Source organism: Camellia sinensis, chromosome 14 (genome assembly GCF_055761805.1).
Source record: "Camellia sinensis isolate YWXY chromosome 14, ASM5576180v1, whole genome shotgun sequence".
In the NCBI taxonomy this organism is placed as follows: Eukaryota; Viridiplantae; Streptophyta; class Magnoliopsida; order Ericales; family Theaceae; genus Camellia; species Camellia sinensis.
This window is the reverse complement of record NC_138974.1, coordinates 8767852-8839940: the sequence shown is the minus strand read 5'-3', so window position 1 is coordinate 8839940 and position 72089 is coordinate 8767852. Positions and strand designations below refer to the sequence as shown.

At 38.1% G+C, this 72089-nt stretch overlaps 2 protein-coding genes across 2 annotated transcripts in view; one reads left to right on the top strand and one right to left on the bottom strand.

Annotated features, from left to right (window-relative positions):
* Positions 1-6932, top strand: part of LOC114298112 (serine/threonine-protein kinase Nek5) — a 9703-nt gene extending 2771 nt beyond the window's left edge. The window contains exons 9-14 of the mRNA XM_028242617.2: positions 232-313; positions 431-480; positions 1070-1143; positions 3543-3594; positions 3682-4332; positions 4412-6932. Of these exons, the coding sequence (XP_028098418.2) occupies positions 232-313; positions 431-480; positions 1070-1143; positions 3543-3594; positions 3682-4332; positions 4412-6715 (3213 nt within the window). The 3' untranslated portion in view covers positions 6716-6932. The remainder of the gene's footprint in view (positions 1-231; positions 314-430; positions 481-1069; positions 1144-3542; positions 3595-3681; positions 4333-4411) is intronic.
* Positions 6933-33745: 26813 nt separating this feature from the next.
* On the bottom strand, positions 33746-68663 carry LOC145807695 (uncharacterized). Its single transcript, XM_082906351.1, has 8 exons — positions 68126-68663; positions 52590-52699; positions 48038-48094; positions 47658-47957; positions 47012-47259; positions 36107-36413; positions 35745-36018; positions 33746-34226 (listed from the first exon to the last, which is right to left on the bottom strand). Exons 1-8 carry the CDS (start codon positions 68531-68533, stop codon positions 33972-33974), a joined length of 1959 nt encoding a protein of 652 aa, XP_082762477.1. The 5' UTR covers positions 68534-68663; the 3' UTR covers positions 33746-33971.
* Positions 68664-72089: the final 3426 nt, after the last annotated feature.

Here is a 72089-nt window from a genome sequence, read left to right as displayed (position 1 = left end):
GCCTCATGATGTGTTGATACAATTGATTTTGCAATTTGGTTTAGGTTTTGATAGAGGTATACCCAAATAACTATGATATTTTGAACTGATTTGTTTTTGTATTCTTTGAATGTAAAGCTGTTTACCTTTGGCACCACCTTAGGTTGTGTTTTTTTCTAAAGACAAAGAGACACGAATTTGCAATGCATTTCCACCGTGGAGCTAATAGTCATTTTATTTCATTGTCGCCAGGTAGTTGGAACTCCTAATTACATGTGTCCTGAACTTCTTGCAGATATACCATATGGTTTCAAATCAGATATTTGGTCCCTAGGTATTGTGTGTGTGTGTGTGTGTGTGAGTGCGCGCGTGTGCTTTTTTTTTTTTTTGTTCCGTAACTTTTTCCCAGAGCTGTAAACTTGAGCTATTCTTCTGCTAATTTTTTGACCAGGTTGCTGTGTTTATGAGATGGCTGCTCATCGCCCCGCATTTAAAGCTTTTGTAAGATATTGTTTTCCTTTTGTCCTCCATTTTTTTTTTCCCTGTCCTAAGCTTCATGTCAACTCGTTTGAGTTGAGATAGTTACAGTAAATACTGTTCTTAATGTTGTGAAGCTATGCAGTTGGAAGAGTATGAGATAAGTTTACAAGGTTGATGAGAGCAAGAGTGTAATTTTATGATTTGAAAAAATAGTAGCACGATAATAGTTTGATACATATTGCATTATGAAAGTGAAATAAGAAGCTGGACACTGTATATCATATCAAAATTATGCATTCACTTATATGAGGTTGTTCGTTTGATAAATGGTACAATAATGTAGTACACAATACAATAGTATATTGATCAAACTCTTGTGCTCCAAATTATTATGTGCTGTCCCCAACACACACAACAGCCCCCCCCCCCCCCCCCCCCAATGTTTTAGGGGAAATTTATTGCAGAATCAATGACTGATGAAGTTCTTATTTATTATTTGCATCTTACTTCCTTTTTCAAAAAATACAGTTCTTCATTATATGAATTCCTCAAATAGTTCATTTTATTTTTTTCTGACTGCTTAATGCTGGAGTTTTACATTTGGTTTCAGGATATGGCAGGATTGATAAGTAAGATAAATCGATCGTCCATCGGTCCTTTGCCTCCCTGTTATTCCCCTTCCTTGTAAGTCAACAGATTCATGCACTGGTGCTAAACATGCTATTCTTGTATGTTGAATACAATGAAACCATTTTCATGGTCTCTTAACTTCTTGTTAAAGCCTAATCTATTGCTTTGCCAAGATGTTCTTCCAATGACTTACATTAGATCCTAGGCGGTTGCCTAGTTGGTGCTAAGGCTTTGAAGGTTCTTCCAATTGTAGGACTTTGTTATCTGTCTTTGCTTGTTTACTTGTCAATGGCAGCCATGAAATTAAGTATCCAGCTGGTTGAAAGCAAAGAAAATGAATTGAAATAATATTTTACACGCATCTTTATAGGAAGAAGAAACGTCCATTCCATCTGTTTTGGTTTGTAGCTTTTTTTTGAGTTCTTAATTTTATTCCATCTTCTGTTTTGGTGAGAAAAATGGATATGGTGTAGGCATTTAATAATTTGAATGGCAAATGATACATTTGGTCTTAATATATAGTTTACATCAATAAATTACCATTTGCTATACTGGTCGTGCAAAATATTTCCTTGGCTTCAACATCCATCCTCATTTTCCAAGGAGTCTAGTTTGTGTGCTTAAATTTTCATACATTTGGTGGGTAGCATTGGTTGAAAGACGTAGTAAGATATATAAGGGTTTTGAACTCATCTTGTTCATTGGAAGCTGGTTCTTTTGCCTAAGGGAGGGAGTAAATTGGTATTAAAGATTTTAGCTTGTTTAATAGGACCTTGCTTGGGAATTGGTTGTGGAGTTCTTTTTTTTGAGAAGGAGAGCCTTTGCTGGAAGTGATGGCTAGTAAGTATGGTGTGATAGGGGGAGAGTGGTTCACATGGTCTGTTAAAAGGCTCTATGGGGTGGGGGCTGGGAAGGGTATCATGAAGATCTGGGATGATATCCTTAAACTCGCCTCCTTCAGGGTCTGTAATGGGCATTGGGTGAGGTTCTGGCAGGCCATTTGGTGGGGCATGGACTGTTAAGGAAGTTTATTCGTACCTCTTCAATATTATTGCTGATAAGGAGGCCCTTCTTGTTGATTCTTTGTACTTACACCAAGGAATTATGGTTTGGACTCGCTGTTTAGAAGATCATTGTAGGATTGGGATATTGGCGAAGTTACGGAGTTAAATATCTTCTTTTCTAGCTACTCTATTTAGGTAGAGGTTGAGGATTATTTGGTTTGGGAGGAGCTTCAAACCAATGTTTTGAAAACTGGAACGGTGAGCAAACCAGAAAAGTGATCAGGCGGACTGGTCACTCATTCAATCACGGATGAACCGGAATTAAACCGTGATGTCATAAATAATTTTATAATATATTTGTAAAAAAATTAAGTTAGAAGGAAAGAATATATAATAAAATAAAATGAAAATACTAAAATAATGATATAATAGAATTGTTTTCTGCATAATTAGCAACAAGTGCATGAATGGTTTGGTCGATAGCATGTTACAATACATTTTGAAGGTCAGAGGTTCGAATTTCAGCAGGTTGCTGGTTGAACCAGCGGTTCAAACTGGCCAAAACAAATTTGTACCCAAAACGGTTATTTGGGTTACCTGGACCAGAAATTGAGACTGTTGACGGGCCAACCATTTGGACCGGATGGTCCGATTTTCAAAACCTTGCTTCAAACGACTTATTCCCAATGGTATCCTATCGATGACTTATTCCCAGTGGAAATTCTTGATGGATTGGTGTTGTATGTGTAATTGTGCCGGGGTCCTAAGGGGGAGCATGGGTATCATCTTTTGTTACATTGCCTAGTGGTTTCACTTGTACTGTGGGGCTTGTTGCTTACTGTCTGGTGTTGCTTGGGTGATGCCTAAATCAGTGAAGGCTCTTTTTGCTTGTTGGCATAGACGATGCCTGAGAAATGGTGATAGAAAGGCTTGGAACGTTATATATCCATGTTGATATTTAGGCGGTTTTTGGATATAGTTGTTTTTTGCCTTCGTATACTTTGTGTGTACAACATTGCGCCACTTCTGGCGCTTCTTTAATACAATTATTTACTTATAAAAAAAAAAAAGATGATTTCCTGGGCTGGTTTGACATTTCACATGCCAGACCAACACCAAATAGAGGATGCAAAAGAGGATATAATTTATTGTGATGCCTGATATCTATTGAACTGCCTGACCAAATAAAATATAAAAAAAAGGATATTTATTGAACTACACTCAAACCATTTGGTAAAAACTCATTGTCACTTTGATCTGTTTCTAATCTTCGAACACAGAGGAAGTTATTAATGCGAATTATTAACTAAGAATATTGGTAGAACTCTTATTTCAATTGCAGAAAATTGTCAAATTCCACGTTTGTACAAACATCGAATGTAGCATACTAATTATTAATGGTTGAACAAAAATGTTTATTGTGATATAATTTGTTATATCCTCCTACAGGAAAACTCTTATCAAGGGCATGCTAAGAAAGAGTCCTGAACATCGGCCAAGTGTAAGCCTTCACAGAATTTCCATTTTTGTTTCAGAAACTTTTTCTATCAGGACATGATCGTAATTCTCTAATTCTAATTTTGTTCAGGCATCAGATATCCTGAAGCACCCATATTTGCAGCCTTATATTGATCAATACCGCCCATCCTTTAACATTACTTCCTGTTCTCCAGAGAAGCCTATTTCTAGTGCTCGTGATACTAGGAAGACTTTGGTTGAAAGCCAAAGCAGTAACAGTTCTTGCAGTGATAAAGATAGTTTGGTTTCAACCGAGAAAAACATGATGGCAATGGCATTTAATTGTGGCAATAGAGGTACTGATACAGATTCAGCTTCTATTGATGATGAGGTTGGCTGTGAGGAGTTGCTAGCAAGTGATGAACATAATGGTGCTGATATCTGCACTCTCAAAATGGATGAAGAAGAGGTTACTGAACATTTTCATGCCGAACAGAGACCTAATGTTGAATCTAAGCAACCAAAAACTATAAAAAATATAATGATGGCTTTGAAAGAAGGAAAAGTTAGAGAAAATAGTTCCCCAATGAGAGGCAACCGTATAAAGGCTGGGGGAACAGGGATCCAGAGAAATAACTTTGAAACATTGCCTAAAGCTCCCAAACCTAGTCCAGGTAATCCTGGTTTCAAGGCTAACATGGAGACTCTACCTTCTGCACAAGCAAAGGCCAGCTCTGATTCTGTGAAGCGGATTCAGGGATCACATCCTTTCAAGCATCAGGTAGTACAGTTCAATAGTTTCTGTTTTGATTGATATCTGTGGTTCGCTTGTCATTTACATTCATGACCTATCTTTGCAGTTACCCTTTGTTGACTCCTCTCCGAAGACTAAACCTAGATATGATGGAATTCCTCCCTCTGGTTCCACGAGACATGTTGAAAATGGACTTCCTGCAAAGTTAAGACTCAAAACACCTCCTAATCTGTCCAGAAGATCATCGTTTCCAGTACGGGTGAAGCAAATGGGGATTGATGCTCCAAATGTAGTGGCTGATACTGTGAAAGTTGGTCCAAGTGAGACGACTCATGAATTTGAAAGGACTTATCCGATGCCCAATGGCTGCCTTATGCAAGTTTCAAAAGAGATTATACGGGAGTCACATAAAGCTCTAGTGGGAACTTCTAAAGGACTGCAAACAGACGACAGCAATTCTGTCTCATCTTCAGTGTCAATTCAAGCCTTAGAGCTTTCTGATGATGCAACACCTCTTGTTGCCTTGACAGATCAGATACTTCATGATCATGAGAGAGTTAACCAAACTGACAGCGTAAAATCAACCAGCTCCTCACTTACTTCCCCATTCCAATCTGACATTCCTGAGAATCCATTTAGAGAAAAGGATGGACATGACAATAGATCTGCAGTACTTGTGATCACCGAGGCTCACTCAGATAATCAGAGCATCAATGCTGGTACAGAGAAAGTGAGTTCAAGTGTACCTTTGGAGGTTCCAAGTTGGCATCCTGAAGAAATTTCTGTTTCTGAGGATGAGAACACATCGAGCGGACCTAGTCTTGGGGCTCTTGAGGTCCCGGGGCTGTGTTGTGAAGAAATATTTGTTAAAGATAATAATCCTTCAAGCAGTAGTGAGCGTGATGTAGTGCCCCAGTTAAACCTCACCTCTAAGTCGAATGGTGACAAGAAATTTACTGTGAAGGTTGGCCCAAGTGTGACAACTCAAGATCCTGAGAGGACTTCTTACGTGGTGCCCAATGGTTGCCCAACACATCTTTCAAAGGAGATTATACAGGAGCCCCATAAAGCTCTAGTGGGAGCTGCCAAAGGAATGCAAACATATAACAACAATTCTGTCTCATCTTCAGTGTCAATTCAACCATTTGAGCCTTCTGATGATGCAACAACTCCGCTTGTTTCCTTGCCAGATCAGATACTTAATCATCACAATAGAGTTGCCCAAACTGAAAGCTTAAAACCAACCAGCTCCTCAGTTCCTTCCCCATTCCAATCTGACATACCCAAGCATTCGTTGAGGGAAAAGCATGGACATGACAATAGATCTGCATTACTTGAGATTTCTGAGGCTCACTTAGATCTTCAGACCATTACTACATGTACAGAGAAAGTGAGTTCTAGCGTACCTTTGGAGGTCCCAAGCTGGCATCCTGAAGAAATATCTGTTTGTACGGACAAGAGCCCTTCAAGCAGGTATAGTACTGGGCCTCTTGAGGTCTCAAGCTGGCGTTTTGAAGAAATATCTGATTGTAAAGATGATAATCCTTCAAGTAGGCCTAGTAGTGGGCTGCCCCAATTAACCTTCACCTCTATGTTGAATGATGACAAGTTTACTGTGAGGGAACTCCTGTCATCAGTAGCGGACACTACCGCTTCTCCTTCCCTGCCTGTTTCATTCAGCCAGAAGGATTTTCTGGCTGACAAAGGAACTGTTTCACAAAATCTAGCAATTGAAAAGGCAGGTGCTCCGCATCTTCCTCCAGCTTTCAATGATGTCATACATGTTATAAGGCACAGCAGTTTCCGAGTTGGGAATGAACAGCCAGTGATAGAAACTGTGGAGAGGAGTATGGATGTTGGGAAGCTGATAAATGTAGTAAGGGATGAAATGGAGATTAAAAACCTTGCAAATCCTTCAACTCTGAAATCATCTGGTTGCTCCGAAACTACATATCTGAAATCAAATCCGTCTGATAATTCTGGCATTATGGAAACGGAAATCAGAAGTCCCACCACCTCAAATCCAAAATTTGAGTCTTCTGAGCCAATAAAACCTAACAAATCAATTATGTCTGATGATTCTGGCATTAAGGAAACGGAAATCAGAAATCCCACCTCCTCAAGTTCAAAATTTGAATCTTCTGAGCCAACAAAGCCTAATCCTCCTGAGACAGAGGATGAAACTCCAGTGAAGGAAACCTTGGACGTCAAGTCTTTCAGGCAGAGGGCCGATGCACTGGAAGGGCTATTAGAATTGTCTGCAGACTTGCTTCAGCACAACAGATTGGAAGAGCTAGCAGTTGTTTTAAAACCCTTTGGAAAAGATAAGGTCTCCCCAAGGGAGACAGCAATCTGGTTGGCAAAAAGTCTAAAAGGGATGATGCTTGAGGATTCTTCGCGGAGTTCATAAATCATGTATTTTTCTGGTATGTTCTGTTTAATTTCTTGATTATTGATATTGCTTCACTAGTTCGCAGTTATTGCTCTGCTTTTCACCAATTCAAGTTCCATTTGAATTTTAAACAGAATCATGCCTTCTGTCTTTTTACCAAGTAATTCTTTCAATGCTGTATGGTGTACATAGTGACCATATATATAAATTAAATAAGTTTTGTTTTCCAGGAAAATATATGGATATGTTTTGTATAGAGCGGATATGTTTCAGTGTGTTTCTGTATAGTATCAGTTTAGGGCAGATGTATTCTCACAACTCCATAGTTATTTTTCTTAATTTCTTGATGTACACTTCTTCTAGGACCCATGATTTACCCTGCACACTGTTGGATTGTATACACCCTTTTATGTTATGCCCCAATATTACAGTGATTGGTTATTAGTGGGCGTAGATAATGCGCAAAAATAAATATTTTGACAGGTGAAAGAATAAGAAGTTTCTACGCAATTTTGTTTTGCCTCTCTAGTGGTTGAATTCTTCTTGGGAGGCTATAGGAAAATATGTTGGGTTGAAGAATAAAATCAAGTTGTTCTTGACAGTTGATGGTGGGGAAGGAAATGAACTATGAATGTTATGCAGAAAGGCCAGTCATTTTCTGAGTAGCTATGTATCATGTCTAAATGTCGTTCACGCTTATTATGGGTCATCTATACCACATTGTAGAATGATTCATTATTGTAGAAATACTTGGAGAATTGGGAAGGTACAATTTGATTATGAGTCCATATCTTTATATAATTATCATTCCTAACAAAAACCATATAATGATACTTCATTATAAACAGTCCTTTAGAGTCAATTTTCTTCAATTTTCATATATACAAAAGAGGCTCAATTATCCACTGGAGGTCCCTAGTGGTGGTGCAACCAAAAAAAATTGGGCAGATCTAAGTCCCACCACCGTCATTGCTACCACCTCTGCCGCCGCTGCCACCACGATGGGCTGTGAGGACATGACAGCCATATTTTGTATTGTCGTCTGTGTGTTTGCAGTAGCACCAACTCTGCTAATTGCGATCTTGACAATTGCTGTTATTCAAGAGCACAACCATTGTCCGCCAGAATTTATTGTGAAAACTTCTTAAAAGTCTCAAATATTTTTTCTTAGAACATGATTTTAAGGGGTTTTTAGTTTAAGGTCTCTGTTATTATGATTTTATAAAATAAATGATATATAATATTTTCAATAATATTATTAAATTTCAACATAGAGAAATTTCAGTACAGAGAAATTTTTGCTCTTCAAAGAAAAATTTTATATAGAAATTTTTTTTTGTAACGAGTTGAAATTTTTTAAATAATATTATTGAGGGATTTTAACTAATAAAAAATATATATTGGATCTCTACTGCTAAATGTTAGAATGGAATATTTCATTAATTTTTTTAAAAAATAATTTACAAAATAGTTTTTTTTTTAACTCATAAAAATGTAAAAAACTTAATAAAGAAAGTCAAAATCCAAACCATACTTTTTTTTATTTTTTTTCCTTTTATCATGCAAAAAGAAAATGCAGCCAAGACAAGGAGAGATTCATAGGAATATTATATTAGATAATGGCCCTGTTTGGTAGGATTTATTTTCAGCTTATTTCAGCTTTTAGATTAATTTAAGGTATTTTGATGTGTTTGGTTCAGCTTAACAATACAACTTATAGCTTTTTGTAAGTCAAAAATCAACTTATTCTTTGAGTGGGAGAGGAGAAATTTAATTTATAAGTCAAAAATCAGCTTATATTCAGAGCTATAAATTATAAGCTGTTAAGTTATAAGTTAAAATCACTTTCTCACAGTTCTACCAAACGGGGCCAATATCATAAACCATTCACAGTCTTAGCAATTACATGTGCTGATTTAATTATAGACCGGTTAACTTTAGAAATAGCTAAAAATAAAACAGCGCCACACAAATATTATATTATATTATATTTTCACACAATAATTTGTAAGTGTACATGCTTAATGAACATGTTCTCTACATATATATATTAAAAAAAAAAAATCTTTAAATATCTCTTTATTTCAATAATATTCTCATATTCATTTTTAAAATTCTAAATTTTCTTCCATCGATCCACCCCTCCTTTGCTGATGTTGTCACTCTCAACCCTCCATCGCAACCATCATCGTCACTCCCAACTCATCCCTTCCATCTAAGACCTCCATAATTAACCTCAAAATTGAGTGGTTTGCGGTGGGAGAGCTTGTAGAAGTATATAGGTGTTCATGGTGGAAGGTGATCGTAAGCGGAGGAAAGGGGAGTGACGGGAGAAGATGGAGGAGAGGATGATTGTGGTGTTTTACCATTACAATTTTGATGGAAAAAGATAAAGAGTATTATGATATTTTCATTCTAAGACAGAATTATATTTTAAAAAAAATTATTATGTAACTAAGGGGAATTAGGGAAATTAATGTGTGAAAATGTAATTACCCGATTACCAACCACACCTAATCATAAGTCCAAAAAATAAATAAATAAATAAATCCCAGTGAAGTTCAGTATTGGAAGAAGGCAAGATGGACCTTGCATTCTGTTGAAGCACCAACCTCAACATCCTGGCAAGACACCCTCATATGTTGCCTTTCTCCTTCACTGTTCCTTATATTAACCCTAACTGTACCATCCACAATCACACTGAACTTCAGTCTTCCATATATCCAATCTACACCAATCTCCTCCGCCATAGACTCATCTATAAACTCCGACATGGCATCCAAACTCGCCTCCACAATCGTCTTCTCTCTCTCATTTTGATAAAAAGGAAGCATTGATGTTGAAGCGAGAGAAACGCCGTGGTAGAGAACTGAAGCATCGACTCTTTCGTAAAGGATACTAGCTTCATCATTAGGGTTTTCAACGATGAAGTTGATGTTCCAAGGAGCAGTTAGTGAAGAAGAAGAAGAAGATTTGGAGATGTCGAATGGAGGGGCTGAGATCCAAGTCACCTGAAACTTTGGTGAATAGCTTCTTGAATCCAAATAAACCATCAACATTATAAGGCTCATACTGATTGTTATTACTACTACTACTACTACTACTACCATGCCATGTACGCAAGGAGAAATACGCTTTGAAGCTGTGGTGGTGGTGGTGGTGGTGGTGGTGGTTGGTGTGGCGGGGGTGGTGGTGGGTTGTGGGAAGACTCGATTGCCAATGCCATGTGTGGATGGGAAGAAATTTGGTGGGTAAGGGTAACGCATTACTGTTTCATTGTGATTTTCCATTGAGATAGAAATCAATAGAATCACACAGAATTTTGAGAGATGCTAAGAAAATAATAATGAAAATCTTCTAATCCTCGAGATCATAGATACCCACACAAGTAGAGACAAATATCCAGCCGGGCTAGGTTTACAAATACAGCAATACTAAGTATCATGAAAAGTCTTTCACGAAAATGATTATAAAAGATTTGTGACTTTTGAATTACACTTAAAATAAAGCACCACACACTAATCAAAGTAATCTAAGGGTCGCAAATCCTTCATAATCATTTTCATGAAATTTTTTTCATAATTTCTAACCTTTCTCTTACAAATATATATATATATATATATATAACCTTAAAAAGTTTGACTCACTCCTAATCAAATCATTCCAACCTTAATCTAATAGGAATAATTTTACCTTCACTATCAATCTTACTAAAAATATAAGAGATTACTGTAATTGATTATCAAAAAAGTAATATAATTTTTAAGGGCAAATTACATATACCCTCCTCGAGATTTAGTAAAATTACAGATTCTCCTTGAGGTTTGAGAAATTACAGATACCCCTGAAGGTACTATTTGCATAACAAATTAGGAGACAAATTGCTATGAAAATATAAACCTCATGGGACAATTTGTTATGAAAATATAAACCTTAGGAGGGTATCTATAATTTCTGAAACCTCAGGGGTATCTATAATTTAGCTAAACCTCGAGGGAGGTATATGTAATTTGCCCAATTTTTGTTAATCATCTAACAATATTTGGACATATACATGGGTTAAATGTGATTAGTTATAAAAAAAAAAAGTAATGATATTTAGTCATCCAATAATATTTTGACACATGTATGTTCTTAGATTGTTAATAAGAATTTAAGTAGATGTAATATTGCTCAACATGGCCTCTTTTTTTTTTCTTTTTTGATAATATATTTTGTCCTGATAGGCTATTAAATTATTTAGACCCCTTTCATAATTATTTGAATTTAAAATATTAAAAAAATTAATTATAAAACAAATATTTTAATTTAAGCACCAGACGAACTGTATGTATATACTTTTTTTTTCTGATTTTTTATTACTTTTTCTCGTATTTTTGTAACTAAATAATATAAAAATTAAGAATATTTTTTTATAATTAGTCGGGTCCAACCTCTTTGTCACAATCTTAACCAAACATACTTTACTCAACCCACCCTTATAGAGTAAATATATTTTTCAAAATCTTAGAATTATTGGATTGGACTGGAGAGGTTGGAGGGGCCATGGCCAGCCCTCCCTACCCATAAGTCAAGTATAGATTTTTTTTTTATATTTATAATTATCGTCGTTTTTTTTTTTTTTTTTTTGTGGAAAAATGCTTATGAAAAAGTTTCTTTCATATAAAATTTACTTGAAGGGTTAATTACATTTTTAGTCCCAAAATATGAGTATTATGTTATTTTAGTCCCTAATATTTAAAGTGTAATGTTAAGGCACCGTTTGGGAAGAAGTTGGTTGGGCTTTTTTGGCTATTTTAGCCACAAAAAACAAAATAGGCTATTTTAGCCATAACAAACAAAACATCACATCCAACCCATAATCATTACACTCTTCTCTCACAAAAAAAGTCAAAAAAGTCAAAAAGCCAAAAAGCCCTTTCCAAACCAACCTTTTTAGCCCAAGCTAAAATAGCCAAAAAAACCAAAAAGTCAACCCACTTCCCAAACAGAGGCTAAGTTTCATAAAAGAAATATATGAAAAAATTTATGAAGATTCTTCACCCTTATATTAGTTTGTAATATTTTATTGTATATTATGCTATCACATATCTAAGGGTAGAGAATTTTCATGAAACTTTTTAAGGTAAATTATACTGACACACTCTGAGGTTTATGTTTATTACAGTTCCTCCCTCACCATTTAGAATTACATCTCCCTCTATGAGGTTTAAAGTTTCATTACAGATTCTCCCCTCAGCAATTTAATTTTTTTAAATACTAATTTTGGCCTCACCGCATAAATTACATTGACACCCCTTATATTTTAAAAATTACAATCCCCTCCTTAAGGTTTAAAGTAGCATTACAAATTGCCCCCTAGGTTAATATTAGTTGGAAAAAAAATTATTTGAAAAAAAAAATTAATTGAAAAAAAATTATTTGAAAAACAATTTTGTTAGTAAAATTTTTAAATTTCTATTTAAAAACCAATGTAAACTCATTTTTTGAATTTACGTTTTTTTCCTCAAATTTACAAATTGAGACAACAATTTATAAACCAAAAAAATTATCAAACAAGTTTTTATGATAGTTTTTAAAATTTTTGTAAATATAAATTGAAAACTGAAAACGAAATAATTACCAAACAGGTCTCAGATGGTAAAAATGTCGTAAAATTAACAAATAATTAAATAAGTTACCAACGTAAAAAATGACTTATTAAAAGATTCTTAGGCTATGTATGGTTTGATTTTTAGAAAAAAAATTAAAAATTAAAAATTAATTTGGTTAAGAAATAAAAAATAAGAAATAATTATCATTTAAGGGTAAAAAATAATTATCATTTTAACTTTTAGGCAGATTATATACATATGTATGGTTGTTTCAAATTAGTTTGTAAAAAATTATTTCTAGCCACTCGAAATATAAAAATTATACAAAAATGATAATTGTTTTTTATTTTTTATTTCTTAACCAAATTAATTTTTAATTTTAAAAAAAAAAATTCTAAAAATCAAACCATACATAGCCTAAGAATCTTTTGATAAGTCATTTCTTACGTTGGTAACTTATTTAATTATTTGTTAATTTTATGATATTTTTACCATCTGAATCATGTTTGGTAACTATTTCGTTTTCAGTTTTCAGTTTTCAATTTATATTTTCAAAAATTTTAAAAACTATCATAAAAACTTGTTTGATAATTTTTTTGGTTTATAAAATGGTTGTCTCAGATTGTAAATTTGAGGAAAAAACGTAAATTCAAAAAATGAGTTTACGTTGGTTTTTAAACAGAAATTTAAAAATTTTATTAATAAAAAAAAATTTCAATTAATTTTTTTTTCATATAATTTTTTTCCAATTAATTTTTTTTTCAATGAATTTTTTTTCTAACTAATACTAACCGAGAGGGCAATTGGTAATGCTACTTTAAACCTTAGGAAAGGGATTGTAATTTCGAAAATGTGAGGGTTGTCAATGTAATTTACCTAGTGAGGGCAAAATTGGTATTTAAAAAAATTAAATTGCTGAGGGGGAATCAGTAATGAAATTTTAAACCTCGGAGAGGGAAATGTAATTTCCAAAAGGTGAGAGGAGGAACTATGATAAATATAAACCTCAGAGGGTGTTAGTGTAATTTACCCAACTTTTTATAATATTTCTTTCATAAAACCTATTATTACTCATATTTAAATTGTGTCAGTCCGATCTCTTATGTATAAAAGCCCTTTCAATTTAGTCTTTCAATTTAACCCAGTTAATAGGCACAATTTAAATAACCATGGTAAATAAATTGAACCGCTACTATATATTTAGAGATCATATTGACACTATTTAAACACTAGGAACTAAATTAAAACATTTTTATACATTATAAATCAAATTGACACAATTTAAATGTCACTTGCACGTCACATTTCTCACATTTTAAGCTACAAAATTACTAATCAAATTTGTATAATCAAACTTATCAATTAAATCTTTTTCGAAGGATAAAATTGCTAATTCATTCAATTTATCTTGTGACATAGTTAACCAAAGATAAGATTTAATTGAGTGTATATTATAAACAATTCTTGCATTTAAAAAACACCATCCATTAATTTCAAATAATTTACCATATCAATCACTTTTTTGATTTTTTCTGGCAAAAACAATCATTTATTAATTTTAACTAGTCCATCACATCAACTATTTATTAATTTGAATCTTCACTTGAACTTTATATGGACCTTTTAAATTTAGATGTGCTTTTTTTAATATAATAGCTAAAAACTTTTAGGGCGTTTTTTTAAATTAATTTTCGAGACCTAAAGTGATGGCTTTGTGCCACATTGAGAAAAAAAATGTTAGAGATCTTAAAAATTTTACTAAAATTCTACCAAATATCTCACATGGGTGTAGAACCCACATGATATGAATCTCACACTCATGTCAGACATTTGATAGAAATTTTGATAAAATTTTTAAGGTCTCTAGCATTATCCCACTGAGAAATATCTTCTCCCAAATGAAAAAGAACAGGTATGTTCAATCCATAGAACCCACATCGTCTACACAAATCAGTACTAACATCACAGAAGATCAAGACTTTCATAAGTAGAAGCAAAGTGTGGATTACTAATCTAATAGAAAGATCAACAATGACAAGAATTTGCATTTTTCTATGTTACTAAGTTCAAATTATGTGTTGTTTTCTTTAGCATTACTCCGTTCCCCCTTCAAATATCCTTCTTGTTTCGAGTCCAATGGACGAGAAACAGAACCAGAAACATAGCCCTATTTTTTTTGACCAAGAAGGAAATTCTTCATAACACTAGCCCAATAAGCATAATTGGCACCAATGAGTTTACATCTGATGGCTTGGATTTTAGTGTCTGTCATTGTAATAAACCAGAAAGATGTAATAAATAGACAAGTATAGGGCTTTAGTGCAATAATCCTGAAACAAGGTTTAAATAGAAATACCCAAGTTGAATGAGAAAGAGAGAAAGAGAAAAACTGGAGTTGAGAATCTAATGCCGAAGTAGATAGTTGCGAATCAGATAGAGATCGCGAGAAAGAAAGAGACCTTTGCGAGATAGATACGACCACGAACGCGAGTCTGGAGAGAGAAAAGTTGCGACTCCGATGGTGACAAACCAGACAAACCAGAGAGGGCTGATGGTGATGACCCAGACAAACAAAAAAAGTCACCACTTAGGGCTGATCACGAACTAGAAGAACCAAGGAGGGGTCAAGATTGATGACCCTTCGACCGGCAAACCACAACAGCGACAAGCAAAGCAGCTAGGGTTTCGAACCTTACTCTGATACCATGTAAGTTCTCTGAATGTTTTCTGTATATTCAACTTGTCTGTAATACAAAGATTACAACCAATATTTATAACAATCCTAAACCTAATCTATAATAAGAAATAACCCTATACAATATAATCAATCGAATATTCACAGTACGAGCACGAAATAATGTTATCGTATAATTTTGTTGATCGAGTCTGTGCTCCTCCAAACGTCGTCGCTTTACTCCCTAAAAACACAAACGTGAGCTAGCCGGCGGGTGTGTGTCGGATACCTCTCCGATGCCTAAGTTAGCAAAATAGACAACTAGACAAAAGCTCTGTTTATTCGAGAATCAAAGTTGTGTTACCTCTACATAGGTTATGTTGTGAGCTTTTATAGGTTCCGCATAGCACAATCCTAGTAGGACTCTTATTTCTCCATGTAGAGTCATCCTAGGAATCACACTCTTGAAAGATAATGCTTATCCTTCAACACCTTCCTCACTGCTTAAACCAAGTGAGATGGTTTTACCACGGTTGGATGACATTATGACCGAGCTAACACTAGCCCTTTGTCATACTTAATCCAATGTCTTCACATGCAACACATAGCTCGGCTCTTCTTTCACTTGTACCTCGGATTCGGCCTGTTGAGACCGAGCTAACTATACCACGCTTTGACCGAGCTATCAAGAGCAAGGTCCTCTGCAAGAAGCCCAAATACCTTATCTCCGAATACTATGACCATGCTAATCACCACTCCGACCATGGTGACTGTAACCATATTAGGACCGAGCTAACTACAAGGTCCTTTCACTCAGTTCTTTTTACCGTGGCCCACAGAATGGCCCATTACCACGCCTTGGCCTAGCTCGGCCCTAATGCACATAAAAACTCCCTCTCAATTGTCCCTTAATTCCATCTACGTAGTATGATTAGGATTACCTATTACCAGTCGAGCTAAAACTTTAGACTTTCAACTGAGCTAAATTGTCACCGGGCTACTGATTGGTTCGGTCAAAAAACGTCTTTTTAGTCGCTACAAAACTGAATCGCTTGTTATTCCCAAAGACACGTGGCTGGCCTTTATTGGTTGAGTACAACTGTCGACGCCGACTTCATACCTCGCGAATTTTGAACAGTCCCGCCTTTTTCGCACGCTTTATACAAAAAACCCTACGTTTTGAATCAACCATTTCTACTATTCATCTTCTCTCTCTCCCTTCCTCTGAGCCTTCATTCTCGCAAACACAGTGCCTGCGAATCTCTTCCTTGCAATCCCGATCTTCATCCTCTCGTCTTCAAACTGTAAGTAACTCAATCTCATTTCCTTTTTGTTTGTCTAGTTTCTGTAGTATGTAGCATACTATTCATATGTTTCTCAAAGCACACTATTTTAGCTTCCATTTTTCTAGGAAAAAACCATGTAATAGAACCACTAGATTCACGAACAATCTGAGAAATGACGCTTTTGTTCCAAAATAATACTCCAACCGAACTAGGATCTTGTTTGTATTAGGTGCAAGCCTAGCCAAACTGGATAACTCTTCTAACAACCGGACTAAAACTTCATGCCATAACTGTAGTTTCAATCGGTCTAAGAACCTTCTGTTTCATTTTGCTGAGCTAGCGAACTATATTATATTTGCGCACTACCGCACTAGAAAGCCTTAACCAACGACCGGGCTACCACTTGGGGCCAAACCTCCCTAACTTAATCAAAACCAAACCAAGAATGTCGTATCCTAAGCTTCAGCCGGGCTACGAACCTCTCATTCCACTTAACCGAGCTAAAGTCCTTTGTTTCAACCGAGCTAAGGACGGATAGTATCCCACGTAGCCGAGCTAGGACTCCATTTATTTTTCCTTTGTTTCTTTTAGCACGGTCCAACGATCTGTGCTTAACACTTTTCCTTTTCACTTTGTAGACTGACTTAGGTTGGCCAGGCACACGTTTGCACGCTCAACCGAGATACTGAAGGTCATCTCAACACCGAGCTAAATTATACATAATTTAAGGCCACATGGGGAAGTATCGATTTTTAGTGAACTCTCCAGGGGCCATAGCCGAGTTCCGAAAGGATTACCAAATTCCAGATGACGTCCATCTTTCCCTGGCCGAGCTAGACACCATTCCTTGGGAAAAACCGGGCTTCGTCCCTTTCAACGTCATATCCATTGTAGAGGCTGGTCTCCGTTTTCCCGTTCAGCCTCTTCTTTGTGAATTCCTAAGACAAACAAGACTTTGCCCTACCTAGCTTTTCACAAATTCATACAGAATAATAAATGGCATCGCCGAGCTAAACCGCCGGCTTGGCCTTAACCTCGGTTTAGCCGAGCTATTTCACTAATATTCACTTGGCCAGAAAGAAGATGGCTGGGTTTACTATTTAAGAATAAGAAGGTGCCGAGAGAAGATAATAAAAAAACACCCCAGACAAAGATGTAAATGATGATGATTTTTTCTGGGTCTCAGGCAACTTTGAAGACCAAGAAGCCCAAATACCAGGAGACCGGATTAATTGGAATAAAGGAGTAGCTGGTATATATACCTCGGCTTAGTTTTGTGCGTTCTTTACTCCATTGGTCTCATTTTGAATCGTACTAACCGTTGTTTTTTTCCTTTATGTAGACTTTAACCATCTAAAGTCCCAGTATAGTTACCCCAATCTTGACGCACTCCGCGCCGCACTAAGATATCGCGATCGAGGTTGGGCCGAGCTACTTAATTTTGAACCGACATACAGATACAGTAGTAGAAGGAAGACTAGGGTGACAGATTTCCTTCTAGAACCCTCTCCAAAACCAGATCCAACCCTACCTCAAATCAATCTGATCCCATTAACCGCAGAACAAGAAATGGCCAAGAAAAGAGCAGTTAGGGCCCTCATCACTGAAACAAATCAAGCCAAGGTACCACAAGCCATCCAAACACAAGAGGCCATGGTAGCCCTTCCAACCGCCCAGCCTTCATCATCGCAGCCAAGCAAGCGTGCTCGGACTTCCACAACCGAACCACGCCTTATTGACGAGGATGAAACCGTGCTTCCACAAATCACTTCGCCAAGCCCAAAGCCTAAGCGTTCTGACCGGGCTAGCTCCTCTAAGTGGGCCCCGAAATTATCATACCGAAACCGAGCCATTAGAGACACAGATTTAGTGGTGGCAGACAAAGAGCACACGCTTTTAACACCATGACCATCTCACCGAGCTGAAAGCCATCCGCTTGGCTACCAAATCAATGGTGCTGGTGAGTACTTTTCATTTGTTTTCCAATTTTGGACATCTGTTTGCTCGGTTTTCACTCAAAATTGCTTACCGCCCTCTTGCAGGCCATGCAGAAAAACCACATTGCACATAAGTGTGTGTTAGAGCTGCCCAAAACGACAAGGTTGGCCGTGGCTGAGGCCGATAGCAAGACAGCCGAGCTAAACGAAGCCAAACAAAAAATGGCCGAGCTTCAATTAGAAGTCGCCCGACTCACCGGGCTAGTAGATTTGGCGGAGGCGGTCAAACAAAAGGCCTTGACCGAGCTGAAGGACCGCTATCTGCGTGAGCAGGCTAAGGTCGAGAAAAAGAAGAACGCCGAGATAACCGAGCTGGAGAAGAAGGTGGAAGACGCGGAAGACCGCGGTTACAAAGAAGGTGAAGCCACCTATATCCTGCAGTGCGAAGCTGCTAAGGATATATTTTTCAAATGTGGGTGGAAAACAGCCATGGCGCAGCTCGGTCATGGCCAAGAGACCGAGGTCTTCCAGAAACCTCCCCTACATTTTATACCGAGCTACATGGCGGAGTATGCCAACGCCATTCAGCAAAAATTTCTTCAAGCTAAAGAAGAAGAGAAGTCCCCAGAACCCAACAATGCCCCCGTCGTCGCCAATGATCCCGTTGTTCATTCAGCTCGGGTGGAGTCACCGGTGGAAGACTTGGTTGAAAATGTCACCGAGCTACTTGTTAAAATCGGGCTTCGAGTTGATCTGGATGCGGATCTCGACGACCTTTTTGCTTAATCCTGTATTTTCTGCTTTTTACTTTTTGGAAAGAATATGTAACCGGGCTAAAGTCCCACTTCTTGTAACTTCGATTTGAATTTTGAATTGAATCTTCCTTCTTTTGATTTCCTCAACTGTTTGATCGGTTTACTCCGTGCTTGCACTTATTTTCTATTATGATTCGCATGACGTATAATATTTTCTGGCCGAGATACCTATCTCGGTCTTAACCTTGTAATCTGTTTGGTCATACCTGTCAACCTCTTCAGCCTAGATCCTTATCTTGGTTGAAGAGTACCAAAAGTTGGTTATTCCAGCCAACCACTCTTCAGCCTGGATCCTTATCTCGGTTGAAGAGTACTCAAAGTCGGTTATTCCAGCCAACCACTCTTCAGCCTAGATCCTTATCTCGGCTGAAGAGTACTTAAAGTTGGTTATTCCAGCCAACTACTCTTCAGCCTAGATCCTTATCCCGGCCGAAGAGAGATAGGTGTTGGTTTTTCCAGCCAACCTCTTCAGCCTAGATCCTGATCTCGGCTGAAGAGAAGTAAGTGTTGGTTTTTCTAGCCAACCTCTTCAGCCTAGATCCTGATCTCGGTTGAAGAGAGCTCAGTGTTGGTTATTCCTGCCAACCTAGAGCCAAGTGTTTGGTTATTCTTGCCAAACCTCTTCAGCCTAGATCCTAATCTTGGCTGAAGAGAAGTGTGTGTTGGTTTTTCTAGCCAACCTCTTCAACCTAGATCCTGATCTCGGCTGAAAAGAGCTCAGTGTTGGGTATTCCTGCCAACCTAGAGCCAAGTGTTTGGTTATTCCTGCCAAACCTCTTCAGCCTAGATCCTGATCTTTGTTGAAGAGAAGTGTGTGTTGGTTTTTCTAGCCAACCTCTTTAGCCTAGATCCTGATCTCGGCTGGAGAGAGCTCAGTGTTGGGTATTCCTGCCAACCTAGAGCCAAGTGTTTAGTTATTCCTGCCAAACCTCTTCAGCCTAGATCATGATCTTGGCTGAAGAGAAGTAAGTGTTGGTTTTTCCAGTCAACCTTTTCAGCCTAGATCCTGATCTCGGCTGAAGAGAGCTCAAAGTTGGTTATTCCGGCCAACTCTGATTTCATTGCCCCTAGCTCACTAAAACTACTTTTATAGAAGAAAACAATTATGCTGAAAAGGAAACTACTTGTTTTATTGAAAGAAGAAAAATAACAAGTATTTTAAAGAAGAACTAAAAATAAAACAATTTGAGATTGGCAGTGTTCCATGGCCTAGGTATTGCTTTGTTATCTCCGTCTTCCAAGTGATATGCCTGTTTTCTAGCTAAGCTAACCACTTTGTATGGACCTTTCCAATTAGGCCCTAACTTGCCATCTCCTGGTACTAGAGTATTTCCCATTATTTTGTGTAGCACCCAATCTCCAATCTTGAATTGTCTCGGATGTACTGTCTTGTTATATTTTCTGGATAGCTCTTGAATTGTCTCGGATGTACTGTCTTGTTATATTTTGTGTAGCACCCAATCTCAAAGTTGGTTATTCCAGCCAACTCTGATTTCATTGCCCCTAGCTCACTAAAACTACTTTTATAGAAGAAAACAATTATGCTGAAAAGGAAACTACTTGTTTTATTGAAAGAAGAAAAATAACAGGTATTTTAAAGAAGAACTAAAAATAAAACAATTTGAGATTGGCAGTGTTCCATGGCCTAGGTATTGCTTTGTTATCTCCGTCTTCCAAGTGATATGCCCGTTTTCCAGCTAAGCCAACCACTTTGTATGGACCTTCCCAATTAGGCCCTAACTTGCCATCTCCTGGTACCAGAGTATTTCCCATTATTTTGTGTAGCACCCAATCTCCAATCTTGAATTGTCTCGGATGTACTGTCTTGTTATATTTTCTGGATAGCTCTTGTTGGTATGAGGCGATATGAACCAGTGTTCTTTCTCTTCTTTCTTCTGCAAGGTCCAGCTCCAATGCTATGGCTTCTCCATTTAAGTCTGGGTCAAAATTTTCACTTCTAATAGTGGAGAGGCCAACTTCCAGTGGGATTACTGCTTCCATGCCATAGGCCAAGGAAAAAGGTGTTTCTCCAGTAGACCGCTGAGGTGTGGTACGGTAAGCCCATAAAACATAAGGGAGCTCCTCAGCCCACTTGTCTTTTGCTTTCTCCAGCCTTTTCTTCAGTCCATCTAAGACGACTTCGTTTGATACTTCTGCCTGGCTATTTACTTGGGGGTATGCTGGTGTAGAATTATAGAATTCTATCTTGTACTCCTCACAAAAGCCTCTAAAAATTTTGCCATCGAACTGAGTGCCGTTGTCTGATATTAAAGCCTTGGGTATGCCGAACGAGTGATGATATTCTGCCAAACGAACTTCTTCACATCTTTCTCTTTTATTGAGGCGAGTGCTTCTGCTTCTACCCATTTTGTAAAATAATCTGTTGCTGCAAGAAAGAACTTTCTGTTGCCAGGCGTCGTTGGAAGTGGTCCCACTATGTCCATGCCTCATATTGCGAAGGGCCATGGCCTAGTTAATGATAGAAGCTCTCTGGCTGGTTGATGTATTTGGTGTGCGAACTTTTGACATTTCTCGTGCTTCTTGACATACTTCTCTGAATCTGCTTGCATATAAGGCCACCAATATCCTTGTGAAATTGCTCTGTAGACCAATGATCTTCCCCCTTGGTAGCTTCCGCATACGCCTTCGTGTATCTCAAACAAGAATGCATCGACCTTGCTAGGATGGACACATTTCAAATAAGGTCCTGTGAAGGATTTTTTGTACAAGGCCATTGATGGGGAGAGCCAAAATCGCTGTGACTTTGCTCTGATCTTGTTGGCTTCTTTCTTCTGTTCAGGTAAGACGCCGTCTTTTAAGAATACTATAATGGGATCCGTCCATGAAGGGCCTAATTCGGCGCAACATACCTCAGTTACTTCAGGTTCTTCAATGCTTGGTCTTGGTAGGAAGTCGATCAGTAATGGATGTGGAATAGATGTATCTGCCATCGAAGCAAAGCCTGCTAGTTCGTCTGCTCTACTGTTTTCTTCTCGGCCGATCTGCTCTATCCGCACTACTTCGAATTTCATGATCTTCTTTCTGACTAACTCTTGATACTTTGCCATCCTTTCATCTTTCGCTTCGTAGTCGCCTGAAATCTGGTTTACTACCAGCTGGGAGTCATTGTAAACCATTAGCTCGGGGGCCTGCATGAAAAGTGCTGATTTTAGGCCTGCTAAGAGTGCTTGATACTCCGCCTCATTGTTTGATGCTGGGAAGCTAAGGTTGATTGCTTGTTCCACTACTAAGCCATCTGGTGAGATAAGGACTATGTCAAGTCCTGCACCGTGCCTATTGGATGCTCCATCCACGAAGAGCTTTCACATCTCTCCAACGAATAGCTTCCAACAAGTGGAGGGGTTGGATGATGTCTTGGGGTCATGAGTGTTATTTTCTTCCAAGTCCCTGGCTACTGTTGAGGTTTGCTTTTTATTATCTGACTGCCCCAAGTCTTCGCTTGTCGATGAGTCCTTACTGGGAATGGCATGGTTTATTCCTTCCTCTTGATCGTCAAGCCTGTGTGGTTTACAATGTGGCTGGGTATCCTGAATTAGGGGTTGCACACTTCCTGCGGCACTTTCCGTCCCCATTCATGTCGTACCAGTTAAGTCAACTAGGCAGATGTGATGACTTCCTGGTGTGAACTCTGCCACAAAGTCTGCCAAAGCTTGGGCTTTTATTGCGGTTCTGGTTTGAAACTTGATATTAAACTGTCCCAATTCCACCGCTCATTTCAAGATTTGCCCAGAAAAGTTCGCCCTCTCAAACAAGGCTTTTAAGGGAAAAGCAGTTAGGACGATTATGGTGTGGGCGTGGAAGTAATGCGACAGCTTTCTTGAGGCCATCATCAAGGCTAAGGCCAGTTTTTCTAATGGTAGGTACCTGGTTAGGAATGGCAACGGGACGGGGCGGGGCCGGGGATCACACTCCCCGTCCCCGATCCCCGACGGGGACCCTACCACCATTCCCATCCCCACCCTCCAACGGGGATCGGGTTTCCCTGACCCCAAAAATTCCCCGCCCCCCAAACCTGTTTCAACAGCAACACAATCAATAATAACAATAACAACAACATCATCATCATCCCCAATCAACAACATCCCAATCATCAACGGATCATTAAAAATAAATAAAAAATAAAAATTGGATAGATACAGACATACATGAATAAATACAAACAGATCTGAGATCGGCGTCGCGGATAGTGGACGAAGGAAGGAGGATCGGCGATAGTGGGTAAGCCATGGACGAAGGAGGACGATCGGCGTCGCGGAGCAGCCGACTGCGAGTGCGATGACAGAGGATGACGATCAGAAGAGGAGGAGGAGGAAGAGGCGGTAGTGAAGGAGACGACGAGAAGCGGAGCAGCCTTCATCCCACTCAAACTTGGCCTTTAGTGCTTGGAAGAATGGTCGACATCTGTCTGACGACCGACTTATGAACAGGTTAAGCGCAGCTGCTAGGCCAGTGAGATGCTGCACCTCCTTGACTGTGTTGGGCCTCTCCAGGTCCTGGATTGCTTTGATCTGAGAAGGGTCTGCTTCTATACCTCGGTTAACCACCAGAAAGCCTAGGAATTTGCCCGATCCTACGCCGAAGGCACACTTGGATGTATTTAGGCGAAACTTGTTCTTTTTCAGAATCTGAAACATCTCACCTAGGTCCCTGAGATAGTCATTCCCATCCTTGCTTTTTAAAACCATGTCATCTATGTAAGCCTGCATTGTTCTGCCTAACAATGGTTCAAACATCTTGGTGACCATCCGTTGGAGTGTTGCCCCTGCGTTTTTTAGGCCAAAGGGCATGACCTTGTAACAATACAATCCTCTAGGCGTTGTAAAGGATGTGACCTCCTGATCTGGTTCATACATAGCGATCTGATGGTAGCCTCTGTACGCATCAAGGAAGCTAAGTCGCTTGTGCCCTGCCGTCTGGTCTACCCGTGGTAGAGGAAAGCTGTCCTTTGGGCATGCTGTCACGACCCAAACCCGGCCCTATGGGTTTAGCACCGTAACCGGCCAGTAATCCGAGATTACCGAAGGCCTGCTTAACAGTAATACAGTAAAACAGAGTACAGGGCCTGGCGGAAGCCAATACAGTAATTAAACAATGTCCAATGAGCTGTGACAGTCTGTATGCCAAAAAGATTTTTCATGCATTCATACATACACAAACAGTACAGTCTATACAGAATTTACAGTCACACAGTACAGGGACCTAATCCCTTGATAACAGTACGGTAAACATTCAGTCTATACAGAACAGTTAGACAGTATGAAGACAGGCGGGGGAAAACAAACAAAACACCCCCAAGCCATAGCATGGCAACTCGGAACCTCGCAGTGAGGCACAAAGGCTGGCTTGACAAAACTGGAGTTACCCTGACGCTCCTAGCTCCGATCTGGTGCCTGTACACCTACATATATATATGAGCAGTGAGCTAAAGCCCAGTGAATAACATAAAGCGTAAAGGGGTTTAGAATGAATGTCCTTACAGTAATGAAAACAGTTCAATTCAATCAGTATTTCAGTTGTTCAGTACAGTAAACAGTCATATGTGGTACATCCAATAGCATAACAGTGACAGTAGGTCTTAAAAGACCGAACAGTAATGATGGCCATCAGTCAGTAAACAGTAGTGGCTCCACGAGGGAACCGACAGAGATCTCTGTAACAGTAACAGTAAACAGTGGGTGCTAAGGATGCCACAATACAGTTCAGAATATAGGACATACATTCATTCAGTTAACAGTAATCAGTTCAGAAAGCAGTACAGTTCAGTTATTCAGAAAATAATCATTTGTGAACATATCTTTACACAATCGTTACTCACAGAGTTTGGGCTACAGTATGCTAGAGCGTGTCTCCCCAATTGCCAACCCTACACAGTTCACAGGTTGAACACACACTAAGCTACACAGTTGGGAAATATCATAACTTAATCCCTAATTTACCTTGGTGTGTTCTACAACGATATCCTCATCTAAATATCTTAAACTAGGCCTAAAAATACCTAGAATGGGATGAGGATGCAAAGATGCACATTTAAAAGCATTTTCAGGATTTTCAGAAAAACAGAGTCCCGCTCGAGCGCAGGTTTCCACGCTCGAGCGTACAGGCAAACAAAGGTACACGCTCGAGCGTAAACTTTCCTGCTCGAGCGTACTGTAAAAGTACTGGATGGGTGAAATCCCCGCTCGACGCCCGCTCGAGCTTGAGACATAACTCCGCTCGAGCGCCCAATCCTACGCTCGAGCGGACTGTAAAACAGTGCAAGATGCTGGAAGCTCGATTTTGCCGCTCGAGCGGCACTTCCCCCGCTCGAGCGGACGACTGAAATCTGGAAATCCCAGATTCGAGCTCCAGGTTCAAAACCAAGCTCAAAAGCATCAAAACCAATCCTCTTGGGCCCATTTTCTGGAAAACATTTATAAACACATAGAATATCATGTTTCAAAGCTCAATTTTAAGAAATCAAAGCCCAAGGGTGTTTAATTCAAACTCAATTTAAACCATTTTTCAAGCACGAGATGAACATGCAAACATGCATGGATTCAAACCATTTCAAAGCTTCGATTTGATGCTCTAAGGAGCCAATTCTTCTCAAAACATGATGAAATCATGGGCTACACTCAAGACATGAACATGCATGTAACATTTTGCCATGAAAACAACTCAAAATCCAACAATACTACCATGCATGCAAAGATTGGGCTTCAATTCACCATTAATGAACCAATTCATGACTTAGCTCTCCAATTGGACATGAACCATGCATGAATCAACTTAAACACAAGTCAAAAGGATGAAATTCATACCTAGGTTCCTTGAATGCAAGTCTAGAGGTTCAAATTAACAATCCACACTTCAATCTTCAAGCAATTCTACCAAGTTCCAAGCAATGCAAGATGAAACTCACTCTCTCCCTCTCAAGGTCGCTAAAGCAAGGAAAATGGCTTATCAAAATGTGTTTTGATACAAGGTGTAATGAGGCTCAAACATGTATGTTGAGTGGGCCACTAAGGGTGGCAATATGGTAATTAAGCTTAACTCTTTAATTAGCTTATTTTAATCTAATCTAATCATACCTAATCAATTTTCAAATAAATATACCATAAAATTTCATTAATTATGACGCTCATAAAACACCAATCGGTTACTAATTCGGCCGCCGATAAGGCCTTCAATTAAACGCTCAAACATGAACAGATAAAATAAACAATCAACAGATAGAATGCAATTCAACAGATGTATTCATTCAATTCAGTTTCAATTTTGGTCAGTCAGTTCAGTACTTTAATCAGTTCAACTATCAGTCAGTTATCAGTTCCGTTTAACAGTAATTAGCAGTTAATCAGTCATTAATCGGTAAACAGTATGAGTGTTGTTACACATGCCTTGTTGACTGTTTTGTAGTCCACGCAGACACGCCATTTTCCGTTCTTCTTTGGCACTACTACGGTATTGGAGATCCACCTGGAGTAGTGCACTTTTCTGATAGCTCCTTCCTCCAGTAAGTTTCCCACTTCTTCCGCCACTATCTCGACATGGTGGAGTGCTGATCTACGAGTGCACTGCATAACTGGTCTGGCAGTTTGGTGGACGTTCAGTTGGTGACAGATGAAGTTTAGGTCAATGCCAGGAATGTCATACGGTGTCCGGGCAAACACTTCGATGTTAGTGGTTAAGAATTCCATGACCTCTACTCTCTCAGTGCTGAACAGAGACGAGCCAAGCAAAAAGAACTTTTCTGGGTCTTTTTCATCTATTCTTACCTGTACCAAGTCTTCCACTGCCTTCTGATCAGCTGCCTTGCCGACATCCGCAAATAGTTCATTGCTTTCTAGGTCTTCGACCATCTGTACAAACCCTTTTGCCGCGCGACTGCCATTTACTGTGACAAAGCACTGTTTTGACATAATCTGGTCTCCAAAGACCTCTTCAATTACTCCGGCTTCGTTGGGGAACCGCAATACTTGATGGTAAGTTGACGCTATCGATCGCATGGCATGAAACCATGTCCTCTCCAAAATTATATTGTAAGTGGAAGAGACTTTTAATACCCAGAATTTCACCTGTTTCATCATGGTTCTTGCCTTAACTGGGAGGATTATCTTGCCCACTGGCCACTCTGGCATTGAGTTGAATCCGATTAGGGGAGATGTTGCAGGTGCCATGTCTTTGTCCTTCAGTTTCAGTTATTTGAAGGTTTCGTAATACATTATCTCACATGAGCTTCCTTGGTCAATCAGAATCCGCTTGATGTCGAAATTTTTAACCCGTAGAGTGACAACCAATGTATCATTGTGAGGACAGTATATCCTTGCTAAATCTTTGTCTGAAAAAGATATGACATTGGTGGCCTCTGTTTTCCCCTTTTTGACGGCAGGTTGTGCACTTAATACCTCCCTCAAGTACTCAGCCTTTTTGATCATTCCCCTGAGCTCACATACCCGCTCAGGTTCGAATATCCCATGTATTACGTTAATTACGCCTTGAGGTGGAGCGTCGACCGGCATCCTGTTTGGGTTGTTGTGGTTATGGGGGACTGGCTGCGTTCCTCCTTCTATGTGCTGGTCCAGGTGCCCAGCTACCATTAACTCCTCCAAATGCTGCCTCAACGGCGTGCAATTTTCAGTGCGGTGCCCCTTTTCATCATGAAAGGTGCACCGGGACCTCTCGTCATAGTCCTTTTGTGCTTCTCCCAACTTAGCTGGCCATCGGACGAAAGGTTCGTTGCGTATCTCACTGAGAATTCGGTAGATTGGTTTTTTGAACACTGTGGTAGTGGCAGTGCGAACTCTTAACTTCCTTTTTTCTGGGTCCTCTCTGTTGGCCCGTCTGCCACACCCATTCCTGTTAGGTTGCTCTATCGTGTTGAGTTTTGCTGTAGTCCTTTTATCTGGCATTGTTGTTGTGCCAGTTTTCACTTTAGCACGAGCGCTACCCTCTTCCACGCAAATATGTTGGTGCACTCTCTCCATTAAGGCCTCTATCGTGAGGGGTGGCATCATAGTAATTGAATCCCTCAATTTGTTGCCGACTGATAGGCCCCGTTTGTATTGTGCAATGGTGAGGTTTGTAGGGCAATCCCCAATCTGGTTGAAGGTTTCCCAGTAGCGACTGTTGTAGGACCTCAACGTCTCTTTTTCGCCCATGTCAATGGAGAGTAGCTGGTTGATCTCCACTGGTGTCTTTGTGTTCGTCCTGAACCTAGTCACGAACGCCTCTACCAATTGTGCCCAGGAGGCAATGCTGCCTTCTGGTAGCCTTTCGAACCAAGTTAGACCTAGGTCGCTAAGGCTGGATGGGAACATGATACACATCAAGACCTCGTTCTGCCGGTATACTGCCATAACCTAGCGAAAGTGGCTTAAGTGCATGTAGGGGTCTGTCTTCCCCTCATAAGTGGTGAATTTAGGCTGGTGGAAGCCTGAAGGTAGTGGTACGTTCTCAATTTCCAGAACGAACGGCGAGCTCTGTAAACTTACTAATGCTTTGTCTGTTGGTTCGTAAGCAAGGTGCGGTATTGGCATTCCTACCACGATGCTCCCATGCGTCCGAGGTACCAACCTCTGAAAGGCTGAAACTCTGCGCGGGTCGCGTGCCCTGGTATCCTCCTTCCATCGTGCCCTTTCTTCCAACACAGTTCGTAAGTCAGATGATCTAGGCAACTCTGTGTGCCTAGACGACGTCTGATGCGTGTGCGAGGACCGATAGGTGCTTCCCTCAGTATATGACCTCTCAGTTCTCGTTCTCTCAGACCTGGAGTAACAAGTCTTGGAAGTCCTCGATTGAGTGTCGCCTGTTCTAAGGCTCCTACTTTCTGCTTGCGATGGTGTGGTACGCCTATCACGATCCTCTAAGTGGCAAGGGGGCATGTTGCCTTTGCGCCCCTCTCATGTCGCCACCCCTTTTCCTTTTATCTGGCGCTTTATTGACTCCATGTCTGCCGCCATCTTCTTTATTAACTCGTTCTGCTCCTTCACGCGATCCTCCAGAACTTGATGGTCCATCATCCGCCTCTGTCTTTCAGGACTTTGAGAGCGACGGGGGCTGTTAGCCCGTCTCCCCCTTACATCCCTCCGGGGGTTCTGTCGCTGGGGTTCTAAATCCGCCATGGGAAGGATAGCAGGCAAACCTTCGCGCCTCCCACCCCCTTCCGGGGTTTGTCCGTCAATAGCGGATTGCGGCAAATCCTCATTGTGCACCATTGGTTTCAATTAAAGAGGAAAACTCGATCAAGAGGTTTTGTTCTTTGTGTTTTTCCACAAACGGCGCCAATTATAGGAGCACGAAATAATGTTCTTGTATAATTTTGTTAATCGAGTCTGCGCTCCTCCAAACGTCGTCGCTTTACTCCCTGAAAACACAAACGTGAGCTAGTCGCGGGTGTGTGCCAGATACCTCTCCGATGCCTAAGTCAGCAAAATCGACAACTAGACAAAAGCTCTGTGTATTCAACAATCAAAGTTGTGTTACCTCTACATAGGTTATGTTGCGAGCTTTTATAGATTCCGCATAGCACAATCCTAGTAGGACTCTTATTCCTTCATGTAAAGTCCTCCTAGGAATCACACTCTTGAAAGATAATGCTTATCCTTCAACACCTCCCTCACTGCTTAAACCAAGTGAGATGGTTTTACCACAGTTGGATGACAGTATGACCGAGCTAACACTAGCCCTTTGTCATACTTAATCCAACGTCTTCACATGCAACACATAGCTCGGCTCTCGTTTCACTTGTACCTCGGTTTTGGCCTGTTAAGACTGAGCTAACCATACCAAGCTTCAACCGAGCTATCAAGAGCAAGGTCCTTCGCAGGAAGCCCAAATACCTCATCTCCGAACACTATGACCGAGCTAATCACCACTCCGACCGTGGTGACTGTAACCATATTAGGACCAAGCTAACTACAAGGTCCTTTCACTCAACCCTTTTTACCGCGGCCCACAGAGCGGCCCATTACCACACCTTGGCCTAGCTCGGCCCTAATGCACATAAAAACTCCCTCTCATTCACAATCAACCTAATTGATATATTTCCATAATTACATAATATTCTCACAGATGCTACGTATGTATAGTATGCTCAAAAACGATTTTTCATTTCTTAAAAAGGTTTACATTAATCTCAATGACCAACACTAGACTTTCTCATTAAACTAACATTTCTCAATTTCATTCATATAAACATGGTAAATCCTCTCAAGTATATGTATCTGTTGGTGGTCATTACTAAGTACCACCTAATCTAGTGTGCTATATGAAGCAACACTCTGGCAGTGACCATTGCTAAGCGGCATCTAAACACCACCAAATTTACTAGTTTCTAATTGAAATGACCTTGGCACCTACACTGTGAGTTTTTAATCTTTCACGATGGACTATCAAGCCAAATTATTCCCTACCTCAACTATACATGACCCGGATTTGCCACCATTATCCAATTAAAATCATAATGTTTTTGTGTAATTTATGTAATACATGCAACTACTCAATTCTAATAAAATGAGCTCCATGCACCTCCATTTAACAACGGGTTTTCGTTTTCATGAATTCAAAATTTTCATAATAAAATAATTATTAAATACGAGTGTTTGTCAACCTATTGTATCAACAACTACAACAATTTCATTCTCTACCAATGGCCAAACAATTATCTCTAACAAATTATATGAGTTTATACTTGATTTCAACATAACACTATTGATTTCAACAATACATCATCAATTTCTCATTTTCTGCAATATCATAAATTAAGATTTTTCACAATTTCTCAATTTATAACACCCTCATACAATTTTATAAAATGAAATAAGTTCAATAATAAAATTATTGAGAAATACCCAACTAATCATCAAGCCCTAATCCTCTATCATGCCATCTCTCAAAATCTCTAACAATAACTCAAAATTTCTTTATCAAAATACCACACATACACCAATAAATCCATATTAGGACTCGTTTGGCAAGTGACTTTTTTTAGTAAAAAAGTCACTAAAAAAATCAAAAAGCTAACAATCCATACCAAAAAGTCAAAAATTCCCTTTTCTTTCTACTTTTTACCCATCTTTTCCTAAAATATTAAAAAGTCATCCCAAACATACTTATGTTTTTTACATTACATTTTAGTCAAAAAGCCAAAAAATTACTAAAAAAGTATGTTCCCAAATAATGAAAAGAAACCCTACATCTTGGAGAGGAGGAAGAAAATGCAAAAGTTGACGAAATGAAGATTTGCTTAGACCAAAATGAAGCGCTCACCGTGCTCTACAACCTTATAGCCCGGATTTTGGAACAATTTCCACTCTAAGGTAGCTAATTAAGGCTTTCGTGTGATTAATGTGTTTGGTGGAAAATACAAATATAGAGAGAGAGAGAGAGAAGAGATCCGAATAAATGATCTCTAGCCAGGAAGCAGATAGACCGCTCCCTCTAATGTGATCAATCACTGACGCCCAGAAATTTTGTGGTTTTTGCTGTCTCAATCCGCATGAGCGGAGCCTTTTTAGCCACATGTGCTGTTTCACCTGTTGAAGTCCCATTTTTAAAGAAAGTTTTCTACACTTTTATTTTTCGTCCTTACACCCAAAACTCAATTATCAAAAGAGTTACACGCTAAGCAAGAATCAATATTGACTTAATCACACAGCAGAAGAGGCAAAACCAAGAAGGGAAGGCCTTTGCTACAATTGTGAAGAAAAGTTTCGTCCCGGTCATAAATGTAAAGTGCAAACCTTGCAATGATGATATAGAAGAAGATCAAGAAACCAAACTTGCAGACAAGGTTGATTTAAGGCCATGTTTGATTCACAATACTAATAGTGAGGTATTAATAATCCTATCAAATTAGTGTGGTATTAACTATCCCACCCCTACCCCATTACTAATAATCCTACAAATTTATTGGATTAATTATCCATTGGATTAATAGTCCTAAACCAAAATGTCAAAACAAACATAGGATGATTGGGCCCACGGATTAATAATCCTAATCCCATGCTTTAATCCTTCCAATCAAACATGCCATAAGGGTAGAGGGTTGATATGTGTAATTTTTATTTCGTAAATATTTTGTGTATTTTGTGAGTGTTATAGGGTAAGTGCGAGTGTTTGGGTCATAGTGGCTAAGTGGATTGGGTGGTGTGGAAGGTAATTGAATATATTTAGGAATAGTTTGACTGTTTGTTATAGTGTATATATAGGAAAATGCTTAGAGGTTCCAAATTTTTTACCAAATAAATAACCAAATGTTTCACATGGATATGGAGCCCACAAAATTGCGGACCCCACACTGAGACATTTGGTCATTTGTTTGGTAGAAAATTTGGTGTCCCTAGCATTGCTCAGTATATATATCTTCCTCGAGTTAATGAAAAAGATAAACAGACATGTGTTTATGTTAATATGAAATTTTCCTAGAGGATTAGGAGGCTAGATCCCCCACAAAGTGGGTCACTTTATTTAAACATCAAAATTGCTACCAAAAAGAAAAATCAACGAAGAAGAAAAATGATTTACCGATCGGGAGAGAGTAACCTTTGTCTCTATACATAAAAAGAAGATGAGAAGTCACCTTTAAGAGTCCAAACATTTCCAACTACTCAATAAAACACAAAGAAGATGAACTACTGTTGTGTTTTGGTCTCCCAAACATTTCAAACTCCTAAATAAAAAGTCATTTCTACAACCGGCATTTCAAACAGTCATGATACATAAAGTAATTAGTTTAAATGATTAGAAATAATTTGGGAATAAAAAAATGTGAAAAAAACAAATGGATATCCTCGTTCTTTTTAAAGTAAAGTAGATATGAAAAATTCTATTTCCACACACCTAAATAACTCAGAGCAAATTTTTTCTCAATACACACACCTGATAATTTATTTATTGATTATTTTTCTCAATCCACACACTGAAACTTACAATTATATCTTTCACTTAAATATTATTGTACACACACTTATCCCTCCTTTTCACACACTTTTTAAAAACTTGAAGACCAAAAAAATTCCACTCAGGTGAAACTTGAATACCAGTCTAAAGACCACATTCTTGAGCTACCCGTGAAGTGAATAATGTTTTTAAATCCTCAACCAAGACTTCAAAAGAAAACCCAGATCAATTTTTTAGGGTTTTCATGCCAGTAATCATTCAGAAGTCAACCAACCCAATCATCAACACACACAAACCTACCAACCAGGTAATGATTGAAATCCAGTTGCTAGTATCTTCACTATAAACCATCCATTTTTGCAAGCAAACAAAGTCAAACAAACCCTCCTCTCAAAATGAAATTAAAAAATCAGTGTGTTGGGTTTTACAAGAAAAGCAACAATCTGATCAGATTTCAAAGATTTCTCATCAATTAACCAAACTAGTCCTTTCAATTTACACTCCTGCAAACAAAGAATCAAGAAAGACATACAAAATCATATACAAGCTACCATATGAGATTTATATAAAATCTAAGTGACTTACCCCGGAGATTCAAATGATCATGAAGTGAGTCAACCCATCCATAGAAGACATAGAAGGTGTTGTTGGAGGTCTATTATGGTCATTAAGATTTAAGGTATAATTGTCATTAAATTAAAAATTCATTAAGTGTGTTCCCTTAGTTATTTAGGCGTGTGGAAATAGAATATCCAAAGTTCACAACTAACAGTAAAACAACATCCAAGAAAACAATTCATTCAAACAAATAGCAATGTCTAGCTTGTAATAACGAGCAGATTTGTCCTAAGACAACCACAAATAAATAAAAATTAAACTTATCTGTATGAATATATCATTTTAATTATGCCATAAAGGGAAAAGAAATAGCAAAAAAATAAAAATAAAAATAAAAATAAACAGTGCACTTTATTAAAAGGGCAAACACTAAATTCTCTATTATATACAACAAATACATTCTCTCCTGGTATTTGTTTGCCTATTTAGTAAACAACTGAGCAAATCATCATGAAGAACAAGAGAGCATGCCCACACCGGGACGATAAGCCCAAGCTGGGGGCAAGCGAGCATATTTTTCCATTCCTGGTTGCTCATCATATGGCCGTTCCATCACCTTCAGCAGCCTGTGAACCTCTCCAAAATCACCTTGTTCAGCTGTGTCTATTGCACTTTGGCATAAATAATTCCTAAGAATGTACTTCGGATTCACAGAATCCATTGAGGCCTTTCTCTGCCCATCTGAAATATCACTACCAGAGAGCTGTGCAAGCCACACAAAAAAAAAAAGATGTTAAGGATAGGAAACTTGTGAACAAAAATGCACCTATCTTCTCACCATATGTCAAGAGAAGATGCAATAAACGAAACCTGTCAATGTTCTTGGTCAAAACATGCATGGATAAAACTAACAATATGCCGATGTCCTACTTGCAGAAAAGGAAAACATTTTATTTTTTTATTTTGAAATTTTACATATGAAATGGGTTGCCAGCTTGTTCTCAATAAGCAGCATCCAAGAAATCTAAGTGCATACTAGTCATCCATATATTTGCCAAAAGGGCGGAAGAAAGCACAAGTTACGTGAATGACATAGATTTGGAGCAAGGCCTCTCTTACTTTCCTCCACCTGTGTGGTCACAAGATAGTTGAAACAGCAAAGCATTTGGCTTCAACAAAGATTTTAGAGTCATCTTAACAAACTATTTTCTTTTTGGCAAATCAAATAAAATAGTAGGACAAATTATGATGAAAACTTGAGACACTCCAACAAATTTCATCCTCAAAAATCATACAAACCAAAAACACTAGGCCCTAAAACACTAGGCAATGGGACAACCACAAAACCAAACTAAGTTTTGTGTTCCAAACCTAAAGATGCTAAGGATATTCGCATATACACAAGTGTAGGTGCTCTCATTCTCAAGTATTCTGAAAATCATTGCTGTCACACTGTTGCTTAAGTAAATGTTTGCCCTTTGCTCATCAAGCGAAAAACATAGCAACAGCAATAAAACACAATTATAAGCAAAAATCTGCCATGAACAACAAAAAATGCTCGAGAGAACACCAAAAAAAGTTACAATGAATATTTGAGTGAATTAAATGAGATACTTAGTAATATCCAAAAAGGCATTAGTGGTACATTGTCATACCCATGAGAAACACATTTAGACAAACTGATCTTGCAGCATTCTTGAAATGATGATTTAAATGATTCTTTTTTTTTTTTTTTCTTTTTTTATCTGATGGGGGCTATGCACCAATAGAATCCCACATCCGTTTAATCTTGTGGTCCAAGTTTTGTATACTTCAATGAATATTTGAGTGAATTAAATGAGATACTTAGTAATGTCCAAAAAGGCATTAGTGGTACATTGTCATACCCATGAGAAGCACATTTAGACAAACTGATCTTGCAGCATTCTTGAAATGATGATTTAAATGATTCTCTTTCTTTTTTTATCTGATGGGGACTATGCACCAATAGAATCCCACATCCGTTTAATCTTGTGGTCCAAGTTTTGTATACTTCACCTCTCTCAACTGAGTTTTGTTAGGTCTTAAAAGTAAATCCATTTTTTTAACTCAAGAATAAATAAAAGATCATCTAAACTGTCATCATAATCAAACCTATGGCAATTTAGAACTTGTTGAATTTTTAATTGAGAATTTAAAATTTTACCATTGAGATGATTTATGAGTTATTATTGGTAATTATCTTCATCAATATAAAAAAAGGTTTTGAAGTTCATAAAAATGTTAGAGAATGTTGCTGTACCTCCTCTATGTAGGATTGTACCCAGCTGTTCCATGCCTCCTTGCGCTCCTTTCCAATATCCAATAGAACAGCTTTCAGTGGAATTAACAATTCCTTTTCTGGAATGCTGGGGTCAGCTTTAATATTGGAAAGAAGCCGAAAGAAATTCGTGTAATCTACTTTGTCTACAGCCATGTTGTTAAGAAGTTTACTAATCAACTGTTTATTGTACTTTGGGAGGCCAAGTTTTTTGGTCATTATTGCTTGATACTCATCCATAAACTTGGTTCCATATCTGTAACAAGTCAAGAACACACAGTATAAAAACATAGACTAACCAGTAAGCATTGTTATTGCAAGGAAGGTTAAGAAGTCATAAATACCGTTCCATGACATAATTTGTCTCCTTATCATTTACTAACTGAGCAGCTGAAAGGGTTGATGCGAACTGCGCAATATTCCATAAACCAATATCAGGCTGATTTGCAAAACAGTACCTTCTCCCTGGAAGATCTGTAGTATTTGGAGTGTAACTGGGATCAAAAGCATCCAAAAAACCAAAAGGACCATAATCAATAGTAAGTCCTAACACACTCATGTTGTCAGTGTTCAGAACGCCATGAGTGAAACCAACACCCTGCCAGCTTGCCACCAAGGAAGCAGTACGTTCAGCAACTTCCACTGCCCAAGCTAATAAATCCACCAAAAAACAAAAAGAAGAAAGGAATTAAAATGGACTCTAGAGCAAAGTCTTTATGTCAACATATAATAATAGCAATGTAATGCAATCCAAATGCAAATCAATGATCAATTTGAGAGAGAGAAGACAAATGCCCCAACTAGGGGTAAAACCCCCAAGGGCTAGAGAGAGAAACCAAGCTCTACTCCAATCAAAATGTATATTCTTTAATCCAAAAACTAAGTACAATGGTATTACATCACCTATTTGTAGACTACAACAAATTGGCCAACTAATCATACACAACATCCGTATAGATCAGGCTTTGTAAAATAGATGGAAGTTGAACTACTTGTTAGCGCAAAGCAATGAAAAAATAAAGTTCAGTATCAAAGAAAGAAATACATGGATAATCTACACCTCACATAGGTCTCGATGTAAAAAACAATAGTACATTTTTATTTTGGGGGATAATTAGGTAAACGAGTAATGATATACACACAAAATTCTTGCACAGAATGATGTGGTCCATTTATTTTTGTAGGTACTTGTACCATGCCCACGTGGTGAGCCCTACGGGCGCCACGTCATCACCATCACATCCCCACATGGCAGACCTCCAAGGCACCACGATATGCCTAACGAGGGCATACACACCACCATGTACGAAGCTCACTAGTGCAGCTACTACCCTAACAATATAACCTCAAAAGCAAACGAGTCGAAGAATGAAGAGCCCAACTCGGCAAGCACCATTTCTCAACTAGAGCCCTCGGCTCACCTATGTTCACTTGGTTACTTAGGTTGAGCCCTTGGCTCGCCTATGTTCTGACTCAATTTACTTAGTCACTTGGCCACCTAGTTTGGAAGCAAGACCTAGGCAAACCTGTGAAAATATATGTATTATTGATTGATATTAATGTGTTGTATTGATTGATGTCTATTACAAATGATTCCTTATATAGATGTAGGTGTAGTGGATGGTGGTAGTGGGTTAGGTTTAGTGGAGTAGGTGAGGTGGTAGTGATGGTAGGTGATGGTAAATTCTAACAGCCCCCCGCAAACTCAAGGAGGATAGAAACTAACCAACTTGAGTTTGAAGAGAGGAACAAAACAAGAAAAGACATAAAAAATAAAAAAGGATAGGAGACACTGTATGGTCGTGTCAGACCATTGGTGAAGACACTGTATGGTGGTGTCATAACGGGGTAGAGGACACTGTATGGGGGTGTCATAACCATGTAGAGGACAGTTTAGGGGGTCATGTCGGACCGTTGTAGAAGACAGTTTATGGGGTCATGTCGGACCGGTGTAGAAGACAGTTTACGGGGTCATGTCGGACCGTTGTAGCAGACACTATTGTGACAGTTGTGGTGACAGTTTACGGAGTCTTGCTGGACCCTTGTAGAAACTAACCGGAATCAATGTCGGGACAGTTTACAGAGTCTTGTCGGACCCGTGTAGAAACTAACCGGAATCTATGTCGGGACAGTTTACAGAGTCTTGTCGGACCCTTGTAGAAACTAACCGGAATCTATGTCGGGACAGTTTACAGAGTCTTGTCAGACCCATAAAGGAGCTAACCGGAATCAATGTCGGGATAGTTTACAGAGTCTTGTCGGACCCTTAAAAAGTAGCACCCTCAAAAGGTGTGCCCAATCTTTCAAAAGGCGTGCCATCAAAAGGCGTGCCCAATCCATAAAAAGGCGTGCCATCAAAAGGCGAGCCCAAGTCATAAAAAAATGTGCCGGACATGATGGCGAGGCACGTGAGTGTCTTGGTTGGCGTGCCCGTTTGTCGTCTGGCGTCAAGTGGCGCGCGATACGCGTGGCTGCCTTGGCTATTTAACCAAGACGAAGGCTGAAGCTGAGGCAGAAGCTGAGACAAAAAGACTGAGAGAAATCTCTGAAAAATTCTTCGTTTTGCTGAGAAAGATACTTTGTAACACGCTGTAACACTTTGTTGCTCACAAAATGGCCTCGTCCTCGTCTTCCCGTGGACTGCTCACCCTCTTTCCCAACCTCAATGAGTCAACAAGAGAGAGAACTGGTGCGGTGGCCAGTGAACCTCAACCAAACACCTCTGTGTTTGCTCCGTTGAACTTTCCGATGCGGTCGGTGGAGCAAAAAATGGCGGTGCAAACTGACATTGAGGCCAATCAGTATACTTTGAAGTCCTGTGTGGAGACGATGACGGCAGTCACAAACTTATCGCACCGGCTGCAGAGTAGGACAAATGAGGTGCAGCATTTAAACGGCCAACTGGCTCTGCTCCAGCGCATGTATAAGGATGCGCGAGCAGAGATAAGTGTGCTAAAGGCAGAAAATAAGGAGCTGAAGCGGAAGGCCACGGTGATGTTCCGATTTGGAGGGCCGCCATATGCTGCAGTGGAAGAGTATGGGGGAGTGAACGTGCTGGGCGGCGTGGAAAACACAGAGGCAGCACCGTCAAGGACTGCCCAGGACGGAGGCAAAAAGAAGAGACCGGCGGCTGAGTAGAGCGGTGGGTGGCCGTCTGCAGAAAAGAAAACAAAGCTGTTGTTGTTGTGATGTTTTGTGTATTTTTGTTTCTTTTGTTTTTTTTTTTTCTTTGTTTTTTTTTTTTTTTTTTTTTTTTTTTTGTGTGGTGTAAAATGGTGATCGGGGTGAACCCCGACATGAATAAAATAAGATTGGTGTGCAGTTCTTCCGCTTCTTCATTCGTCCTTTTTATTTATTTATTTATTTATTTATTTTTATTATATTTTATTATATTTTATTTTATTTTTTTTTGTTGGAATCAAAAAAAATATATATATATATATATTCTATAGACTCTAGTGGAAGGAATGATGGGTTTGGGCAACAGCACATTGTGGGAGATGTGGAGTCTGACAAATAAAAGAGGTTTGGTTGTAAAGTAAGAGAAACGTGGGTGGTGGTAAAGGAAATAAAATATAATAACAAGAAAGGTGGGTGGTGTGTCAAGCAGGGGCTATGAGGAATTGTATTTTAGTGGTTTGTGGTAGAGTGGATCACATGGGTTGAGTTATTTTATTTGAAGCTTTGTTGATATTACCATAGATCAGAGAGAGAGAACGAGTGGTCCAGTGCAGAGGTGGCTCCCATGGGCGTTGCAGCTGTGATGTGGTGCTTCCCGTGGCTGGAACATTTTGGTGCGCCTCAATAGCAGCCACCAGCTGAAAGTTCTTGACAGAGGCCACTGTGACACGTCCTTTGAAATTAAGGCACCAACACTGCAACTGCTCGTGCCATCTAGGAGCTTTGTTTTGCAAAATCAGTGGATCTCTCGCGTCATGGACTGATTCAAATGGCTCAGCAGGACTACCGAAGCCAAACTTAACAAGGTTTTTCCCTTTTGAAACCAATGAAGGAGAAAACGGCTCATCAAAACAAGTTCCAAATGTTGATGGAGTTGGGGCAGTGCCACCTTCCTGAATTGCAGACATGGTGTTCGACGAAATTTCCCAGAGGGATTTTGAGTTTGCTTCGGCGAGGTGGTGAAGAAGAATGAAGGTATGTGTAGAGAATTTTAGCAGACTAGATTGAGGTCCGGCGGGCGACTAAGGTGAGGTTGCCGCCCGCCGGTGAAGCGAAAATATTAGGTTCTAAACCCGCTCTGATACCATGTGAAAATATATGTATTATTGATTGATATTAATGTGTTGTATTGATTGATGTCTATTACAAATGATTCCTTATATAGATGTAGGTGTAGTGGATGGTGGTAGTGGGTTAGGTTTAGTGGAGTAGGTGAGGTGGTAGTGATGGTAGGTGATGGTAAATTCTAACAAAACCCACTAGGAATTATTGGATGATTGTGGATTGGACGCTAAGAGCATAGGTTCGTCAAGCTTGCTTGGTTGTCTGCCTACAATGAAAGCTCCACCTTGACCAAGCTTAGAGAAAGCGGACGTTGACCTTATGCTTATGCCTGCTGCATACATGATACACTCTCCAATATATCATCCCTACCTCTGCAACTCCTATGATGCAACCTTCTAAAGGACCTGAATCATATGACACAGCTCTTAGAGCGGACATCTGTGAGAATATTAGGTTTTGTGTATATATGGTAATATATATATTAGGGATTTGAGTCAATATTCTTGTTTCCTTTTCAGTCATAGGTTAGATTGTTATATAAAGCGATGTACTCTTTTATTACAAAAACAATTTTGAATATACAAAAATCATTTAGAAATCTTACATATCAGAGCTAGGTTCGAAACCCTAGCAACCGTTGTCAATTCTTCTCTAGTTCAGCTTTCTAGATCCGTGTGACCTATCTGAGTTCGAATCGCAATCCACCGATTGTGGTTCTCTTGCTGGTCTAGTTCAAGATTGGGCTTGGCTTATTTGGTCATTTGATTCGCGACACTGATTCGTAGGTGGTCCTTGATGTGCCGTACCCTCTCTGGTTCATGGATTGTAAGTGATCATGACTGTGTGTGAGGGCTTCGTCTGGTTCATCAAGTCCTACGAGGGATGTTTCTCTCTCTCGCTTTGATTCACTATCATCTCTCTGGCTTAGCTTCATATCGCAAAGATTGTCTCTCTGGCTAGGAATCTCTCTCTGAATTAGGTTTGGATCTTTGACCCATCTGAGGTATTATCATCTGGTGCCTTATTTGAGATGTTATTCACTTGGTAATTTAGTGCTTATTATTCTTTGACCCCAGTGGATATCCCTATTTGTGTATTGGCTCTCCTTTGTTTGGATCTTTTATATTGTTCTTGCTAGTTCATTACAATGACGGATGATAAGTTGGCTAGGCCCAAAAATAGGCTACTGGCTTCAGATGAGTATGCTTACTGCCATCAGAAAGGCCATTGGAAGTATCATTGTCCCAAGAAGGAATATCTGCTTGTCTCGTCTTCTTAGCAGTCTTAGACTCAGTTTCGTGCTCCTTCTCAAAGTACTCTTCGGCCTCCCGCCACTTATACTGCTCTTGTGTCAGCTCTTGATCTTGACTTGGCTTCATGAGTGCTCAGATTGGTCAGTTTTCAACATACACTACCTACCTCTCAGCCATCCTCGTCTGCCTCCGTTGTTTCCTCACTTCATTCAGGTTTGCTTGGGTTTTCTTCATGCATGTCTTCGTCTGTTTGGCTTTTTGATTCTAGTGTCTCTCATCATATGACTCATCATCTCTCCTTACTTTAGAATTGTACTCCCCTTCCCTTTTCTATTACTATCAAGGTTCTGAAAAGCGGTTGCGGTAGTCGTAACGGTGGCGGTGGTGTAGTTACGGTTGCAAGATGTAAAGGCCGTAGCGTAACGATTGTGGTAACCAGAACCGTGAATTTTTTTATTTTTTACACAATTTAAAAAAAAATTACCGCTACGCATTTTTTTTTCCATAATCATATTTATTGGGTTTTAAAATAAATATTGATCAATTTTTGTAAATTTTTAAGTATGATCCAATATATTTCATATTTTTAAATTACTAAAAATTAAGTTTTTTACATTTTATTTTAATAATTAATGACTTTATATGTCATAAATTCATATTACGCTTGTGGCAACAAAAAAAAAAATTATTATACTTGTGGAAGCATATGCAAGTTTTAACTTGAATAGTTTTAAAAAAATAAATTATACATGCTAATGTAATCATATAAAAATTAAAAAATAAATTATAAAGAATTTTTTTTTTTTGGATTTGGATCACTTGAATATTCATTCTCTTTTTGGATAACCTGTAAATAAAAATAAAATAAAATAATCAAAAAAAATTGACATGCATAAAATATGTATGAATATATAATTATAGGTGTTATGTTTTTTAGATGTTCTACGAAAAAATCAATCACCAACTATTATGTATAAGATAAACAATGACAAAAGTAAGAGAATAAATAAGAGCCTAAATATATATATATATATATTTTTTAATCAAGCCAAATAGATAATGACCACACTTATTATTATTATTATTATTATTATTATTATTATTATTATTATTATCAAACAATATATAGATAGATAGACACACAAACAAAATGGTTGAGTGAGAGCAGCTGACTAGAATAGCATAGGTCTTACAGTTTTAACAAATCAATAATATGTTCTTCATCTTCTCTCTTCTCTCCCTATCTCTTGCCCCTCCATCTTCCCTCTTCTCTCTCTATTCATCTTCTCCTATTTTCAACTTTTTTTTTGTGTGTGTTTTTTTGATAGAAGCAGTTCAGAACCGTTACGTAAGTTGTTACGGTACCGTTACGACCGCTACGGCAGCCGCTACGATCGACACACCTATGAATCTCAATCACACTGCAAAAGCGGCCGTAACGAGTGATGGTAACCACCACAACCGTTACGTAACGGTTGCGGCCACTTTTTAAAACCTTGATTACTATTAATGCTGCTACCAAGTCTAATATGTTTGTTATATCTGTTGGGTCTGCTCTGCCATCTGTTATGTCTGTTGTCTCTATTCCATCTATTCTTTATATTCCTCAGTTATCTGTCAGTTTATTATCTATCAATCAACTTGATGGCTTCAGTTTTGATATTATCTTTTCTTCTTCTATCTGTTTTGTACAAGATCAGATGTTCGAGTAGTAGATTAGGACTGGTCGTAAAGTTGGAGACCTCTATGTGGTGGGAGCTTGCATCTGTCTATGACTATCTATTCGACTGCCTTTTCCTCCTTTTACTTAGATTCTCTGTTAAGTTCTTTCTATTTGTGACATTCCAAATTGGGACATTTGTCTGTTGACCGATTACGGTCTTTAGCTCAATCAGATATATTGGGTAAAGTTTCCCCTAGTCAACTTACTGAGTGTCTGGGGTGTAAATTTGTCAAAATGACAGCCTTATCTTTTCGTAAAAGTACGTCTATATCTGATACACTATTTTCTTTTATTCATACTAATGTATGGAGTTCTTCTTATGTTCTCACTAAAGGGGGTTCTACATACTATGTGTCATTTGTTGAAGACTGCAACTATTACACTTGGGTTTATCTTATGACTCATAAGTCTGACTTTTACCAGATATACCGTACTTTTCAGTCTGACTTGGATACCATTAAATTGTTAAATTGTTACGGTCTAACTTGGGTGAGAAATATTTTAAAACTGAGTTCTGTGAGTATTTGGTCAATTTGGATACCATTCACCAAACTTCTTGTATTGATACACCTGCCCAAAATGGTTGAGCTGAGCGTAAGCACTGTTATCTCCTTGAGACAGCTAGGTCTCTCTTTCTCTATGCCTTTTGTTCTAGCTCCATTTTAGGGTGATGCAATTCTTACTGCTTTCCTTCTCAACCGTATGCCTACTTCCCTTTTCTCTAGTCGGTCTCCTTATGAGACTTTGTTTTCTCAACTTCCTAATTAATACTTCCTTCCTGTGTTTGGGTCTGCTTGTGTAGTCCTTTTACCCAGTAAAGATAAAACCAAACTTAGTACTTGATCTGTCCGGTGTGTCTTTTTGAGTTACAATCTCACTCAGAAAGGTTATCGCTATTATGACCCTGTTTCCCGTGGGCTTCATGTCTCCCGCGATGTTGCATTTCTCCAACATCTACCTTACTTTCAGCTTCCTCCTCTCACAACTCCAGTTTCCAAAGGGGATTTAGTTCATATTGATCTATTTCCTTTTGAAGTCCCTGGTGATAAGTACATCTCTGTTGTTTACCATGAGCTTGTTTCCTCTTCTCCTCGTACCACCCCGCCTAACAAGTCCCTCTCCACTAACCCTTATGAGTATGTTCCCTCTCCTCCTCCTCCTCCTCCTCCTCCGTTGTTAATCTATTTTCGTCGCAAAACTCTCCCTCCACCAGTTACCTCTGCCTCTGCTGTTGATTTGCCTGCTTCTAACGACTCTGATCTTGCTAACCGTAAATATCCCCTTCGCATCCGTAAACAGGTAGTTAAACTTGATTTTGCTAAAACATATGTTTATCCATACTGTACATTTTTTTCTGTTATTCACTCTTTTTTAGAACCTCAGTCTTACAAGGAAGGCTATCAAGATTCTCATTGGATTCGAGCTATAGAAGATGAGTTGTCTACTTCGCAAAAAACTAGTACTTGGGAGTTAATTCATTTGCCTGCTAGTAAGAATCTGGTTAATTGCAAATGGGTTTACAAAGTCATGACTCATTTTGATGATTCTCTTAAGCACTACAAAACTCACTTAGTTGCCAAGAGTTTCTCATAGGAGTATGGTATTGATTATGAGGAGACATTTGCTCATGTTGTCAAGATGACTATTATTCGTACTTTGATCTCTGTAGCTGCTGTTCGTCATTAACCTCTTTATCAGATAGATGTTAAGAATGCTTTTCTTAATGGCCATATCACTGAGGAGGTTTACATGCGTCCTCCCCCTGGCCTTCACCATTCTTCTGGACAGGTTTGTCGTCTACGGCATGCTCTGTATGGTTTGAAACAATCTCCTCATGCTTTGTATGATCGTTTTCAGACTGCTGTTACTGAGTTTGGGTTTCATCCTTATGCCTAGGACTCTACTTTGTTTCTCCTCCACACCTCTGTTATCTTTATTGGCTTATTACTGTATGTGGATGATATGATCATCACTGGCTCTGACTCTTCTACTATCTCTGAGGTCAAGCAGCATCTCTTCCACACTTTCGAAATGAAGGATTTGGGCCCATTGCGATATTTTCTTGGTATTGAGGTAGCTTCTTCTCCTAAAAGCTACTTTTTGTCTCAAGCCAAGCATACAAATAAGGTTATTCACCATGCCAGTCTGACTAACACTAAGATTTTTGATACCCCTATTGAGCATAACGTAAAGCTTAACACTACTGATGGTGTTCCTCTGGATGATCCCACTTTATATCGAGACCTTGTTGGTTGCTTAGTCTTTCTGATTGTCACTCGCTCTCATCTTGCATATGTTGTTCATGTGGTTTGCCAGTTCGTTTCTGCTCCTCATTCTACTTATTGGGCCGCTTTGGTTCGTATTCTTGGCTATCTCAAGGGTACTATAATTCAGGGCTTACTGTTGTCCTCTACTTCCTCTTTAGATTTGGTAACCTATGTTGATTCTGACTGGACTGGTGATGTTACTGATCGCAAATCTACGTCTGGTTTCTGTATGTTTCTTGATAATTCCTCAATCTCTTGAAAAAGCGAGAAACAAACTGTTGTTGCTCACTCTATTGCCAAAGCTAAGTATCGTGCTATGGCTCATGCTATTGTTGAGATTGTTTGGCTTTGCTGTCTGTTGTCTGATTTGGGTGTACCACAGTTTTCTCCAACCTCTATTGTGACAACCGCAATGCTATTTAGATTGCTCATAACACTATCTTCGATGAGTGGACAAAACACATTGACATTGATTGTCACTTAGTCCGTCAGCATCTGCAGTCTAACTCTATTTCGCTTCATTTCATCTCTTCAGCTATACACCTTGCTAATTTTTTTATCAAAGCTCACACCACTGCTCGGTTTCAGTTTCTTCTTGGTAAACTCTCAATATTTTCTGCAAAAACATCTTGAGTTTGAGTTGGGGTGTGAGAATATTAAGTCTTGTGTATATATGGTAGTATATGTATTTTGTATATATTAGGGATTTGAGTCAATATTCTTGTTTCCTTTTCAGTTATAGGTTAGATTGTTATATAAAGCGATGTACTCTTTTATTACAAAAAGAATTTTGAATATACAGAAATCTTACAATATCACCCTCCTATGAAGTTAATGAAAACTTGCCACCCGTCCATAGGTTGTTTGGGCTCCATTACTCCTGGAGTTTATATAATAGTATATCAAGAATGCAGCCACCACCATAACATAACATCACAACACTATAATCGTAAACATACAGCAACACGAGCTCTAGCCTATCTTGCACACAAACTCTAAAGTGTTCAAGGTCTCTCACTGCCACCATCTCTATCTCTTAAGGCTACCTTGGTCTTCTCCTCCTTCACCTCCAACGACCTTGAGCAATTGAAGTGCCCACCATCTTCCCAGAGGTCCACAACTGACCACCTCTAACCTCTCACACCCACAATTTCCAATCAAAACACCTACTGTTTTCACTCAATTCAAAAAAGGCCACTGCCACATCATTCTGGATAAATTTTTTATATGAAAATTCTGTTTGTAAATCATTTTCCTTAAGTAAAATAAATCAAAACTACAACAATGGACCACAATTGAACCTTGATCTCAATCAGGCATGACAAATTGGAATCCAGCCCATTGTGGTCACCTACCAGTTTACCATACACAGACTACCTGTACCAGAAACCATTAAATAAATTGGGTAAGCTAGTTAATAACAAGTCCCATCGGCACCCACGATGTCCATCCAACTGTCCCAGACCAGTCTACAAATTCAAATAATGAGCATGCCTATAAATTGAGAAGAAACAACAAAACCAAAAAAAAAAACTGAACAAATTCGTTTTAATAGCCATGAGGACACCTGTTCTTAAAATTGTTTGAGAAGTCCAAAAGATCGAAGGGGAAGAAATAATTCTGTAAAAGGGATAGTAGTAACTTACAAGTAGGCCACATTGTGATTCATTCCAGAAAGGTTGCTTAAATGTCAGTTCACAAAAATATTAAATGTCATTAATGGCATGTGCCACTAACATTTCTATTAATTAGAATAGTCACCTGCATACTTGTTTGAAGTCAGATCCACAACTGAATCGTCTTCCATGCCCGTGTTAAAAGACAAACTCTCGCTTTTACTCATGTTCTCAATTTGAGGGAAGTGATGCCTAATGGTGTAGTCTGCCAAAGTACGAACAATGTCAAGGTCCTCTTTCCCTCTAGAGGCATGAATCTGGTATGAACCAAAACGCAGAAAGGACTGGGCAACTCTGCAAACTATTGCACCAGGTTCATCCTTTGGATTGCCACTGCATATGAACGAAGTGTGATGAGCAATGAAACAAAAAATTCACTGAATGGATAAAATAACTACTTGAATTCTGAGGTATTCCACGTATTTCTGTCGTTAGGTTCTCAAATTAATAAAACCAGTCTGTCCTTTTGCATCAGTGTAGTCTTGGTACTATTAACATTCAAAAATAAATCATGATAATCTTGATCCCCCACAATTTTTCAACAGTATATACGTTACATCCCAAGTTAGCTCATTTAGGAAATCTTTTAGACTGACCAAATTTTTAAAAAAATAATATGTACTTGAATTTGGAACATTGGGGCTGGAGAAGCATCTAGGAGTAGGCTGAAATGAAACCGTCCAACAGTAACATAATATATTTGATTTATGATTACAATTTGTGTAACATACTCATAGAACATGTCCCGAGTAACATATTTTCCAGTAGCCACAAGACAAAGTGCCCGTGTTGTTGGGATGCCTAGACTCTGCATTGCTTCACTACATAGAAACTCCCGTATGCTACTTCGCAGAACTGCAAGACCATCAGCAAACCGGCTATACGGTGTCTTCCCTGCACCCTTAAGCTGCAGCTCCCACCTTTCAGATTTCGAATTCAAAACCTCTCCAAGAGTAATTGCCCGACCATCACCCAACTGACCAGCCCACGTGCCAAACTGATGACCTCCATAGCACTGAGCATAGGGCACTCTGTAAAAGTCAAAAATGGTCAGCAAATTCAAATGGGTTCACCACAAATGTGATGCTAGTGAGATAAAGAAGACACTTACGCTCCCACCAAAGGGGACGCACCAGAGAAAAGAAGTGGGAAATCAGGTCTTTCAAATCTGAAACACAATAACCAGTTAGCCTTGCAGAAAATGAGGCCATATACAAAAAAAGCGGTGAACATGCAAACAAATTCAAGAAAATGAAAATATAACAATAATAGGAGTAAGAAATCCATCAGGATGAGGATAAGAGTGAGAAACAAGAGCCAAGCAAAAACTAGTATTAAGTTTTAATCCCAATTATTTTGGTCAGCTTTGTGGATCAAATAATTATACGATTATCAGAAGCTCAATGTTACTCTAAAACCAGAACTCAGATGACTTCAACCTCTGTAACCCGCCAGGCCAGCTGGTGATGGGAGAGATGCATGCAGCAACCCTTTGCCAACACAAGTTGCAACTTGAAAGGTGGAAACATTTTTACTACTGATTACACAATTTAAATACATGCAGTACAATTTTTCAATATGATGAAAGCGTTACTCCCAAAAATAAATAAATAAATTTATAGATAAACAATTTTATGAGGAGAGGGTCCAGTGGCGGAAGGAAAGGGCATTAAGGGAGATTGTCAAAATCCCCATGTTGCACCCCGTCCCTTTCTCTCCTTCAGCAGATCACGCTTTCTATAGAAAGAGTTGTGCAAATAAGTTTCTCCCTTACCATACCGAGACCATATTTAACTATTATTTTTGAACCTCAATAACATCAAAGAGAGAGATTTTAAATCTAGCGGAAATCATTTTGGCTCAACAAGTTCTCTTGCCTACTATAATGTGTTAAAATCCACCTACTCTCCACCTACTTCACCCACTTAAACCTACTCCACTAAACCTAACCCACTACACCACCTACTCCTCACCTACTCCTCACCTACTACACTCACCCTCTCCTATATAATGAGCCACTCACCATTTGTAATAGATCAACATAAATCAATCAATAATACAATTCTCTATTTCTCTTTATACATTAAATGTTAAAATCCACCTACTCTCCACCTACTTCACCCACTTAAACCTACTCCACTAAACCTAACCCACTACACCACCTACTCCTCACCTACTCCTCACCTACTACACTCACCCTCTCCTATATAATGAGTCACTCACCATTTGTAATAGATCAACATAAATCAATCAATAATACAATTCTCTATTTCTCTTTATACATTAAATTTCTACATGGTATCAGAGCAGGTTTAGAACCTAATATTTTTGCTTCACCGGCGGGCGGCAACTTCGCCTTGGCTGCCCGCCGGACCTCAACCTAGTCTGCTAGAATTTTACTACACATACCTTCACTCTGCTTCACCACCAGTGCACCACTTACCACCACCACATCCGTATACATACCAACCATTTCCACCACCAGGGAAACCCACCAGATCGGATGTCCATTGCCCATGTTGGAGCTGATTTGGGATTGCCTTTCAGTAACTGGTGTGCATGTGCATAAGCCATTACTCTCTCTCTTGAAGATTGCTTCCATTTTTCTATGCATCCTTGCCTCTATTTCCTCTTTTGTCAGCAAGCTATCATCCCATTTCTCCTGGAGACCTGCCTCAGACTGGGTTGCAGTCCATTTGCCCGAGCTACTGTCCAAGTCCTTGTCATTCTTGCAAGCTTGGCGGCGTTGGATAGTCTGGTTTTCTCCATCCAGCACGTCATCGCCTCCGCCGTCCGATCCAAACCCTCTCCCTCATCATCATGTAACCATCTCTCTCTCTCTTAAGGAGAATAAAGAAGAAAAGAGAAAACAAAACAGGGGGGCTCTCTCTATCTCTCTCATCTCTCCCCTCAACGTCCTTTCTCATCTCTCCCTAATCAAGATTGAACGTCGAATTGCTGTAAGCAGAGCCATTCGTGATGTGGAGACTGACCAGTTGCTAACTGGATTGCGTCTGCTTCGATCATATTTCAAGAAGGCACAGCTGCAGACTCTTGTGCTGCAATTTTTCAAGGAAAACCTTCCGAATCTGTCAATTGTAACAAAAACAAAAAAAACAAAAAAAAAAATGGAAAAAATGGACAATATGCAGTGCAGTGGAGGGATAAAGAAGGTAACTTATCAATGAACCAGCTGGAAGAGACATGCACAAACAGAAACAGCACAAGTCTCCAACCCATACTTTTTCTTTTTCCTTCTTTCCACGCACTCTTGTTCCCCACTCATATTTTTTTTATTATTTTACTCCTCCTTTTGACAAGGACACGAACCACACACTGTTTTGCACACCCATCATCTTCTTTTTCCCTTAGTGGTAGGACCCGCCCCAACACCTTTGAATCTCCCCTTTTTCTTTTTTGTTTTTATTTTTTATTACTTTAACCTTCCGAAATTTTTCTTCACCTTTATCCCACACTTCATTTTATTTATTATTATTATTCTTATTATTAATCTTTTTTTCATTATTATTTCTTTAAAAAAAAAAAAAAAAAAAATATGAAGCAGATGAACTGCACACCAAACTCAACCTCATTTTATTCATGTCGGGGCTCACCCCGATCACCATACCAAAAAAAAATAAAAAAATAAAAAAAATAAAATAAAATAAAAAACAAAACAAAACAACCACATCCACAGGCGGGATTTTTCTTCTCTACTCTGCCGCCGGTCTCTTCTTCTTGCCTCCGTCCTGGACGGCCCTTGACGGTGTTGCCTCCGTGTTTCCTACGCCGCCGAGCACGTTCACTCCCCCATACTCCTCCACTGCAGCATATGGAGGCCCTCCAAATCGGAACATAACGGTGGCCTTTCGCTTCAGCTCCTTGTTTTCTGCCTTTAGCACACTTATCTCTGCTCGCGCATCCTTATACATGCGCTGGAGCAGAGCCAGTTGGGCGTTTAACTGCTGCACCTCATTTGTCCTACTCTGCAGCCGGTGCGACAAGTTTGTGACCGCAGTCATGGTTTCCACGCATGACTTCAAAGTATACTGATTGGCCTCAATATCTGTTTGCACCGCCATTTTTTGCTCCACCGACCGCATCGGAAAGTTCAACGGAGCAAACACAGAGGTGTTTGGTTGAGGTTCACTGGCCACCGCACCAGTTCTCTCTCTTGTTGACTCATTGAGGTTGGGAAAGAGAGTGAGCAGCTCACGGGAAGACGAAGCCATTTTCTGGGCAACAGAGTGTTACAGTGTATTACAGAGTTTCTCTCTCAGCAAAGGAAGAATTTTTCAGAGGTTTCTCTCAGTTTTTCTGTCTCAGCTTCTGCCTCAGCCTCAGCCTCCGTCTTGGTTAAATAGCCGAGGCAGCCACGCGTATCGCGCGCCACTTGACGCCAGACGACAAACGGGCGCGCCAGCCAAGGCACTCACGTGCCTCGCCATCATGTCCGGCACATCTTTTTATGACTTGGGCTCGCCTTTTGATGGCACGCCTTTTTATGGATTGGGCACGCCTTTTGATGGCACGCCTTTTGAAAAATTGGGCACACCTTTTGAGGGTGCGACTTTTTAAGGGTCCGACAAGACTCTGTAAACTGTCCCGACATTGATTCCGGTTAGCTCCTTCATGGGTCCGACAAGACTCTGTAAACTGTCCCGACATTGATTCCGGTTAGCTCCTTTATGGGTCCGACAAGACTCTGTAAACTGTCCCGACATTGATTCCGGTTAGTTTCTACAAGGGTCCGACAAGACTCTGTAAACTGTCCCGACATTGATTCCGGTTAGTTTCTACAAGGGTCCAGCAAGACTCTGTAAACTGTCACAACAACTGTCCCAACATTGTCTGCTACAACGGTCCGACATGACCCCATAAACTGTCTTCTACATCGGTCTGACACCACCATACAGTGTCTTCTACAACGTTATGACACCCCCATACAGTGTCCTCTACAACGTTATGACACCCCCATACCGTGTCCTCTACAACGTTATGACACCACCATCCAGTGTCTTGACCAATGGTCTGACACGACCATACAGTGTCTCCTATCCTCTTTTATTTTTATGTATTTTCTTGTTTTGTTACTCTCTCCAAACTCAAGTTGGTTAGTTCCTATCCCCCTTGAGTTTGCGAGGGGCTGTTAAAATCCACCTACTCTCCACCTACTTCACCCACTTAAACCTACTCCACTAAACCTAACCCACTACACCACCTACTCCTCACATACTCCTCACCTACTACACTCACCCTCTCCTATATAATGAGCCACTCACCATTTGTAATAGATCAACATAAATCAATCAATAATACAATTCTCTATTTCTCTTTATACATTAAATTTCTACATAATGCCATTTCAATTTTACATGCATGCACTGATACATAAGTACACCATTATTCTCATCTCCTAGGCATTCAACTACAGCTGCATACTACAAGCAATGGACCTCAAGGTCTCTCAATTCATAAATTTTACCCCATATCGTTGATGGAAATAATATTCAAATAACTAGCCAACACAGATTAGTTTTTTAAGTATAACTCGGAGAAATTTAACCTCAAGAGTCAGATGCAAGTAGACCAGGTTGTTTTATCAAAATAAACAGATATCCTTTAAAACTTGCCACGCTGAACAAAAAATATAAAGTACTCACTCTTTAGGATCCAAATCAAGCAACTCAGCAACTGATTTTGACCATGCAACAAGCTGAGGGTTCTCCACCTCAACTGATGGGGATACCTTTGTGTAGCAAGCATGCAAGACCTACAAAATGGAATATAGAAAAATAACACGATTAGTGCTTTGATCACAAGTCAATTTGTAGCTAAGTAACTCATACCGACACAGCACACAATTTCAGAGACAATAATGTCTCTGTAACATAATTAAATTCTCTCCTTTTTTTCTTTTCTTTTTGAGAAGTAAAATAAGTTCTATTAAAAAGTAGGTTTTTGTATTCATCACCTTGATGCTTTCTCAATAAAGTTTGATTGTTTATCAAAAATAAAAATAAGTTCTATTAAAAAAAGAATCAAAATGGATGCCATGTCACCCATGTACAAAAACAATGATATCTCGTTCCTTCAAAAACAAAAACGGCCTATAGCTCTTTACAAATGAGAGAATCTATGAAATCAACAAACTGATCGGCTAGGCATAACTGTTAATTTTACAGAGGAAGAAGTAGAAGAAGAAGAAGATGAAGAGTGAGACAGAGAAAATTGCAGCTAGAGAAAAAGAATTACCCAAAACTTCGGGTTCTCCTCTTAGACTCTAGTATTTATAATAAGAGAAATTCTACTTACACCACCAATTTAACTCCTTACACCCTCAAAATTCAATTTTTTTTTATTTTATAATTTTTGTAATTCTTTTATTACCCTTATCCCTAACCTTTCTTCCACTCCTTACACCCAAAACATAAAAAAAACCTAACCCTAACCCTAACCTTAACCCTAATTCTCCCTTACCATGACCTCCATCTTCACCGCTATAGCCCTTGCCGCCGCAACCTTTTGTTGTCGCATCCACCTCACCTCCGCAGCCACCACCCCCGTCTTCCCCCTCCTTAATTTCAATCGATGATGATGGTCGTGGCGGTTAGCGACGGAAAGAGTAACGGCTGCAACAAGGTCCATCTAGATCAAAAATTCTCTCTCTCGTTACTCGCTCGCGTGCGCGATGGTGGATGAGACGCAACGGCAAACGAAGAAAGTGGAAAGGGAGACGTAATGGGTGTGCTAGGAATATGGTCACAACGGGAGGAGGGGCTTGCGGTGGTCGGAGATGGCAATTCGTTCTTCTTTTTCTTCTTCTCTCAGATCTTAAAACCCTAGGTTTTCATCTCTCTCTCTTGCAGTGGGGCCGTGGCAGAGGAGTGATGAGGGAGTGGTGGTTGCGGCGATGAGGGGGCTACGAAGGTGGTGGTCGTGATGGTCGCTGCAGTGAGGTGACAGAGAGGGTGGTGGTTGTGGCAGCGAGATGGTGGTCGGAGGTGATGATGGTTGGTGTTACAGTTTTTAGGTTTTGGGTGTAAGGAGAAGGGAAAAGGTTAGGGATGAGGGTAATAAAGGAATTATAGAAATTATAAAATACAAAAATTAAAAAAAAAAAATTGAATTTTGAGGGTGTAAGGAGTTAAATTAGTGATGTAAGTAGAATTTCTCTTATAATAATAGACATAATTACAAATGTACAAAAATAACCTTGGACTCAAATAACCCTAACACTTAACACTTCCCCTCAAGTTGGTGTAAAGTTCAAGAAATTAGGGTTAGGGTTAGGGTTAGGGTTAGGGTCAGGGTCAGGGTCAGGGTCAGGGTCAGGGTCAGGGTCAGGGTCAGGGTCAGAAAGGAAATAAAGAAGAGAAGAGGAGTAGAGAACGCATAGAGAATTGGTTATTGGGTCATAATGAAAAACCATCAACCAACACATATTTATATTAGAAACATTAATGTTACTATGACAATAATACCCTCAACATAAAATAAAATAACATAATAAATCTAACACACTGAATCACTGCTTATTGTCTCAATAGGTACATAATATATGGCAACACCCGAGGGTGGAAAAAAAGATCCGGCATGGAAGTATGCAATGATGGTAAATCCTAAAAATCTAAACAAGTTCAAGTGTAATTTTTGTGGAAAAGAGATGAATATGTGCACACCCTTCTTTATTCATTTTCATCTCTGATTGGTTTCTAGGATCGTTTTTACTAACTTAGATAATTCCATGAATTTGGTTTGACACTTGTCACAAAATTGTTAGTTTTAACTTTTACTTTGAAGATAACAACTAAATTGAAATTCGACTTGAAATGTAGTGACTAAAACGAACAAATTAAAATAATAAGGTTCAAAATTAAATTATAAAAATGAATATTGTGATTTAGGTTTAACCAATGTGGGACACTCAAAAGGTCCTTGTACTTGATCTTGGGTACAGCTCGCTGAAAGTGATCCACGAGAAACTGTATATATTTCTCACACCATCAAGTATAGTGACAAGGTGGTATTGCATCCTTTGATTCTCCTAGGCATTGGCATAAAAAAATGAAATCCGTTTGACTCTAGTTGTTCAGTTCTCATAATTTTTTTTTTTGGTTTTTTTTTTTTCTTTTTTTTACATGTAGGAGGTTCGCAAGTTAACAGTTAAATTACTATGTAAGTCAATATTAGTTCATAGATTTAAATTTGAGACCTTGTATTGTAATCCAAGTGTTCTCTCAAGACCATATAACTATGGCCGGAGTCACAGTTCTTATCGATCCTCTAATTTTGATCCTTTTGTATCTACTTCCTTTGAAATTTTATACTTACCAAATGTGTGCACAATAGTAGGTTATACATGCATTTGAAAATTGGTGTTATTGTGTATGCCAAGGTCAAAAATTGGCCCAACAATAAAAAAATCTGAATGTATTTTTAATTCTGTTATTTTTTTATGTTTATAGCAATGTTAAATATCATGTCGAATTTAAGATAAAGTTCAATAAAATACCAAAATCTGACCAAAGCTCTTCTCCTGGATTTTGTTGTGATGGAAGTATTCCCTAAAAATAATTGGGCATTTTACACTATTGAAACAACAGTGCTAAATTATAGCATTTTAGCTATGTAACAAGTAACTCCAATAAGATGCAATCGCCAAATTATATTTGGTCCATTCTAAAAAATGCTCCACAACACTCATGTAAAAAACAACATTGTAAAATTATATCCTATGTTACATGGACTCGGGTACGGATGTCGGGTGCGGGTATGTATCTAGAGGTCGGACTCATCAAATCATAAACTTAAGGATACGCAGATTCGGCAAAAAAATGTCATATTTTTATATTTTTAATCTAATATGTGAGATAAAATGGTATTATATGTAACTTATAGTGTCAAAAGGACATTTATAGCAATTATATAACAATATATACATATAATAATAGTGTTATATACAATTATATAAGAAGTATCCGTTGAAAAGTATCCGACACATATCCCATACCCTTGTCCGAGTGTCGGGTGTCCGACACGGGTATTTGATTTAATTTGAAGAGTCCATGTAACATAGATTATATCCACTCAAACCTTAAAAAATTAATATGTCGGATTTTTTTAAAACCTTAAATGACAAATTAACGTATATAAATTTGATATCTCTAAAAAGAAAACTCCAATTGATGTGTCAAAATTAGTTTTTACTTTACATTTTTTTAACAATTTTTATTTTATTAATTATAATTTATTTTAAATGTATCATTAAAATAGTGAAAAGAATCAAAATTTAACATATATTTTAACCACGTTATATTTAATAGAATAGTGCTTTATGTCAATTCCACATCAAACAATTTGTGAATGTGAGACATAATGGGGGAAAAAAAATTTGGATGCATCAAAATGATATGTGTACTATTAAAATAACATTATTGAAGAATAACATCTTCACAACAATTATTAATGTTGGTATTATCATTTTGACATAAATTCGTAATAAATGCTTAAATATACAAAATTTAACATTGAGATATTATTTAGAGGATTACATCTCAGTGGGACAATTTTTTTTTTTTGCACAAACGTGGAGCGGACTATTGAGCGATGTGCAATGCTTTGCAAAAATACTAGATGATCTCAAAGTACGCTCAAGCGGTAACTTCACCGCTCGAGCAATCCAATCGATATCTGGATTTTTAAAACAGAATTTTAAGCTTCAAAACACAAGTTTCTAAGTCTAAAACTTGCATGGCTGGTACAAACTCTTGAAAACACTTCGAAAAACATGAATATAAAACCAATTTGAAACCATTTACTCAAAAACATCATGAATTTGCAAAATTGAAATCAAAACCTCCATGCATGTGGAATTTCAATTCTCATCACTTTAAAGAACATGAACATGCAATGAAAAGCAAGCTTTATAGAAAATATTGCGAAATATGCTAGGTTTAAACTTCCGTGCATGCTAGAATAACAAATTCAAAACAAAATGATGAAACATGAGAATTTCAACCATGAACATGATCCTAGCTTGTTTTCATCATCTTCTTGACATTCCTTAACAATTTACATGAAATTCATCCTAATTACTTCATGAATCCAACTCTCAAATGACTTATCTTCAAGATTTAAGGTTGTAATTCTTACCTAGAGTCTTTAATTTGACGTATTCTAGCAAATTCTTGAATCTCTTCCTCGATTCTTCACAATCGTTCAACTCTCTCTCTCTCTCTAGAGTTTGCTCTCCTTCTCTCTCTATAAATCTCAGCCAAGTTGATGAAACAAAATGAGCTCAAATCTCACTTTAACATATATACAGGTTAGATTAGCTTAAGTTAATTAAGTAAGCTTAAGGCTAATTAATCCCACTCAATTCTAATTAATTAATTTTAATCTGAATAAAATTTTAATTAAACTTCCCAAATGGTTCTAAATATTCAAATTAGCCTATTCAACTTGTCAATTCTAGTTTCTGACTTCATTTAAGCCTTCAATTTCTAATTCAAAACAGGTAGTCTAACAGATATTCCATAATTCAAACAAATATAAACAAATTAAACACATAACACACATTTGAACATTCAAATTTCACATAATCAAGATAAATTCAACAATGATATGCATGTTGGGGTCGTCACAGTCTCTCCCCCTCTATGAAGCACGGGTACTCCAAAAATAGTGCCGTACGAGTACCGGGTACTTACCGGGTGCGGGTACGCGTACCGGTACGGCGGTACGCGTACCGGGTACGGCAAAAGAGGGTCCGGTACGTTTGGCTTATTCGGGTACGGCATGGGTACGCCACGGGTACGCCATGGGTACGGCGTGGGTACGCCAAGGCCAATTTATTTATTTATTTTTTTTTTTTTTTTACCCTTGCAAATTAGCAATTATTTTTTTTTTTTTTTTTTTTTGGTGCCCTTGCAGATCAGTAATTTTGATGTTTCTCTGTTGTCCTGTTTGTCTGTATAAATTGTAGAAGCATATCAACAAATGATTTTAATGTTTTTAAAAAGCAATTTGAACAAAAAAAAATAACAAGGCCTATAAAGGGTAGTTCTGTGTATGACTATGCATTATGCTTTTGCTTTAGATCCTCCTAAAATTTCTTTATAAAATCTTTAATCATAACAAACTTTTAAAGTTTATGCACAAAACATTAAAAATTGATACTGTATTAGTTGATTAGTAGTTGTTGGGAATGATGCAATTTTATGTATTATGCAAATTGCAATTGACAACCTGCACCAATTGAGAATTTTTTTCCTTTATTGTTGGTAATTAACTTTAAATCTTTCTTTGGTCTCCTGTTATTTCTTTGGTCTCACCCTATAAAAATAGCAAATTGATGAGCAAAAAGAAAGATTTTAAAAATAAATTATGATCACAAATTCACAGTGCATAACATATCAAACTGAGAGATTTCACAAATATTGGGCTCGTTTGGTTTGATTTTCTGAAAAAAATTTGGGAAATTTTCTCTACAAATAAGTTTTCAAAAATAACCAAACCAAACAAATTTTCCCAAAAAAATTTCCCAAAACTTGTAAACCAAACAAGTTTTCCAAACAAATCTCTCTCTCACACACATCAAATCAATCACTTTTTCCAAAACTCTATCTCAAAATAATTTTCCAAAACATCTTTTAAAAAAAACCAAACCAAACATGTTTTCGTACTTTTTATCTCTAAAACACATCTCTCAAACACAAACCAAACATACCCATTATTTTTAACGCTTAATGGTTTTAAATTATAGGAAAATGAGTAGTTCTTTTTTAGTTTTGATATTTAATTTTAATTTGTAGGTTGGATCCTTTAATCAAAATTATATTTAAAAAAAAATAAAAAAATATCGGCGTACCGTAGCCGTACCCGTATCGTACTTTTTTTGAGTTTTGCCGAATCGGCGTACCCGCACTCGTACCCGTACCGTACTCGTACCCGCACCCGTGCTTCCTAGCTCCCCCTTAGAAAGTTTGGTCCTCCAAACTTAAGTTACCTTCATTCGAAAATAAATGTGGATACCGTTGTCGCATTTCATCCTCCTCTTCCCATGTAGCTTCTCTTCCATAGTGTTCTTTCCACTCACCTTCACCATAGGAATTAATCTATTTCTTAATTGCTTCACTTCTTGATTAATGATCTGAATCGGCCATTCTTAGTATTTCATATCATCATCCAAAGCTATTCAGGGATAATCTATGACATGAAATGGATCCCGAAGATAACCCCGAAGCATTGGCACATGAAACACATTATATACCTGCTCCATTCGCGGTGGTAAGGCTATTCAGTAAGCAACATGGCCAAGTCTCTCTAGAATCTAAAACGGTCCGATGTAATGAGGAGCCAATTTCCCTTTTCTACCAAACCTCGTTTGCCCTTTCATTGGTGTGACCCTAATGAATACTTGACGAAATGGATAGGATCATTCAAGGGAATTTGGATAGAGAGAGGTGTATCCATCATGTGTGATGGTTAGAGCAATCTAACTCAGCAACACATTATCAACTTCTTGGTATATTGCAATAGAGGTACTATATTTCACAAATCAATTGATGCCTCTAATATTATTAGTAGGACTGCTGAATATTATTTTAGGTTGTTAAATAAAGTTGATGAAATTTGAGAGCAATACGTTGTTCAAGTGGTGATTGATAATGAACCTGCACTGAAAGCTGCCGGCAAAATGTTGATGAGAAAGAGGAAACATTTATATTGGACAGCTTGTTCAGCACATTGTATCGATCTTATGCTAAAAAACATAGCCCATAAAAAAAGTGTAGCAAAGGTGATTAAAGATGGTAAAACCATCACCAATTTCATTTATAATACTGGATGGGTGTTGGACTTAATGAGAAAATTCACTGGAGATAGAGAATTACTTCGACTTGCCATCACTCAATTTGCTACAAATTTCATTGCCATTGAGAGTATTGTTAGATATAAACACCACTTGAAAACTATGTTTTATAGTGATGAGTGGAAGAATTCTAGATGGGGGAAGGCAAAGACTGGGGCAACCTTACAAGGTCAAAAAAATTATTTTGGGAAAGCAGTTTTGGCAAAAAGAACAGAGCTTTGTAAAGTTCATAAGCCACTAGTCAGAGTATTGAGGTTGGTTGATGGAGATGAGAAGCCAACAATAGGTTTCATATATGAAACTATAGATAGAGCAAAGTTGGCAATTAAAAAAGATTGTCGCTACAACACCAAGTATTGGAAAATTATTGATACTCGATAGTCTTTTCAATTACACCAAGATTTACACGCGGCTTGTAAGTGTCACGATTTCAATTATAACATGTATATTTACTTTCAATTACTAATTACAATTTCATTTTTGAAGGATTTTTTTTTAAATCCTCTGTTAAAACCTATCACCTACTTCACCCACTAAACCTAACCCACTACACCACTACCACCTCACCTACTCCACTAAACCTAACCCACTACACCACTACCACCTCACCTACTCCACTAAACCCACTACACCACTACCACCTCCACTTCACCTACTCCACCTACCACCTCCACTTTACCTACTCCATCTACCACCTACTACCACCTACTCTTCTATATATAGGAATCATTGTAGCATTCAATAATTCAAACAATTACAAACATCAATCAATAATACAATTCTCTTTTTCTCTTTATACATTAAATTTCTACATGGTATCAGAGCAAGGTTAAGCACTTAGTATTTTTCGCTTCACCGGCGGGCGGCAACCTCGCCTTGGCCGTCCGCCGGACCTCAACCTAATCTGCTAAAATTTTTCTACACATACCTTGAAATTTCCTTTCTGAGTGCACTACTGTTCAGTCGCCGAAGACCACCACCGCTTGCACGTCGATGTCCCTTTGCCAAAGCTCCGTCGCGACACCGGCCTTCCTTGCGTCTGGTTTCAATGCCCTGCTATTCCAAGCCACAAAATAGGGCACGACTTTTGAGGGCTCGATATCTATATCCATGTATATCTTTTGGGCAGTCTATATACACACTCATACAGTGTCTTCTACACCGGTAACATGGTACAAGGGCCCAACCCTTCTTGATGCCCTCGACATGATTACAGAGCCCAAGAGGCCATCAGACAAGCCTCTTCGTCTCCCACTTCAGGATGTCTACAAGATTGGCGGTATTGGTAATTTGGCCCACTTTTTTGATCAACACCAGCATATAGTTTCAAAGAGATAACTATATTATATAATTTTTTCTATTTTAAAATATTTTTCCACCGTCCAAACCTTTTTTTTTATCTTATATATATAAAAAATTGGATGGAACTCACGTGGGTGCTACTTTTTCTTTTTCTTCTTTCCACAGCCCAACTTTTCCTTGAACCTCAATTTTTTATTATCAAAAAAAAAAAAAAACAAAAACAAAAACAAAAACAAAAACAAAAACGGACTGCACACCAAACTAATTTTATTCATGTCGGGGCTCACCCCGATCACCATTTTACACCCAAAAAAAAACAAAAAAAAAAAACAAAAACAACCACACCCACAGTGGGATTTTTCTTTTCCCTTCTCTACTCTACTGCAGGTCTCTTCTTCTTACTTTTCTCTTGGGTGTCCCGTGCCAGTCCGGTCTCCGTGCTTCCTAATCCGCCAAGCACGTTCATCAATTAATAATATATCAAATTCTTGCATACAAAAAAAAATAAAAGAGGATAGGAGACACTGTATGGTCGTGTCAGACCGTTGTAGAAGACACTGTATGGTGGTGTCATAACGTTGTAGAGGACACTGTATGGTGGTGTCATAACGTTGTAGATGACACTGTATGGGGGTGTCATAACGTGGTAGAGGACACTGTATGGTGGTGTCAGACCGATGTAGAAGACAGTTTATGGGGTCATGTCGGACCGTTGTAGCAGACAATGTTGTGACAGTTGTTGTGACAGTTTACGGAGTCTTGCTGGACCCTTGTAGAAACTAACCGGAATCAATGTCGGGACAGTTTACAGAGTCTTGTCGGACCCTTGTAGAAACTAACCGGAATCTATGTCGGGACAGTTTACAGAGTCTTGTCGGACCCTTGTAGAAACTAACCGGAATCTATGTCGGGACAGTTTACAGAGTCTTGTCGGACCCATAAAGGAGCTAACCGGAATCAATGTCGGGACAGTTTACAGAGTCTTGTCGGACCCTTGTAGAAACTAACCGGAATCAATGTCGGGACAGTTTACAGATCCTCAATTCTAATATAGTGTTACCTCATCCAATGAAATAATAAGAGAAGTGATTGATGGACTTAAAAAAGTAATTACCAAATTAGAGCCTAATATGGATGCTTAAGTAAAAGCAACAAATCAAGTACATACGAATTATTTAAATTTTAATAGTAATAATTTACTTTTACAAATGTTACTTCTAATGATTGTCACAAATTGTAGTTGTTGTTATTTCGAGATAAACAAGAAACTTTTAGAACTCCTTTAGCATAAAAAGCATGGAAACAATCAAATCCAAGTTTTATTTTGATTTATGTCTAATGTAATGTGATTTTGTGCAGCTGAGTGGTGGATTCTTCATGGTAGTTGTGCTCCTAAACTTCAAAAAATAGCTGTGAAAATGTTAAGTCAAACCACCACATCATCTCACTGTGAACGTAATTGGACTACTTTTAATCTCATCCATACGAAGACGATGAATAGATTAAAATATAAAAAAACCAAATATTAGTCTTCATCACCTACAACATGAGATTAAAATTGAGACACATTGAAAGAAGCAGCAAAGAGGAGATTGATAGGAGCTTTAATCCTATGAACTTGGATTACATATTTGAAGAAGATGATCCAATAAGTCCATAGATAGAAGAAATGGAAAATCATTTACCAGACGGTGTGGATAATTCTGAATGGCTAGATTTGGTCTCAGATGATGATGATGGCGGCGGCGGCGACAACGGCGACGGCGACGGCGATGGCGATGGCGGCGATGGAAACGATGGTGTGGAACCCATAGATATCAAGCTCGACCCATTTTTCAAAGCTCAACTCCTACTCCAACTCAAAATGACAACAGTGGTGCTTTAAAACTATTTGATGGAGGAGGTGATGATGGTGACGGAGGAGGCCCTTCTCACGATGATGGTGGCGGCAACAATGGTGGTGATGGTGGTGGTTGTACTAGTTTTGGTGCAAGAAGTGAAGATTTCATTGGAGAATTTGGATTATGCGATGTTGGAGCACATTATAATGTTAGAGAACTTATTCTACCTTTACCCTAACTACCTAGGAGGTTTCGTGGTAGTGATACACGTAAGGATAAAAGAGAACAACAGTTTGATTCAGCTAATAGTAGTTAGAGTCACCCTTATCACCCTTACCCATCCTATAGCAGTGATAGCCAGAGCTATCCTTACCTACCTCAAAAAAATTACCCTTGGCCCCCTCAGCAATATAGTCCTCCAAGATACGCTATGTAACATTATCTACAAACCCAAGAAGAGTATAGTGATCTTTTTCAACCAAGGTATCCATTTTCTCCCCCAGTGCACCAAACAAAATGGACAACATAATGGCAACATTCAATTATATATTTCCTAGTAGATGGGGTGAAGGTAGCAGCAGCAATTAAGCTCAACAATCTGAATTCCAAGATGCACCACGTCACTTATTTTGGTGGTAACATTATGTAATTTTAGTAGTAACATCATGTGAAATGTAATCTCTGTCATTTGTGAATTGTGATATGATGTCGTGTACTTTATCAGGTTCTTCCATTAAGGATATATACTTTTTTAAAACTATTTAAGTTAAAATCTACATATGCTTCCACAAGTATAATAATTAAAAATAATTTTATACATCTAAGTTCAATAAAAAAAAAAAATTGCCACAATTGTAATATAGATTTATAACATATAAAGTCATTAATTATTGAAATAAAATGTAAAAAAAAATCATCTTATAGTAATTTAAAAATATGAAATATATTGGATCATACTTAAAAATTAACAAAAAGTTATCAAAACTTATTTTAAAACCCAATAAATACGATTCTAAAAAATATATATATATATATATATATATGCGTATCGGTAAGTTTTTTCCAAACTATGCAAAATATAAAAAAATTACGGTTCCGGTTCCCGCAACCGTTACGCTACGGCCTTTATACCCCGCAACCAACCATTTTTCAGAACTTTGGCCATAACCAAAGTGTTTTATGAAATCCACTGAGTATGCAAATCACCATCATCATCAGGTTGCTTGAGGGCACCAATAATATATCCAGTCAAGCGATGGGTAGCAATAGCAAGACTACAAGAGCATGACTAAATCAAGTAGTTGGTACCATCAAGTTTAACAGGACTAATTCGAAGAGAGGGACTATCACCAAGAGTTACGACACGACTCAATCCACTCTCCTCAATGCGCTTAGGTGCCTGACTCTTGCCTTCAACCATAGGATTGGAGAAATAGGTGCAAAATCACAAGCAATGTATCAAACAAAATTGAAAAAACCCAACGGGAATAGCAACTCACCTCTAGGGTCGAAAACAGTGCTGAAACAGTGCAAGGTATCCCAGCAGCCACACCAAAACAAAACAGATAAATCAATCAAAGGTCCAGTTGACTCCCAAACATGGATAAACTCATAGAAACCTCCAAAAAAAAAAATAGGAACACCACACTCCTCCACAAGTACAGTCGGCTCCTAAGGATGAGGAATAAAGGGAAAAATCAGCCCTAAAAAGGTTGGAGCAGGGGTTTCTAGAAAACTATCTCGTTTTTCCAAAAAATCGAAAAACAACCAAACAATGAACAAAAAATTAAAATAAAATCATTGGGAAGAAGCCCATCAAATTTCAACCATGGGAGATTTATTTTTGTTTTTTTTGGCTAGACTATTTACCGGGAAAAATGAAAAAAAAAATAAAAACAAGAGAAAAGAAAATTCTTCAAAGAGGAAGATGAAGCTCTGATACTATGTTAATTTTACAAGGGAAGAAGTAGAGGAAAGAGAGAGAGAGAGAGAGAGAGAGAAATGCGGCTAGACAAAGAGAGTTACCCAAAACTTCGGCTTCTCCTCTTAGCCTCTAGTATTTATAATAATAGACATAATTACAAAAGTACCAAAATAACCTTGGACTCAAAAGTACCAAAATAACCTTGGACTCAAATAACCCTAACACTTAACAATAACCCTACCTAAAACGCAACTATATAAATAAACAAACCAAAAAACAACTTTGAGCCTAATGAAAGGTTCTTCTACTCTTTGAAAGGTATTCCTATTTCGCTCCCTCCATAAAAACCATATCAAGCACAAAGGAGTGAACAACCATGCCTTCTACCTCTGCTTCCCTACCTACCCCACCATTCAAACATAATCCATATGACATCTCTATGAAACAAACAGTGCATATCGAATAACGTCAAAACCAAACCACACAAATCCCTCACCACCTCAGAATGAATAAACAGATGATAGACTATCTTCTTATCACACTTCCAAAGACCACATCAATTCACAATGATCTTTCATCTCCTTTCTAGATTATTGATAGTGAATATCTTCTCATGAGAAGCATTCCACTGAAAGATAACAACCTTGTACGGGACACAATAGACCAAATGTATTTCCAAGGTAATGCCACCCCTCCCCAATAAAGTTCTATAGAAGGATTTTACATCTAACCTCCCATTCATATTTCCAAGCCGCAGAAAGGTGTTACTAATACCAGGAGTTAGAAACTAATAGAAAATGATATTAGACAATGAAACTGCCATATAATTGATATACATTGTTGGGCTCATTTCCTAACGACTTAGGCTTTTGGGAAAATTGGTGATTGAACAAATTGCATCAAAGTTTTTAAAACCATAGTTACAACCTCAACATGCAGTAAGATAAGCAGGATCTCCCTGGATGCCTATTAGTCTTTTGCTGATGTAACACATTTTTTGAACAACAAAAATTGAAGAGTACTGTGGTTAATTTTCCAACACGCCACTAACCTCGAGAGGGATCCTTCATTGCAAATAATTTTGAGGGCACCGAAACGAGGCTCTATTAGATCCATAAGATGTTTAAAATGATTCAGCCAAGAAATGCAGCATCCAGGTTTTTATTTATTTTTTAATAAGTAAAATGCACCGTTAAGTTCAAGCCAACAAAACCAAGAAGAAGCAAGTAAGAGATAAATAGCCATCATACAAAGGCCAAAGAAGAAAAGAGTTACAGTACATTGAAGCTCCAGGTATTTGTAGAGACAATAACAGAGTTAGAAGCACGAGAGAGTAGGAGTCAAAAATAGGAAAAGGAAATTAAATATTGAAGTTTCAAAGATCCGATTAAGTATCAAATCAATAGCAGACAGGGTAGGAGAAGGTGAGATACAAAAATCATCATTGAACATCTTCACTCTATTCGATTATGAAAGTCAATGAGGCATTTAAATTAGACGTGAAAAACTGGAAATGTTACAATAGGAAATTAAATACTGTAGTTTCAAAGATCCGATTAAGTATCAAAAAATAATATTATCTTGTCTCCATGTTTGTCATCTAATGTTGTTCTATATTAACTCTTACAAATTATATTACTTTTCTATATAAACCCTTAGGAACGTCTCTTAAAAACCATCCACAAATTTCCAATGAAGCTCCCATGATTTTTGTTAAACGTAAAACTAAAACCTATTTTCCTATAAATAAAAATAAAATAAAATAAAGAATAAGGACCAAATTTCGTTTTTTATGTCATTCCAATCAACTTGGAATATAAACTTTTTAAAGACATACCAAAAACATTAAGAAATCGATAATGAAATTGGAAACACGTGGAAATGTTTGGAAACTCATTATTTCACAGTGTCTAGAAATTAATAATAGGTTCTAGATTGTTATGAAGATAACTTATTGTTTCAGTGTCTTTTAGAGCATTTCACCAGGTTAAACACAACACTAGCATTTTATTTTTCCACTCACATTTTGTATCAATTACATACACACAAATGTATCATTGCAATGAAAGAACCAAAAGTTTGAATATCATGAAAAATAAAATTTCAACAAAATTGCATTTTCACAAGAAATAGAAGATGAAAATGATAAATAACAACCATCATACATCATTCCAAGGTCACTATTCCAAACAACCCCTAAGCACCTAACTCCAAAGGAGCCACACATCTTCCTAAAACATTTTAAATACCAAATTTGACCCACCTCATACAAATTCAAAATACCTCTAGCTACCTGAAAATCACAGCAAATTAACAGGTTAAACTACCCCAAAAATTGAGTCACTGTTGATGTATGCTCTTTGATCTCCTTGCGAAAGACTTTCAAACGACAATTTGTCCGCTCCATCTTTCCACCAAAAAATTTGCATGAAAATAATTGGCAAGTAGACACTAAATCCCCAGACATAACACCACAAGGACTCACAAAGAATCAAGCCAGAAAAGTCAGCCATCATGGCTCGGATAGAAATGGCCACACATGCATGGTTTGATGCAAGTCGTCCACTCATACTAAAACAACAATGGAGTCCTAAGCAATAATATTACACTTCAATCTCTCCAAGTTCACCCATATGCAATTAACATGTTACTTCATACCAAACATGAACTGTTGACTTCAAACATTAAATAGCTCTCAATCATATGGCTGAAAGTTTTATTTTTTTTTTTTTCTTTTTTTTTTTTAATACAAACTACAAAATCAGTCAGCACAAAGCATCTCACTTCAGCCCCACCATCTTCAACTTACTGAACAGTCCAAAAGAGAATTATATAAAAGCATATGACAATACAAGATTAGTCAGATATTTTTACATATTACAAACAACTAATTTTTGCAAACAATTTGCATATGCTTGACATACAAATACAACTAAACTCTTGAACCTGCAAGTAGGAATCTTTCATTTATAAATCATTTTTACTGTTTATATTTAATAATAAATAAATAAATGGAGCAGTGATAAAAGATTTTGTTTTCTTCTTCATGCTAACTAACTACTCAATCATCATCGCATCATATAGTACCCTCAATAGGGCATCCAACATCAATGATTGGCCAAAGCTTTTACAAAAGGGCTAAAATCCCATCAAAGATCTATACAAAGGGTTAATATATAAATCAAAACATATCATCCAAAATATAGAGACACATAAATAAATCAAACGCAAAAGAAAGATTAAACAAACAACACCAACCTGTCGGGGAATGTTATCGGCTCTTGGATCGCCGGGCAACTCTCGGACGAAGGAATTGTCCCAATTCAGATCTTCGAGGTTCAATTTAACATTTTCATCACCCAAACTCTGCTTCTTCAGGTCATCGGCAACCGAGTCAACTGACAAATCGGTGCTTATCGACGGAGAGTCCATGGAAACGCTGCGAGAAGAGTCCGAAACGATGTTGCAGGAGGGGGAAGGTCTTTGTTGTAATTTGCCGCAATTAGAGGGATACAAGTGAAATTTTCGAGGAGATTTGGTGGTGGTGGAAGACAAGAGGAGAGAGGTTGGTGGTTTGGAGAAGGAGAAGGGGGTGAAGAGAGGGCGGAGATGGACGACGGCGGCGAGAGAGGAGTGAGAGAGTGAGGCCAACAGGTGGGAGACCATTGCTCTCTCTCTCTCTCTTTCTCTCTATTTATCTATACTGTAGGCAAGTACAACACCTGCGCCTTTGATGGTTCTCCGTTTCTCTTTTTTTCTAATTGACTATTTTTTTATCTTATTTGGTTACATCCTATCCATTTTTTTATCACGTTACACCATTTTTGTATAAAAAGTTAGAAAATATAAGGGTCTGTTTGTTAAGGTTTATGTTTTTAATTTATATTTATACAAATTTTATAAATTAATTTTTGTTTATTTTTTATTTATTTTTAAAAAAACATAAACTACAAATGTGTTTTGCTAATTGAGAAAATATTTAAAAAAATTTAAAAATATATAAAAAAAAAAAGTGAGAAATAGCAAGTGGTGGCAAGTGGCGGCGGAAGACGATGGTGAAAAGTGGTGACGGTGGGTGGTGGGTAGCGGGTGGATGGTGGTGGTGGCAGGTGAGTGGGTGACGGTGGTGGGTGGTAGCGAGTGGGTGGTGGTGCTGGCGGCGGCGGGTAGTGGGTGGCGGGTATGGATGTAATCGGTTCGGTACGGTCGGTATTTAGATAAAAAATTACACCGAACCGATAATGTTGGTTTTATTATTTTGAACACCGATGCAAACCACTTCTCCCATCAAACCGCACTGAACCGAAATCGATTGAAACGGTTCGATTTGGTGCGGTTTAATCGGTTTAGGATTTTTCAAACTTAAGCCACTTTTAAATATAATCATTAATCTATATAAAAATATTAAATTAGTTATTTGTCTACTATTCAAACATATCCAATCCATCCATTTAATACATACTTTTCAATTCCTAAATTAACAAAAATAAAAAGAAAAAAAAAAGTTCGAAAATACTAAGGTTCCAAGAATAATGAGTTAAAGTTAAGATTATGTATAATAAGAGTTTTCAAAATTAGGTTATAAAGATGATAAGGTTAATTAATTAAGGTTAATAATTTATTATACTCATTAATATCATTATATAATTATATATATTATAAATATAATATATATTGAAGCGGTTGGTTTCGGTTTAAATCGATACACAAGGTGCTTAAACTGATACCGAACCGAAAATCGAAAAAAATCAAATTTAAAAACCGCACAGACCGATTCTCGTTAAAAAATAAACCAAATATAGCCGATTTAGTCCTGTTCAATCGGTTTGGTCGGTTTTCTCGATTTTTCTTAGATCCCTAGTGGCGGGTAGTGGGTGGTGGTAGCAGGTGGGTGGCGGATGATGAGTGGTGGTGGGTGGTGGGTGGTGGTGGCAGGTGGGTGGCGGATGGTGGGTGGTAACGAGTGGGTGGTAGTGGTGGGTACTAGTGGCAGATGGATGATGAGTGATAATGGTGGTGGTGGTGGTGGCAGGTAGCTAGTGGTAGTGGGTGGCTAGTGGTGGCAGGTGGTGTACGGTGGTGGCAGGTGGGTGGTGAGTGGTGAGTGGTGAGCGGTGAGCGGTGGTGGCGGGTAGGTGGCGGGTCGGTGGCGGGCGGTGGATGGTAGTGGCGGGTAACGGGTGGTGGGGGGTAGTGGGTGGTGAGTGGTGGTGGCAGGTGGGTGGTCAGTGGTGGTGGCAGGTGGTGGTGGCGGGTGGGTGGTGGTGGCGGAAAACGGTGGTGGAAAATGGTGGCGGATGGTGGCTAGTGTTGGGTGGTTAAAAAAAAAAAAACTCAAAACGGAAACACATTTTTTTTGTTTACATTTTTTAGCTACATTTATAAACTAAGACCACTGATTCATAAATTAAAAATTTACCAAACAACTTTTTATTTGAGTTTTTTAAATTTTTATAAATATAAACAGAAAACTGAAAATGTAAGTGTTACCAAACGGCACCTAAACAATCCCTTAGTTTAAAAGATGGAAACATTTTCTATTCCATCCAACTCATATTTTTTTTTAAAATTATTTTATTAAATCCTATTTGAAATAAGAAGACTAAGACACCCTCAAATCCTCCAACACATTGCAATTAGGCCTGAAATCAAACACGATCAAAACACTCCTCTTCAAAACGTTCCATATTTCACTCCCCAAATCTTTCCTTCCCAAAACCCTCACCATTATAGCAAAATCTCCCAAACCCTAGGTTTCACATTGTTTGTCATCTCACCATCGCTGGCGATTGGAAGTTCACATCGATTCACCTTTACGAACGTTCACATTGAACATCCCACCATTCAACTGCGGTTCGTCTATGGTTGCCCACTGTTGTTCGGCCACTACCGACGATTTGAAGAAATAACTCTGCAAAAGTTCATATCGAGTATATCATTATTATTGATTGGTTGTAATATGCTATTGTTTCGTAATATTGTAGTTATTTTTCCCCCTTTTTGTGAATGTTGGCCTTGTTAGTATTGTTGATTGTTGATGGTGATCAAATAATTAAAACCCCTAATTTTTTTATTATCTTCCCCCTTCTTTTTGGTTTAATATAAATTTCTAAACAACTGATGTGAACATTTATATCATCTGGATATCATTTTTGTCGATTGGTTGTAGCATGCTATTGTTTCGTAATATTATAGTTATTTTTCCCTCTTTTGTGAATGTTGGCCTTGTTGGTGCTGTCGATTATTGATGGTGATCAAATAATTAGAACTACCAATTTTTGATTATTTTCCCCGTTGTTTTTGGTCCAATTTGAATTTCTAAACAACTGATGTAAATATTACATCGTTTGGTTATAATTCTTATTGAAAACAATCTATGTGAATATTTATACTATGTATTTAACTTTATTGTTTTGTCATGTGCTGTAATGTATTCATGTAAACATTCACATTTAACATATTGTCAAGTTGGTCGATGTATATAATTGACCAGAATGAGGAACAAACATAAGCACCCATCATTCCCCCCCTCTCTTTTTGGTTCAATATGAATTACAAAACAACTGATATAAACATTTACATCATCTGATTATCATTCTTGTTGTTTGGTTGTAATATGCTATTGTTTCGTAATAAGCTTCCTATTTTTTCCCTTTATATGAATGTTGGCCTTGGTATTGTTGATTGTTAATGGTGATCACATAATTTTTGGTCCCCTTATTTTTTGGTTCAAACTAAAATAAAAAACAACTGATGTAAATATTTACATTATTTGGTTGTTATTCCATGTGAATATTCACACCATATATTTAACCTTGTTGTTTTGTCATATGTTGTAATGTGTTCATGTAAACATTCATATCCACGTTGAATATATATTATTCCACTATTTACATCATGTATAGTTTGCACTTGTTATTATTTACCATTTAAAATTATTAATAGTAAATTTGTTTGCAACTGAACAAACAGATGTCACCCAAAGATTTCATGGTAAAAGAAAGATTCTATAGTTCAACATCAAAGACGAACCCAAACAACAAATAGCTCCAAAAAAGTGAACATGAAAAAAGTCAACTACTGATCTAATATAACTGGGTTGGTGAAACTATTGAAGGGAACAAAATTTGCAAAGGGCCAATTGTAATGCTTGAGAAAAATACCATTTTGGCCTTTGTTTGATTATTTGCTTAACACTAGAGTTGACCTCAATCATTGCATG

Coding starts and splice junctions, on each gene's coding strand:
- LOC145807695 (XM_082906351.1), bottom strand. CDS start 68,533: ATGGTCTCCCACCTGTTGGCCTCACTCTCTCACTCCTCTCTCGCCGCC. Junction 47,260..47,657: donor ACTCGGGACATGTTCTATGA/GTATGTTACACA, acceptor GTTCATATGCAG/TGGCAATCCAAAGGATGAAC. Junction 34,227..35,744: donor TACAATCCTACATAGAGGAG/GTACAGCAACAT, acceptor TGGCTTGCACAG/CTCTCTGGTAGTGATATTTC.